General features: G+C 42.7%; 2 protein-coding genes and 1 long non-coding RNA gene across 5 annotated transcripts in view; 2 read left to right on the plus strand and 1 right to left on the minus strand.

Moving 5' to 3' along the window:
• Nucleotides 1-12,025: 12,025 nt before the first annotated feature.
• On the plus strand, nt 12,026-12,820 carry LOC106604557 (uncharacterized). Its single transcript, XR_001328691.2, has 3 exons — nt 12,026-12,273; nt 12,412-12,548; nt 12,685-12,820. It is a non-coding gene; the product is annotated as an uncharacterized lncRNA (long non-coding RNA).
• Nucleotides 12,821-15,288: 2,468 nt separating this feature from the next.
• glrbb (glycine receptor, beta b) lies at nt 15,289-46,114 on the minus strand. Of its 2 annotated transcripts, none has more exons than XM_014199216.2 (10): nt 45,759-46,114; nt 40,823-40,959; nt 39,521-39,627; nt 38,057-38,124; nt 32,789-33,015; nt 30,807-30,889; nt 30,018-30,158; nt 22,288-22,440; nt 18,767-19,062; nt 15,289-16,904 (listed from the first exon to the last, which is right to left on the minus strand). In XM_014199216.2, exons 1-10 carry the CDS (start codon nt 45,759-45,761, stop codon nt 16,611-16,613), a joined length of 1,509 nt encoding a protein of 502 aa, XP_014054691.1. In that variant the 5' UTR covers nt 45,762-46,114; the 3' UTR covers nt 15,289-16,610. The 2 variants fall into 2 exon arrangements, with proteins under 2 accessions (XP_014054691.1, XP_045573983.1); XM_045718027.1 differs by lacking the exon at nt 45,759-46,114 and adding an exon at nt 43,388-43,473.
• Nucleotides 46,115-70,964: 24,850 nt separating this feature from the next.
• LOC106604525 (platelet-derived growth factor C) overlaps nt 70,965-72,089 on the plus strand; it is a 65,411-nt gene continuing 64,286 nt past the window's right edge. For both annotated transcript variants that reach the window (XM_014199211.2, XM_014199212.2), the window contains exon 1: nt 70,965-71,873. In XM_014199211.2, coding sequence (XP_014054686.1) covers nt 71,702-71,873 — 172 coding nt within the window. In that variant the 5' untranslated portion in view covers nt 70,965-71,701. The remainder of the gene's footprint in view (nt 71,874-72,089) is intronic.

The raw sequence follows: 72,089 nt of genomic DNA on the forward strand, positions 1-72,089 counted from the left end.
ATGGCTAGGGGGCAGTATTTTCACGGCCGGATAAAAAACATACCCGATTTAATCTGATTATTACTCCTGCCCAGAAACTAGAATATGCATATAATTATTAGCTTTGGATAGAAAACACTCCAAAGTTTCTAAAACTGTTTGAATGGTGTCTGTGAGTATAACAGAACTCATTTGGCAGGCCAAAACCTGAGAAGATTCCATGCAGGAAGTGCCCTGTCTGACAATTTCTTGCCCTTCTTGATTATCTCTATCCATTACAGGGGATCTCTGCTGTTACGTGACACTTCCTAGGCTCCCATGGGCTCTCAGAAGGCGGCAAAAAGCTGAATCGTGGCTTTGCAGGCTCTGGCTGAAAAAAAGTAGCGCGTTTGGATAGTGGCTGGTCACAGTACTGTGAGACTCAGGCTCACCATTTTAAAGACAAGACTCTCGTTAATCTAACCACACTGTCCGATTTCAAAAAGGCTTTACAACGAAAGCAAAACATTAGATTATGTCAGCAGAGTACCCAGCCAGAAATAATCAGACACCCATTTTTCAAGCTAGCATATAATGTCACATAAACCCAAACCACAGCTAAATGTAGCACTAACCTTTGATGATCTTCATGAGTCAATACTGCCCCCTAGCCCTAACAGGTTAATCCCTCGTTCCATGTGTCTCTCCTCAGGCCGGTGGTGGCTGGTCCACTCCAGCAGTCTGAGGTGCGGGAGGTTCCTCCACCCCCTCTGGACATCAAGGGGCCCCTGGTGTATGCTGTTCGAGCCATCCTGGACTCGAGGCGTCGGGCGAGGGGCCTTCAGTACCTCGTGGAGTGGGAGGGGTACGGTCCGGAGGAGAGATGCTGGGTGCCCGGTGGAGGACGTCCTGGACCCTTCGTTGCTGCGGGAGTTCCACCGTCTTCACCCGGATCGCCCTGCGCCTCGTCCTCCGGGTCGTCCCTGAGGTCGGTGTCGGCGCGCTGCTAGAGCCACGCATCAAGGGGGGGGTACTGTCACAACTTCCACCGAAGTTGGTCCCTCTCCTTGTTCGGGCAGGGCTCTATCACAACTGGCCGTGATTGGGTGTCCAAATGGATGGCGCACAATTGGCCCAGCGTTGTCCGGGTTTGGCTGTCATTGTAAATCAGAATTTGTTCTTAACTGACTTGCCTAGGTAAATGGAGGTTAAATAAAAATATAAAATTGGCTTACACATGCAACTTCAGCTGAATTTGCCTAAAACAAGAGGGGCTAGAACGGACGTGTCAAACATATGGGCTACAGGATCCAATCTGGCCCGCAGGTGATTTGAGTAAAAACAAAATAAAAAAAATAACCCCAAAAATATCGAAAAACAAACTCAATATATATTCAAATGACTAGAACCAAATCAAAACTGTGTATAAATTATAATGGACCTTCATTCAAACAGGTTCTTGACTGTGTCCAGCTCCCTAATAATCACAGAAATGAAAGCTAGACAGTCAGGGAAAATTCTGGATTTCTTTTGCACATTTTGACAGCATGGAAATATAACCAATTTTCTGTGCGGCCCTCCGGACCTAGTTGAAAATCGAATGCGTCCACGGGGGAAAATGGGTTTGACACCCCCTGGGCTAGAGTGATCATTGACTGACAGTTCATTCAACTTGTGTTGACAGGGGGACTAGACACAATGCAGAAGTGATAACTATCTTTGCAAATGAGTTATACTGAGACAATTGGTAATGGGGGGTTATGCAATAAAAACATACGCTATCTGTTGCAATGCTACACAATGGTACAGTCGCTGTACAGTAGCTGGGGTGAATTGAGCTTCTGTAGCGGTTCATTTCATATCAATGTGTTCCTACTCCCTCGGGCTCACAGCTTCATCATGCTATTATATGGATGAGCACCAAGAACTTGCACAAGAGCATAGAGAGTAGAGGGGACTGTGTGGTGATGTCTGCTTAGGCAGAAAATGCTTGAAGCAGAAAGCAAGATAAGCTCTTACTGACTGAGAAAGTAATAGGCAAAAGCGATCTGAGAAGAATTGGGGTACACTGCCGACCTAAGACTCACCAAGTTTGTGAAATTATTACCCTTTTGTGAGGAACTGGATTTTGAGTATCAACCTGGAATTCAGAGTCATTTGTAACCCTGAGTAATAATTTCATAGAATGAACTGAAATATTTGCATATTCAAGGCTGAGTCACTGACAAACCATGGATGACGGAAAGATAATGATTCCTGACCCACTTTTGAGGAAAGAAAACAAATTCCATTCAAATGAAGCTTCTTGGGGAATTTAGTCCACCGCCACCTTGTCAATTGATCATGGAGCTGTGAGGACTAATGGCAATCGCTGATGCCTCAGTGACTGAAAGGTTCCTTGAGCAATATACTGAATACAGCAAGGTAGCGGCATGAATGCACAGAAAGGAACATGAGCCGAAAAACTTTCTAGGGCAAGCATATATTACAAACAGTGAAAATTCCAACGAGCCAACATACCATGGATCAGCACCAAGGTCAGGAAGAGTGCTGAGATTGGCTACTCACTCTGACTCAGTAGTTTACATAAAATATGTGTGTGAAAGTCTATACTACATTAGAATAGGTCATAAACAGTCTATTGTGTGACCTCATATTACACTGATACCTAATGGTCTCTGTGGATCTACTGTAAAGCAACACACAATAGATATTATGCAATACTGTATGGTTTCTAATGCTATGCGCTGTGCTTGGAATATTAATTGCCCTCAAGCATACCGATTAGAGATAGCTAAACTATAACACACTCAGAATATTTACATATGCATAGGATATTATAATTGTCCTATCATTTTTCACAGTAAAATAGTGTGGAAACGATTGTAAGGGCCTTAACTAAGAGAAGAGCCCTGAGACTAATTCAGGGAGTGTAAATGTCTGAGGTTGGAGACGGTTAACACTGTTTATTAATTACATGTTTAATAGCCCTTCCAGCTTTCTAGATGGGTCTGCTCTTCCATTTCTCTCTTTCTGTGAGACTACACAAATTTGTCATGATTCTTTGTGCGCTGTCTTCCTCTCTTTCACGCTCTCACACTTCCTCTCCCTTTCTCTCTCTCACACTTCCTCTCTCCCTTTCTCTCTCTCTCTCACACGCACACACACACTCTCCTTCCTTTTAAATTCATCCATCCCTTCCTTTCTTCTCTCTCAGGTTTGAGCAGAACTAACTTGTTCACTCCTGGCAACCGAGCCAGGAGTCATGGAAAGTTTGGCAATTGGTTCAGTCTGCTCAGCCCAAGCCCTGCGTTGAGCCACCCACGACCCCATTCCTTTACAGGAAGTCCCAGTCACCACACTTCCTCAAGTCCCATACCTCCTCATGCCATGCTGTACTACAGTCACCAAGGCCATAGCCATCAAGAGCATGGACATTTTTAAACGACTCAAAAATGGATTCCCTATGTTATTTGGCATGTTCATAGAATAAAGAAATGTATCAATTACAATGAACATAATCTCGAGAGACCTTCATTTTATTTGCATTTCATTAACTGAAACCCACACCTTACTCAAATTCAGACTAAGGTACAGTAATATGTGAGTTAACTTTGTTATCGAATACAACAGCAAATTTGAGGCTGTTAAACACATAGAGATGCATTAATCATTAAATCAAATCAAATTTTATTAATCACATGCTTCGTAAACAACAAGTGTAGACTAACAGTTAAATGTTTATTAACGGGCCCTTCCCAATAATGTAGAGACAAAAATAGAAAAAATAATAGAAAGATAATAACAATGAATAAAGGCACAATGAGTAACAATAACTTGGCTATATACACCCGGTACCAATACCGAGTCGATGTGCAGGGGTACGAGGTAACTGAGGTAGATATGTACATATAGGTAGGTATAAAGTGACTAGGCAACAGGATAGATAATAAATAGTAACAACAGCGTATGTGATGAGTCAAAAGAATTTGTGCAAAAAGGGTCAATGCAGATAGTCAGAGTAGCTATTGGTTAACTACACTGAACAAAAATATAACATGTTTCATGAGCTGAAATGAAATATCCTAGAAATGTTCCATATGCACAAAAAGCTGACAGTATTTCTCTCAAATGCTTTGCACAAATTTGAATACATCCCTGTTAGTGAGTATTTCCCCTTTGCCAAGATAATCCATCCACCTGACAGGTGTGGCATATCAAGAGGCTGATTAAAACCCCCTAGAGTCGATGTCTGCAGGCCTGCGGAAATCTAATTAAGATACGCATTGGATATGTCTCAATCCACCGCATCCGCCAGTGTCGCACTTCCGCATCTGCGGTGAAAGGAGACAGAGCTAGAACGGTGTTTGTTAGACCATGAGACATCCCGAAAATCGGTCTTCTCACAAAATCGTCTTTTGCATCCAAATGTGGTTTGACCTACAAAATATTACACCTCTATGGAACGATGAAACTCTCATGAACACAATGGTGTTTTCCATTTTGAGCTACGACCCCCACCACCGTCTGCAGCGTCCGAACAGTTTGGGCTACACACTAATATGACCCTCTGCACTCTGTACTCGTCTGAAGGTCCCGGTATCAGTTAACAAAAATGTATGGAAGTATATATGGAGACAGTTTAGTGCCTGTAAAAAGGGGATAAATAAATGTACAAAAAAAAAGAAAAGGTACCCTGATTTTTGGGGGGTGGACTATCTGTAATTCCATGTAGTGAATCTGTTATTGAATGCATTTGTATGGGCTAATTGCAGTAAAACCCCCACCCCAAAAAATCTTCAAATATTTTTGGGATAGCCAAATGGTCCTCAGTATGACTTTCTTTAAACAATTTCATATAGCTTAGTATAACCCCACCCTCCCTCTGCTTAGAAAGGGCTAGGTTTTAAACAGCATGATCATTACATAGATCCACCTTATGCTGGGGACAATAAAAGGCCACTCTAAAATATGCAGTTTTGTCACACAACACAATGCCACAGATGTCTCAAGTTTTGAGGGACCATGCAATTGGCATGCTGACTGCAGGAATGTTCACCAGAGCTGTTGCCAGAGAATTGAATGTTAATTTCTCTACCAATGTTGTTTTAGAAAATTTGTCAGTACGTCCAACTGGCTTCACAACCACAGACTACGTGAACGGCGTCGTGTTGGCGAGCCGTTTGCTGATATCAACGTTGTAAACAGAGTGCCCTATGGTGGCGGTGGGATTATGGTATGGGCAGGCATAAGATGTGGACAATGAACACAATTGCATTTTATCAATTGCAATTTGAATGCACAGAGATACCGTGAGAAAATCCTGAGGCCCACTGTCGTGCCATTCATCCGACGCAATCACCTCATGTTTCAGCATGATAATACACAGCCCCATGTCGCAAGGATCTGTACACAATTCCTGAAAGCTGAAAATGTCCCAGTTCTTCCATGGCCATCATACTCACCAGACATTTCACCCATTGAGAATGTTTGGGATGCTTTGGATCGACGTATACAACAGTGTGTTCCAGTTCCTGCCAGTATATCCACCAACTTCACACATTGAAGAGGAGTGGGACAACATTCCACAGGCCAAAATCAGCAGCCTGATCAACTCTATGCGAAGGACATGTGTCGCGCTGCATTTGGCAAATGGTGGTCACACCAGATAGTGACTGGTTTTCTGATCCACAACCCTACCTTTTTTCGAAGGTATCTGTGACCAACAGATGCATATCTGTATTCCCAATCATGTGAAATACATAGATTTTTGCCAATTTCATTTATTTCAATAGACTGATTTCCTTATATGAACTGTAATACATGCGGACACCCGTTGAAATGAGTGGATTCGGCTATTTCAGCCACACCCTTTGCTGGTAGGTGTATAAAATCGAGTACACAGCCATGCAATCTCCATAGACAAACATTGGCAGTAGAATGGCCTTACTGAAGAGCTCAGTGACTTTCAACGTGGCACCGTCATAGGATGCCACCTTTCCAACAAGTTAGTTAGTCAAATTTCTGCCTTGTTAGAGCAGCCCCGGTCAAATGTAAATGCTGTTTTTGTGAAGCGGAAATGTCTAGGAAAAACAATGGCCCAAAGTTGTAGGCCATACAAGCTCACAGAACGGGATCGCCGAGTGCTGAAGCACGTAGCGCGTAAAAATCATCTGTACTCGATTACAACACTAACTACCGAGTTCCAAACTGCCTCTGGTAGCAACGTCACCACAAGAACTGTTCGTCGGGAGTTTCATGAAATGGTTTTCTATGGCCGAGCAGCCGCACACAAGCCTAAGATCACCATGAGCAATGCCAAGCGTCGGCTGGAGTGTTGTAAAGCTCACCTCCATTGGACTCTGGAGCAGTGGAAACATGTTCTCTGGAGTGATGAATCACGCTTAACCATCTTGAAGTCCGACGGGCCAATCTGGGTTTGGTGGATGCCAGGAGAATGCTACCTGCCCCAATGCATAGTCCCAACTGTAAAGTTTGGTGGAGGAGGAATAATGGTCTGGGGCTGTTTTTCATGGTTCCTTAGTTCCAGTGAAGGGAAATCTTAATGCTACAGCATACAATGATATTCTAGACGATTCTATGCTTCCAACTTTGTGGCAACAGTTTGGAGAAGGCCCTTTCCTGTTTCAGCATGACAATGCCCCTGTGCACAAAGCGAGGTCCATACAGAAATGGATTGTTGAAATTGGTGTGGAAGAACTTGACTGGCCTGCACAGAGCCCTGACCACCACCCCATCGAGCACCTTTGGGATGAAATGGAACTACGACTGCGAGCCAGGCCTAATCGCCCAACATCAGTGCCGACCTCACTGCTCTTGTGGCTGAATGGAAACAAGTCCCCGCAGCAATGTTCCAACATCTAGTGGAAAGCCTTCCCAGAAGAGTGGAGGCTGTTGTAGCGGCAAAGATGGGGACCAACTCCATAATAACGCCCATGATTTTGGAATGAGATGTTCGACGAGCAAGTGTCCACATACTTTTGGTCATGTAGTGTATTTTTGTTCAGTATATTTAAGTAACTATTTAGCAGTCTTATGGCTTGGGGGTAGGAGCTTTTCAGGGTCCTGTAGTTTGCAGACTTGGTGCATCGGTATCGCTTACTGTGCGGAGGCAGAGAGAACAGCTGGAGTCTTTGTCAATTTTTAAGGCCTTCCTTTGACACCACCTGGTATCGAGGTCCTGGATGTCAGGCAGCACGGCCCCAGTAATGTATTGGGCGCTGTAGCGCCTTGCGGTCGGATGCCAAGCAGTTGCCATACCAAGTGGCATTGCAGTCAGTCAAGATTCTCTCAATGGTGCGTGCAGCTGTGGAACTTTTTGAGGATCTGAGGGGGCCCATGCCAAATCTTTTCAGGCTCCTGAGGGGGAAGAGGCGTTGTCGTACCCTCTTTACAACTGTGATGGTGTGTGTGGACCATGATCATTTCTTAATGATGTGGACACTGAGGAACTTGAAGCTCTCGACCCCTTCCACTACAGCCCCGTCAATGTGGATTGGGGTGTGCTCGGTCCTTCGTTTTTTGTAGTCCACGATCAGCTCCTCTGTCTTGCTGACTTTGAGGGAGAGGTTGTTGTCCTGAGACCACACTGCCAGGACTGACTTCCTCCCTGTAAGCTGTCTCATTGTCGTCGGTGATCAGGCCTTCCTCCATCGTGTCATCTGCAAAGTTAAAGATGGTTCTGGAGTTGTGCGTGGCCATGCATTCATGGGTGAACAGGGAGTACAGGAGGGGAGTCCACCCCTGAGGGGCCCCCATGTTGAGGGCCAGCGTGGCGGATGTGTTGTTGCCTACTCTCCCCAAATGGGGGGTGGCCCATCAAGAAGTCCAGAATCCAGGTGAAGAGGGAGGTGTTTAATCCCTGGATCCTCAGTTTATTGATGAGCTTGGTGTGGAGTGCGATTGAGATTGCGTCTTCTGTGGATCTGTTGGGACAATATGCAAATTGGAGTGGGTCCAGAGTGTCTGGTATGATAGTGTTGATGTGAGCTTTTTAAAGCATTTCATTGCTACCGATGTGAGTGGTATGGGGCGATTTAGACAGGTTACCTTAGCGTTCTTGGGCACGGGGACTATGGTTGTCTGCTTCAAACAAGTTTGTATTACAGACCGGGTCAGGGATTGGTTGAAAATGTCAGTGAAGACACTTGCCAGCTGAACAGCGCAAGCTCTGAGTACGCATCCTGGTAATCCGTCTATTCCTGCGGTCAATGTTAACCTGTTTAAATGTCTTACTCATATCAGCTACGGAGAACGTGATCACACAGTTGTAAGGAACAGCTGGTGCTCTCATGCATGTAGTAGGATTCGATCTTAGTCCTGTATTGACTCTTTGCCTGTTTGATGGTTCTTCTGAGGGCATAGCGGGATTTTTTATAAGCGTCCGGATTAGTGTCCCGCTCCTTGAAAGGGGCAGCTCTAGTTTATAGCTCAGTGAGGATGTTGCTTGTAATCCATGGCTTGTGGTTGGGATATGTACATGTATGTACGGTCACTGTGGGGACGACGTCGTCCGATGCGCTTATTAATGAAGCTGGTGACTGATATGGTAAATTCCTCAATGCCATCCGATGAATCCAGGAACATATTCCAGTCTGTGCTAGTGAAACAGTCCTGTAGCTTAGAATCCACTCCATCGGACCACTTCAGCACTGCACTGATACTTCCTCTTTTAGTTTTTCTTGTAAGCAGGAATCAGGAGGATAGCATTATGGTCAGATTTGCCAAATGGAGGGTGAGGGAAAGCTTTGTATGCATGTCTATGTGTGGAGTAAAGGGGATCTTGTCATGTCCTGACCAGCAGAGTGTGTTGTTGTGTAGTTTTGGTCAGGACGTGGCAGAGTATGTCTGTGTATGTGTGTTCTGGGTGTTGTATTTCTATGTGGGTCTGTGTGGCTCCCGATCAGGGACAGCTGGTGATCGTTGTTCCTGATTGGGAGTCATATAATTAGGAGTATGTTTGTCACTTGGGTTTGTGGGTGGTTGTGCTAACACTGCTAGTCTTTTGAATGTATAGCCTGTTGGCATGTCTGAAGTAGTTCGTGTTTATTGTTTTTTTTCGTGTATTCTTTATTCTTTACATTAAAAGATGAGTATCCACATCCCGCTTGCATGTTGGTCTGACTCTGACTTCGAGATATCTTCAGATGAAGGAGAAGATTATGACAGATCTAGAGTTTTTTCCCCCTCTGGTTGCACAGGTGAAATTAAGTAAAACAGATTTTAGCTTCCCTGCATTATAATCACTGGCCACTAGGAGCACCGCCTCTGGATGAGGATGTTCTTGTTTGCTTATGGCCCTATACAGCTCGTTGAGTGCGGTCTTAGTGCTAGCATCGGTTTGTGGTGGTAAATAGACAGCTATGAAAAATATAGATGAAAACTCTTGGTAAATAGTATGGTCTACAGCTTATCATGAGGTATTCTAACTCAGGCGAGCAGAACCTCGAGACTTCCTTAATATTAGAGACTGCGCACCAGCTGTTGTTAACAAAGAGACACACACCCCATCTCCTGATCTTCCCCGACACTGCCATTCTGTCCAGCCAATGAATAGAAAACCAGCTAGAGAAACACAGGATAGGATAGTCTCGAACGGAGCTCATCCAGTTTATTCTCCAGTGATTGAACATTCGCCACTAGAACGGCGGGTAGAGACAATTTATCCACTCTCCGATGTATACTCGTAAGGTATCCCGCATGCCAGCCTCTATAGCGCGGTCTCCTCCTCCTCCTTCGAATGTCGGGGGTTTGGGCCTGGTCCGCGATAATCAATGTCCTTCACCCCGCGACTCATTGAAGAAGAAGTCCTCGTCCGAATCGAGGTTAGTGATCGCTGTTCTGATGCTCAGAAGCTCTTTTTGGTCATAGGACACAATGGTGGAAACATGTAAAAAAAACAGTTAAGATCAGCGAAAAATACAAAATAGCACAATTGGTCAGGAGCCCGTAAAACATCCGCTATTCCCTCCAGCGTCATTTAGGAGATTAGTTTTATCTCTGTGGTTAAATATCTCTATTACCATTTCAGAGGACAAGCAACAGAAAAAAATTAAACGCACATTTCAGAGTTGAAGATGGTCTAATGCCCCAAAATCTCTAGGAAATCTTTAGCAAAAATCACCCTACGTTCCATAACCTGGAATCTGTAGGGTTAAGCGGGGTGATCATTGACCACATGTAGTGTAGCTCCTATTTTAACTAATCAGCTCTAACTGTCACTCAGGTCTGTTGGTTATCTGTGTCCCCCATGTGGAAGGGGGGTTGGGGAGGTTGACTCAGGTCTGTTGGTTACTTGTGTGTCCAATGGGGGGAGGGGGGTTGGGGGAGGTTGTCCCCCTGTGAAAGGTCAGGTTAGATTAGAAGCCAGTCTGTGTGATATAGGTTACAGAGCTATGTTAGCAGCAGGGGGGCTGGAGGAGGATGGGGGTGGTGCAGATACAGAGTTATCACGGTTATGTCAGTGATGAGAGAGGATGAGTCATGAGCAGCATAGATACTCACTTTCTTCATCTCAGATGCCATTGACTATCATAACATTGCTTTTAGAATAGGACAAATCAAGACAAGTGTTTGCCTCGTAATGCCGTCTCTATGGGAACAAGGCATCTGATTGACCCAAAATAAAAACCTAGATTGCATATTGATTTTGTAATGTGACATGTCTAACAAGACAGGAAGCTGGTAGCAAGCTTATAGCACCATGTTTTAAAGGAATAAGGCAAAGATACCAGACACGCAAGGTGATCAAAAAGTTTATTTGAGAACCAAGATGCCACATACTCATGCTTATTTTACATGTGATGCTGTGGTATTTGACTTCATATTCCCCCAGCTATTTTCTGTTCCAAAGGAACCTTCTAGATTCTAGATCCATGTGAGTAAGTGTATCTCCTCCAGCCATTTAAATTAAAGGCAGAAATAGAAATATCCTCTAGTGGGCACTGCAGAGCTCAATCTAATTCTCCCAGGCTTTCAAAATAAGGTTAAAGGGGACATCCATGGGGGGAAATTCCATGGGAACCAGTCAATATTAAAGGCAAACTGATAGATTTTGGGGGAAATCAATTTAACCAACACATTTTGGCCCTAAAAACAGGGAATTTCCTGAGTGATATTAGTATACCTTTAATGAGAGATTATTTTAACCACTAATTTGTCATTCTCGTTAAACTCACGTGTTATTATTGTTATGTCTTTGTCTCATCGTCTGGCATGTGTATTCATTCCAGAAACATTCGTCGGCGAGATTGGTTGCCCTGAGTAACCGCTGAAATCTTCCCTCTGTAATGTCTGTTACCATGACAGCAACAGCAAAGAAGTCAAGATGGTACTTATTTGCTTGATAAATAAGGATATATTCATAACATGTTATTTAAATTAATCTATGGTCTAATCCCACCTGTAATATAACCACTGAAATTGCATTTTCTTCTGTACTTTCCATCCTCAACCAACCTGACCAGATCTCCTTCTGCTTCATTTATATGGGCCATTTGTCATGACATGAGGTCAGCATCTATCTTGGTTCATTAAGTCGGAGACAAATCTCATATTGAGGAGTCTCGCAACAAAACTCAGAGGTCAATATCCAAACATAATAATTGATGGCCAATTGGGAGATTAGGAGATGGTCAAGCCTCTCATGGAGGAAATAGCTGTGTGCCATGCTTAATGTGCAGGTTGCATGTTGGGAAAATACAGGTCAGCCAATGGGAAGGGAGGAACCCAGTGGGCATACGTTGTGATAAAGACGTCTTTTACTGGTTGAAATCTGGTCGGGACGTCTTATAACCAGATCACAACCAGATTAAGATGTTTTATCAGTTAATTTACACCAATCTATACAAACGTTAGCAGGCTAATTTTAAGTAGCTAATGTTAGTTCTCTGGCTAATCCTCCATGGACATGGTATATTTTCATTTTTACCTGTTGTAACCATTGGTTGTAGCTAACGTTAGGACATTTTGATATCTGTTTAGTTGACAGTAAATGAGTGTTTGCGTGTGTGTGCATGTGACTGTGTGTGTGTGAGAGAGAGAGGGAGAGACGAAGAGAGGACCTTGTCATGCTAGCTGTGTGTAGGTGTGTGTTCTGTGTGAGAAAAAGAGGGGGAGAGAGATTACGAATAACTAATAGAAAAGATTGTAATCATGTCAACATTGTGTCATGCTAGCTGAGAGAGAGAGAGAGAGACATTACAACTCTCAACTGCCTTTTTCAATTTCTGAATCTTCTAGCTTGGATGGGAGGAAGGAACAACGGGAAGTTATCCAGCCTGCCGACCAAGAGATGTAAATAGCCTATGTTTTTCTGTTTCTCTCCATCTGTCTGCCTGACGGCCAGATTGCTGAGGGGCAACATAGTCAATGTACTGGCTAGGCTAACTGTGAAGACCTTAGGTAATGATTAATCATGATTCGTCTTTACAGTTCCTGAAACATATCAATGACCTGATGCATGGCCTCTACAGCAGTGCTTGGCCAGCCATTCAGTTACGAATTACTTATTCAGCCACATCCCAGGGAGAGAGCAGAACCACCCCTCATTCAATCCATGGTCACTGAAGGTAAGTTTTGTGTGCAATTATTTATTTTTTCTGTTTGATACTGTTCAACATGTATTGATTTCTACTAACCAGCTTTGTAAGAACTAGGTTTGTACTAGCTGTGCTGAGATCAATAATGTTTTTTTCTCTGCATCAGGTCTCACTGAGACTTGATTCCCCAAGAGACATGCAATTCAATTTACCACAGGTGGACTCTAATCACGTTGTAGAAACATCTCAAGGATGATCAATGGAAACAGGATCCACTTTAGCTCAATTTCGAGTCTCATAGCAAAGGGTCTGAATGCTTATGTAAATAAGGTATTTCAATTGTTTTATTTTTACTACATTTGCAAAACAATCTAAAAATCTGTTTTTGCTTTGTCATTATGGGGTATTGTATGTAGATTGATGGGGGGGGGGGACTATTTAATCCGTTTCACAATAAGGCTGCAATGTAACAAAATGTGGAAAAAGTCAAGGGGTCTGAATATTTTCCGTATGCACTGTGTAGTATATGAGCAAGTTGCTCTTTTTTGAAGACATCTCTAAGCTATAACTGCCACAAACTACTTCAACAAGTACCATGGAAATACTTTTAGCCAGCTGAGTCCACAAACTTTCTTCAGGAATGTCCTGTAAAATGTTATTTTAAAATCTCAAATGTATAAAGTTGTAATGCATTGATTCTCTTCACTGCAGATCTGCCACATCACACTACTCTTCAAGAGGGCCACTATGCTCCAGATCTGACACATCGCACAATTCTTCAAGAGGGCCATTATGCTCCAGATCTGACCCATCACAACACTCTTCAAGAGGGCCATTATGCTCCAGATCTGACACATCGCACAATTCTTCAAGAGGGCCATTATGCTCCAGATCTGACCCATCACACCACTCTTCAAGAGGGCCATTATGCTCCAGATCTGACCCATCACACCACTCTTCAAGAGGGCCACTATGCTCCAGATCTGACCCATCACACCACTCTTCAAGAGGGCCATTATGCTCCAGATCTGACCCATCACACCACTCTTCAAGAGGGCCATTATGCTCCAGATCTGACCCATCACACCACTCTTCAAGAGGGCCATTATGCTCCAGATCTGACCCATCACAACACTCTTCAAGAGGGCCATTATGCTCCAGATCTGACCCATCACAACACTCTTCAAGAGGGCCATTATGCTCCAGATCTGACCCATCACACCACTCTTCAAGAGGGCCATTATGCTCCAGATCTGACCCATCACAACACTCTTCAAGAGGGCCATTATGCTCCAGATCTGACCCATCACACCATTCTTCAAGAGGGCCACTATGCTCCAGATCTGACCCATCACACCACTCTTCAAGAGGGCCACTATGCTCCAGATCTGACCCATCACACCACTCTTCAAGAGGGCCATTATGCTCCAGATCGCCTTCTGTGCTCAGAGATCCTTGATGAAGATCCACACAGCTCTTATTAATTATTAATCAAATAAAACAATAAGCCTTTATATACTCTGTGTCCCAGTATTTCAATGCATGTAATGTCTGTGGGTGAATTATGAAACCAATTACTATATGCAGATGTGAAAATAATGGTGATGTAGATGTGTTTTTTCCATTGCTTGATCTATTTTAAATGTAAGAATATGTTGCAGATTTCAACTTTAATTGGGGACTATGGAAACAAATATAAATGTAATGAACAATGTTTTCAATATCCAACTTTATCCTCTGCAATACTTTCTACAGCAGGAAATAAACTGTAGTCAAGTTATTACCAGGTTAGGATGAGGTCTATGACCAGTACATAATATAGCACATAATATAGTGGTCAGAATTATGACCAACTGGTCATGTGGTAGTCAGAAAAAGACATAAAAAACCTGTCAATTTTCAATCAGTTTCCCACTGATAATCCGCAATTAGGAAACAGAGGGCCGAGCACGCCCCCATTCACATTAACTGGGCTGTAGTGGAGAGGGTCGAGCGCTTCATGTTCCTGTGTCCACATCACTAAGGATCTATCACGGTCCAAACACACCAACACAGTCTTAAAGAGGGCAGGACAACGCCTCGTCCCCCTCAGGAGGCTGAGACTTCTAAATAAGACTGCTAAATAGCAAATCAATTGCACACACAGACACATGCGTACACAACACATTACATACACCCACACACATAACATGCACACACATGCATACTGAAGCCACACCACACACACACACACACACACACACACACACACACGTCCACACTGTATATATCCACGTTATTACCTCATACCCCTGCACATCCACTCAGTACTGGTACTCCCTGTATATATCCATATTATGACCTCGTACCCCTGTGTATTTATTCCTTGTGTCACTATGTCTATTTTTATATATAAAAACATCTTATCTTAACTCTGCATTGTTGGAAAAGGACCCTTAAGTAAGCATTTCACTGCTAGTCTACACTTGTTGTCTATGAAGCATGTGATAAATAACATTTTATTTGATTTATTCATCTTACTGTGAATGATCTATCACAAATGTGACTGTTTTTACGAGGAAAAGTTTACCTTTTGATTCCATGTGAATAATTTAGGGGAAGGGGTTTATTTGTATGATATCTGGAAAAATCCTTGAGTTTATTTTAATGAGCAACGGGTATACAACATTTGTTTAATCTCACATTCTTTAGTCATTGTGGTAAATCTGTGATAAATGTGTGTAGGGACAGACAGATTTAGACTACAACAAATAATATCACAAATACATCGTTGAGTAAGTCATATAAACATTTATTTAGTTTGTAAATTGTAAACTTGCAAATCACATATACATGGTCAGTTTGTTAACCCATTTACACATGAAATATGGTGCTGAACATGTAGTGATATGTGAGAGACTGTCAAAAGGTACAATTCTCGTAGTGGCAATGTCATATAACCAACTGAACAACGACACAGTTTTTTATATATGAACTGTAGTCTTGAAGAGAGAAAATAATACCATAATATTAAAGGTAATATTTAGTATTTAATATTAGAGTTCGCCTAATTTTAGTTTATGTGACAAAACAAGCAATGCATAGTGTAGAGAATCATTGTACCATCCAAACCGCTGTGAAATATCTTTTCAAAAAACCCAAATATAGCATTTTCAGCTATTTGAAGCTGGTGAACAAAACCGAAAGTAATAGATACAAAAACTAAATTTAAGAACAGGAAACATAGAAATAGCGCACATAGAACACATCTTCCACTTCTTAGACTTGCTTTCAATGAGAATTACAGATCTGTAACTCACTTTTCTACGTGAAATTGGTCAGGTCGCCCAAAAAGTGACATATTGTAGCTTTAATAAACTTTCATAGATATAATATACTGCATTTATATTCATATAAGCAATTTTTAACATGCAATTGTAAACTTCGTGCCGATGCCATCTTATCAATCTTGCGAGCAAGTTCCTGCTCGTAGCGACAAAAAGCACCTGGCTATGTACACTAATATTTTTTTATTCATTCTTTCTTTAATCTATTTTTAGGGTTGTTTTCACATTTGAAATGCGGTACCCTGGTGTGGTTCTCTGGAGCGTTTTTTGAGAGACTTCGACATAATACGTTTGGGTTTCACAATGCAATTTCTTTAACATATCAGAATGCGTTTTGAAATTCTGGGACTGTCTGCGTTAAAACCCTACTAGCTCAAACATGGAGACCAATTTACAATTATTTGTACCGTCTCTTATGATTTCCTTGAACTAAGTACTACAACAGTATTCTTTTTCCATTCATTCTTAATTATATTTTTTATTCTTTATTGATTTTCAAATTGTCAAATAATTTATATCATTCATCTCACGAATTACACCTATGATGGATGTTCGTTCTTCCTTGTGCCAATAATTATGAATTCATGGATGATATAATTGTTCTAGTGCCAATAATGATAGTTAATAATATATAGATTAATATAAACAGATCAACAAATAAATAACTTCAAAATTAAGGAAGAATGGATCAAAATACGAGTTGATCACAAGCAAAGGTGTGGTCTACTAGCCAAGCTGGCCCAAAACCCTTAAATTCCATCCCTGATCACAAGTACACGGACCAATAGATGACGTTGAAGAAGAGGAAGGAGAAGGGGAAGAGGGCTCGGGCATAGAGGTCGACCCGCTTGGCGGCTGAGGGGATGATGGGCTTGGGCGGAGGCGGTTTCTTGGCCTTGGCCTGGCTTTTGCTCAGGCCGTGGGGCAAGGTAATGGGCTTCCCGTAGCAGTCAAAGTTCGAGAGCTCAAAGTCCCGCGGCAGTGAGCCAACAATGCTGAAGTCGTTGGTGCGCAGGTCCGATTTAGAGGTGCACACCTTTTTGCACCGGGTCTCTGCCCCCTGGAAAAGGGAAAGGTGGTAAACATAACTTTGTTTATGGGAAAGCGGTCTTTTTGCTAACAGAGTACCCACCGCACAATCACACCACACACACATTCACAGAAGGCTGGGGAGAGCACAGGGTCAGGAAAAAAGCAGTGCCTCTTGAGCAGGTTAGGGGTTAAGTGCCTTGCTCAAATGAACAATGGCATTGGTGGTGAGGTAGTGATGGGAGCAATTGAAAACATTGCATTAGTCCCACTACTCCAAACATTCCCATCCAGTCACTCTCCAGCTCTCTGACTTTCTCTCAGCTAATGGCATCCTACATCTCGGCAGCCCATGAACTAGGAGTCAGCTAGAGCTCTAATCACATCCCATGTCATCCTCCTCCCTTACCGCCAACCGCCAACGCTGAGCAGTAGCGGCCAGAGCCAGAGAGAAATGCCTTCATTCCAATCAAGTAATGCCTTCATTTGTGTGACATTCTGACATTAGTTAATTTATGACTGTGCTTTGCCAACCCTTTCAGGACCGTTTGGTGTGGTTTTAGTCAGATCTGTTCTATGGTTCTAGTGTGGTTGGAGGGTTGGATGGTGCTAACATGCCTACCTTCTGTAGACATTAGCTGTGTTGCTCGTTCCCTATGGAGATAGCGCATAAGGTGTCACGCTACAAACGTCAGAGCGATAGATCAGCTGCATTCCTCTGTATAGGATCTTATTGGAGAGAGACACTTTGAGTGATGCTGGGTTGATCATTATTGGATGTCCATATATATCGGCATATAGAAAGGGTGCCATTTTGACCATGCAATGGTGTTTTGCATTGGTGTGGTGTCTGGCAGTTTCTTTCTGAATGAGATGACAATGCAACAGATACACAATTATCTTATGCATTGTCTTTTGATGGCACCCATAGACAGTGGCAGAATATCCCTAATGTTGCTGTTTTGGTGATGTAATCTGGAAGTCTTCTCTTGTGTTTTCTTTTGTGAATTGACATGCTGTTACAATAGATTGCTAAATACAAAATCATCTGGGGGAAGTAGCTTCTAAAACCCAAATTTCAACGTGGATCTTTCTCATCGACTTCCCTCAAGGGCTACAGGGCAATTGAGAATCTAATCATATAGTTGCTAGTTTTTCACTCTAACCATTAATCTCATTAAATCGTTGTTCATTTAATTTACATTTGATAAGAAAACATGTTTGATCTCTGCGGACGAGTGTAATATTCTCGAAGTCTTGACTAACATACATTACCATGTCAAGTAATTTCAATGAAGTGTATGATTAAAACGACATTTCAGGAGCGAAATCTGTACCTGAGTGTCAATCTTTATCCGTGCCAGGCAAGAGTGCAGAAGATGTTAGCATTTATGAATGATTGGATCGTCCAATCTATTTAGCATTTAGATTGCTAACTTCACTCTAATCATGCCTAGGGACAAGGTTAACCATTCGTCATTCAACTAAGTTTGAGGATAGCACACGCGCACACACGAGTACACACATATGCACGCAAACGTGCACACACGCAAGCGTCTGTATCCATTAGTGACAACTTCATCCTGACTTAGATCAGTGTCTGGAAACAACTACATCCTGATTTAGATCAGTGTCTGGAGACAACTACATCCTGATTTAGATCAGTGTCTGGAGACAACTACATCCTGATTTAGATCAGTGTCTGGAGACAACTACATCCTGACTTAGATCAGTGTCTGGAGACAACTACATCCTGATTTAGATCAGTGTCTGGAAACAACTACATCCTATTTCCAATTACAGAAAGCGAACTCACATACACAAGCAACACCCCCCCCCCCCCACCCCATTCCCCACAAATACCCATCCCCTCCCCACCTTTCCTTCACCCACCTGCAGTGTGCTGACATGACAGGGCGTCTCGCTGGTACCGTTGACCGTGTTGTTCTTGCCCGCCGCCTTCTCCTTACCCTCTGCCTTCACCTTGGATGCCATCTTGGCCTTCTCGGCCTCGATGCGCTTGGGGCTGTTGAGCATCACTTGCACCACGGCGTACTCCACCAGCGAGGCGAAGCCAAACAGTAGGCAGGCGATCAGCCAGATGTCGATGGCCTTCACGTAGGAAACCTTGGGCAGCTCTGAGGCCAGGGACGTGCACTCAGAAGACAGAGAGAGCACCGAGAGGATCCCTGGGAGGTTAACAGGCAGGGAAGAGGTGACCTTGTCAACTAAACATCCAAGGAAGGAGAGCAGAGCTTAGTGTTGGGGATACTTCTAGATGTGTCAAAGGAGCTCAAATTAGCATTTGGACTCGACTCTCTAATGCTCAACATAGAATGCACAGCAGACAAGGAGATTTAACTTCAGACCTTGAGGGTCGCAGTATTTGCTAGTTTTCATCCTTGCCTTTAAATCAGAGGTCTAGTCTTTGATCTAAACCAGATGAGTGGTAAATAGCAGGGAGAAAACCCAGCAAACCTCGACAGTTGGAATTGAATACCCCTGATATACAGTACAGAATAATGGATATATGAATCACCTGGTAATAAAACACTCACATTCAAACACATATCCCAGGATATATTGTACTAAGATCCCAATTATAAACCCATGAACCTTCCTTTACCTTTCTACCTTCCTCATTCTAGTGATGAAGTGGGTTCACAGCGCCACCAATAATAAAGAGCTATTTTCTATTGTTTTTCCTCTCTGATTGGACAATTAATCTAGGCCGTTATATAAGTGAATGCAGAAATATCTCGAAATAAAAGCGTGGGGTCCTTATTTCAGGTGATTACCTAACCCCATCGGAGTTCACCGAGCTCTGAAATCCTTTTCATCCCAGCATGCAAGCTGGCCTATTTTACATAACACAAGGAAGGTGTTGGCTCTGTTGAAACAGCATAATGCTTTGTTTGCTGACGCTTGGCCCCGGATGGGACGCTATATTGTGGGAACAAAATGAGTCCAACACGACACACATAGTAGGAAGTGTATACGGAAATACTCCACACATCTAATCACATGTACGCCAACACAGACACACGCAACCCCCCCCCCCACACACACACACACACTCACCCACACACAGAGGTGAATGAATGGACACACACAGGAGATGACTGACCTGTGCTGATCCCATTTACTAAGGTGTCATGAGGTGGCCCTCCAGAGGAGATAGAGGGATGGGAGGAAAGTGACTAACAGCTGGAGGGGAAACAGAGGAGGAGGAGGTAGTGACGGCAGTGGTGGGAGTGGGGGAGTAACAATGCATGGTCCTCTTATCCACACAGCTCTCTCCAGACCCATCAGAATGGATGAAGTGACGTCACACGGGGAGAAGTTGACATTTCCCACTCGTGCAGGCTTGTTGACGATGGACTAGGCGAGTTACTCATACAACATAAATTGTTTCATGATATATTATGTATCATGTAGGGGAGACAGTGGAATGACAATAGATGGTTCTATTGCTATTCACATTGCACTCCCTCAGGCAAACAATGAAACAGTAAAATGGGATACTAGAGTATATGAAAAACAGTAAACCACTCTCATGTCATCATGCAGTGATGTCAAATGGATGGATATATTAGGCTGCATCTGATGCCTCAATAAGTCAGACCAGCCTCAAAATCAGAATTGAATCACGCTACATTTCACTATTATTTCAATTAGTAAAGCAAAAGAATAACGAAACGTAGGATTATTCAGTTTTTATTTTTTTGGCTAAATTCAGACAACACCACAGTGACATGGGAGACTAGCTACAGTCGGACACAGAGACATGGGAGACTAGCTACAGTCAGACACAGTGACATGGGAGACTGCCTACAGTCATACACAGTGACATGGGAGACTACCCACAGTCAGAAACAGAGACATGGGAGACTACCCACAGTCAGACACAGTGGCATGGGAGACTACCCACAGTCAGACACAGTGACATGGGAGTCTAGCTACAGTCAGACACAGTGACATGGGAGACTACCCACAGTCAGACACAGTGACATGGGAGACTACCTACAGTCAGACACAGTGACATGGGAGACTACCTACAGTCAGACACAGTGACATTGGAGACTACCTACAGTCAGACACAGTGACATGGGAGACTATCCACAGTCAGACACAGTGACATGGGAGACTACCCACAGTCAGACACAGTGACATGGGAGTCTAGCTACAGTCAGACACAGTGACATGGGAGACTACCCACAGTCACACACAGACATGAGAGACTACCTACAGTCAGACACAGTGACATGGGAGACTACCTACAGTCAGACACAGTGACATGGGAGACTACCTACAGTCAGACACAGTGACATGGGAGACAGCCTACAGTCAGACACAGTGACATGGGAGACTGCCTACAGTCAGACACAGTGACATGGGAGACTACCTACAGTCAGACACAGTGACATGGGAGACTACCCACAGTCAGACACAGTGACATGGGAGACTACCTACAGTCAGACACAGTGACATGGGAGACTAGCTACAGTCAGACACAGTGACATAGGAAACTAGCTGCAGTCAGACACAGTGACATGGGAGACTAGCTACAGTCAGACAAAGTGACATGAGAGACTACCTAAAGTCAGAAACAGTGACATGGGAGACTACCCACAGTCAGACACAGTGACATGGGAGACTGCCTACAGTCAGACACAGTGACATGGGAGACTACCTACAGTCAGACACAGTGACATGGGAGACTACCCACAGTCAGACACAGTGACATGGGAGACTACCTACTGTCAGACACAGTGACATGGGAGACTAGCTACAGTCAGACACAGTGCACAGTGACATGGGAGATTACCTACAGTCAGACACAGTGACATGGGAGACTAGCTACACTCAGACACAGTGACATGGGAGACTAGCTACAGTCAGACACAGTGACATGGGAGACTACCCACAGTCAGACACAGTGACATGGGGTTAGGATAGGGGTTAGAGGTCAGTGGTTAGGATAGAAGTTATGGGTAAGTGGTTCGGAGAGGGGTTAGGGGTCAGTAGTTAGGATAGGGATTATGGGTCAGTCAGTGGTTAGGATAGGAGTTAGGGGTCAGTTGTTTGGACAGGGGTTAGGGGTCAGTGGTTAGGATACAGGTTATGGGTAAGTGGTTAGGATACGGGTTATGGGTCAATCAGTGGTTAGGATAGGGGTTAGGGGTCAGTGGTTAGGATACGGGTTAGGGGTCAGTGGTTAGGATACGGGTGATGGATCAGTCAGTGGTTAGGATAGGGATTAGGGGTCAGTGGTTAGGATAGGGGTTATGGGTCAGTCAGTGGTTAGGATAGGGGTTAGGGGTTAGTGGTTAAGATAGGGGTTAGGGGTCAGTGGTTAGGATAGGGGTTAGGGGTCAGTGGTTAGAGGTTAGAGTAGGGATTAAAGTTCATACCCAGAGGGACTCTGGCAGCGCTGGCATCAGGGTTGATCCAGAAGGAGAGCCAGGAGAGGACCACAATGAGAAGTGTGGGGGCATAGACACCCATCATGTAGAAGCCCACCTGCCTCCTCAGGGTGAATATCACTTCCACACACGTGTAGTAGCCTAGAGGAGTAAATATAGTGTTATAGAGCAAGGCTGGAACAAAAGCCCGCACAACCAGTAAGGTGAGGGTTGGCACTCGATGGTTTAGGATGAGTATAATATGTAAATTCACAAACTAAAGTGTATAAAGTTTTTCAAGCTACCGGTAGGGTCAAACATTCATAACAAAGTAATATAAAATTACATTGGGTAGACAATAATATGAACACTAAATGACTGTTGTGATGACTATCGGTCTGTGAATGAAAGAATAAACGAAAGAATGAACAACAAGTATTTTCCAAGAGTTTGACTCAGGACAAGCAGAAAGAGAGTGCATCATCATCAAGATACCCTATATTCCTGGATAAATGTGCATGTTCTCAAACTCATCTAACACCGGGGGCTATTTCCTCTTGGATTATTCTTTCAGAAGCAGAACAGAAGAGGGGAGGGGCAGCCCGTGGCGTATTCAATTCTGTCAGCTTCCTCTCTCTCTCTCTCTCTGATAATGATCTACTATTTAATTGCCTTTATGAATAACCATGATATCTCACGTCCCAGACAGACTGCTTTTTCACTTTCTTTCCCTCGTTATCTGCTTTGGAGTAACTATATTAAAGGACCAGTGCAGTCAAAAACGTGATTTTCATGTGTTTTAAAAGATCTGTTTGAAAAATTGCTCTTTGATAAGAAGCTATTTTTGTTTATTTTTTACCATTTTAATTGAAAATAATCACAGTAAGGTACTTAATTGTTACCCTGAAATGATTTTATATTAAGATAAAAAAAAGGCTGCATTGGATCTTTAAAGAGCATGTCTCTCTTGTGTTTTCACACCCTGTTCACACCCTGTTTCCTAGCACCTGCACCTACCATTCCCTTAAGTAGACCCTGTAGCGATGCCCCTGCCAATCCTCTAGGCCAGGTGTTCCCAAACTTGTTGTTTTTAGCCCGCGACCCCATTTTGATATAAAATATTTTCATGACCCCACCATGTAAAAAAACGTGATGCTATAAATGGCCAATGCTTAGTTTTTCAATTGGGTAAAAAAAAATTGAGTTTCTCTCGCAACCCCATTTTCTAATTTGGCGACCCTTAGTTTGAGAAACGCTGCTCTTGGTGGACCCTGTAGTGATGCCCCTGCCATTCCTTTTGGTGGACCTTGTAGCGATGTTCCTGGGAGCAAATTATTTTAACGGAGCCCCTTATGACTTCAATGAGAAACAATTTATGTTTTAAAGTGATTTCTCTGCAATTCTGCACATTTTGCAATGGGGCATACAGAGAATGTTGCCGTTTTAAACCTCTACGGGATCGGTGCCCCCCCCGCGGGACGGTTGAGCTAACCTAGGCTAATGGGATTAGCATGAGGCTGTAAGTAACAATTTTTTTTTTAATTAATAAACCAACTAGGAACATTTGGGCAGTCTTGAAACAACATTTTGAACAGATATGCAGTGGTTCATTGGATCAGTCTAAAACGTTGCACATACACTGCTGCCATCTAGTGGCCAGAATCTAAATTGCGCCTGGGCTGGAATAATACATTATGGCCTTTCTCTTGCATTTCAAAGATGATGGTACTATTATCTTTTACCAGATCGAATGTGTTATATTCTCCTAAATTAATTTCACATTTCCACAACTTCAAAGTGTTTTCTTTCAAATGGTAACAATAATATGCATATCCTTGCTTCAGGTCCTGAGCTACAGGCAGTTAGATTTGGGTATGTCATTTTAGTCGAAAATTTAAAAAAAGGGTCCGATCCTTAAGAGTGTACTAAAGCAAGTTTGCCACAAAAATATTGCTTTCATGCAGTTCTACTAATTTTGCGATAGGGTGGAGGCAAATGTTTGCAGTTTTGAAAATGATAACTGTTGATCAATGGGCCCCACCCTAGTCAATAATTCGACCCTGCTGTGTATTTTATTATTCTAACTTTCAATCGTTTTTTTTTGGTGGGGGGGGGTTGGTCAAAAAAGACTGTAAAATCACTAGGAACTCAGCTAAAAATTAGATTAATTTAGGAAATCTGTTCCCAAGTATTCCCACAAATAAAAAAAGAGACCGTAACGCCCTGGCCATAGAGAGGGGTTTTTTGTTCTTTATTTTGGTTAGGCCAGGGTGTTACATTGGGTGGGCGTTCTATGTTCCTTTTTCTATGTTTTGTATTCCTTTGTTTTGGGCCGTGTGTGGCTCCCAATCAGGCACAGCTGAAGCTTGTTGTTGCTGATTGGGAGTCACACATAAGGAGCATGTTTTTCCTTTGGGTTTTGTGGGTAATTGTTTCTGTTAGTGTTTGCACCTGACAGGACTGTTTTGGCTGTCAGTTTTCTTGTAAAGTGTTCACGTTGGTCTATTAAATTCTTATGATGAACACTAACTCCGCTGCACCTTGGTTTCTCTCTTCAGACAGCCGTTACAGAATTACCCACCACAAAAAGACCAAGCAGCGGAGAAGAGGGCAGATGGAAGTCAAGGAGGACTATTGGAAGCAGCGCGCTCGGGAGGAGATGGCATCCTGGTCGCTGGAAGTATTGGAGGAAAGGATTGACTGGACATGGGAGCAATTGCGGGACCACTGTGACAACCTGCCTGGGAGGCAGGTAGAGCCCGAGAGGCAGCCCCCCCAAAAAATTAGGGGGGGGGCACACGGGGAGTGTGGCAGAGTCAGGTTGGAGACCTGAGCCAGCTCCCCGTGCTTACAGGAGGCAGCGCAGTACTGGTCAGACACCGTGTTATGCGGTAAAGCGCACGGTGTCCCCAGCATGCGTGGAGAGCCCGGTGCGCTACATCCCAGCTCCTAACATCTGCCGGGGGAGGTTGGGCATCGAGCCAGGACGGGTTGTGCAGGCCGTGCGCTCTAGACCTCCAGTGCGTCTTCTGGACCCGGTCCGTCCTGTGCCACCTCCCAGGACTAGGCCTCCAGTGGGTCTCCCTATCCTGGTCTGTCCTGTGCCTGCTCCACGGACCAGGCCTCCAGTGGGTCTCCCCATCCTGGTTAAGCCTGTACCTCCTCCTCGGACCAGGCCTCCAGTGGGTCTCCCCATCCTGGTCCGTCCTGTGCCACCTCCCAGGACTAGGCCTCCAGTGGGTCTTGCCAGTCAGGAGCTGCCAGAGCCGCCCGCCAGTCAGGAGCTGCCAGAGTGGCCCGTTTGCCCAGAGCTGCCAGAGTGGCCCGTTTGCCCGGAGCTGCCAGAGTGGCCCATCTGCCCGGAGCTGCCAGAGTGGCCCGTCTGCCCGGAGCTGCCAGAGTGGCCCGTTTGCCCAGAGCTGCCAGAGTGGCCCGTTTGCCCGGAGCTGCCAGAGTGGCCCATCTGCCCGGAGCTGCCAGAGTGGCCCGTCTGCCCGGAGCTGCCAGAGTGGCCCGTCTGCCGGGCGAAGTCAGGGTCGCCCACGAGACCTTCGGCGCGGCCAGGTGCGCCACTTAAGAGGGCGACGCCAAGGGTGGGGCAGAGGCCACGTCCCGCACCTGAGCCGCCGCCATAAGAAGGCCCACCCAGACCCTCCCCTTCAGTGTCAGGTTTTGCGGCCGGAGTCCGCACCTTGGGGGGGGATACTGTAACGCCCTGGCCATAGAGAGGGTTTTTTTGTTAATTTGGTTAGGCCAGGGTGTTACATTGGGTGGGCGTTCTATGTTCCTTTTTCTATGTTTTGTATTTCTTTGTTTTGGGCCGTGTGTGGCTCCCAATCAGGCACAGCTGAAGCTCGTTGTTGCTGATTGGGAGTCACACATAAGGAGCATGTTTGTCCTTTGGGTTTTGTGGGTAATTGTTTCTGTTAGTGTTTGCACCTGACAGGACTGTTTTGGCTGTCAGTTTTCTTGTTTTTTTGTAAAGTGTTCACGTTGGTCTATTAAATTGTTATGATGAACACTAACTCCGCTGCACCTTGGTCTCTCTCTTCAGACAGCCGTTACAGAGACACACTGTATGTGATTGTCTCCATGTAATCAAGGTGTGAAATGATTGTTGAACCAGGCTTTGAGACCATGTTGGGGTTTAGGGTGGACATAAGCATAAGGGAGGCAGGTAACCTAGTGGTTAGAGCGTTGGGCCAGTAACCGAAAAGGTTGCTAGTTCGAATCCCTGAGCTAACAAGGTAAAAATCTGTTGTTCTGCCCCTGAACAAGGCAGTTAACACGCACTGTTCCTAGGCTGTCATTGTAAATACAAATTTGTTCTTAACTGACTTGCCTACTTAAATAATGAGGCAATGTTTACCTGTGTGTGTGTGCCATGCTGTAGAGGTGGGGGGGCTGTGTCATAGAATGGGCTCCCCCCGGTGATCTTTGTGTCTCGCTTGGTTGTCACAACAACCCCATTAAAGGTTGTCTTGCTTCCAGCTGCGTTGCTCCCCTGTGTGAGTGTGCAGGGGTTGTGTTTGAACTGAGTGCTAACTGTGTCGGACTTTTGCTAACGGTGCTATGCTAACCTCCAGTGACACTCGCTGCTTTGGTTTTTGAGTTAACATTTAGCTACTCACACTGACAGGTGAGGAAAAGGCCTGGGTTTTTAAGGTGCTTTAGCGAAGTGTGACCTATCAAAGTTTTAATATCTCCAGGTTATATTGAGCATGAGGGCAACCAATGTAGGCTACTATGTGTTTCTTCAATGTGCAAGTGCAGGAGTAGTGTAAGAGACACCATTTTAAGCTTTGGCCAAAGCTAGTTAGATACATTAGCTACATACAACTACATGTGCTATAGTTCTCATTAATGAAGAACTCACAGAGATAGTATGAAGAACCGTTATATGTAACACATGCAAATACAACATTGAAAAGTAAAATAGAACACTGGTTTATTTTGAGGCCTTTGGAGTCGGAAGTTTATGAGAAAATGATATCTTAGCGTTGGTATCGAGCAACGTAAGCATTTCAATTTACAGGGAATAATTAATGAATGGATGAAATGGAAAAGCCAGAGCTTTACATTGTTAAGCCAAGCTCATTAAAGTCTCTGACGCTCCAGTTAATGGCAAAGCTTAATCAGCAGACTGAAAGTTCATTGGTTCAAAGGATTTCTCACTGTGCTAATTTCTTATTTTCTTATCAATAATTATTGCCTTGCAACTGATGCCAAATGCAAGAGAGAGTCTAGCATGAGTAAAATAGAGCAGTCCAATATGGTTTCATTGCATATTCTTTAAAAAATAATGAGTAAAACATAGTAGGTCGTTTTTATGTCTAGCCATATAGGCCAATAGTGCAATACACCGGGCATATTGCACACAGCAGTAGACTGTATTATGGGCATGTTACGTACAATTGATTTGCAAACCCATGTGTACATGCTTATGACAAGTAATAATGCCTTATACCTGTAGTTAGCACAGTTTTCACTAGTGATAGGGGAAAAATCGATACAGTTACATATCGGGATATTATTTTTTACAATATCGCAATATTATTTCACGTTAGTTGGCTGTAACTGCACCAAAACTCCAGTATTTTTACTTCATAGCTTGTTCTCCATCTTCTTTTCAAATAGGGAGCCAATTTGTTTAAAGTACAGAAAATCAATACATGTTTTTATTGTCATATACACCAGATACAGTTAAAGACGGAAGTTTACACACACTTAGGTTGAAGTCATTAAAACTCATTTTTCAACCACTCCACAAATGTATTGTTAACAAAGTATAGTTTTGGCAAGTCAGTCAGGACATCTACTTTGTGCATGACACAAGTAATTTTTCCAACAATTGTTTACAGACAGATTCTTTCACTTATAATTCACTGTATCACAATTCCAGTGGGTCAGAAGTTTACATACACTAAGTTGACTGAGCCTTTAAACAGCTTGGAAAATTCCAGAAAATGATGTCATGGCTTTAGAAGATTCTGATAGGCTAATTGACATAATTTGAATCAATTGGAGGTGTACCTGTGGATGTATTTCAAGGCCTACCTTCAAACTCAGTGCCTCTTTGCTTGACATAATGGGAAAATCAAAAGAAATCAGCCAAGACCTCAGAAAAATAATTGTAGACCTCCACAAGTCTGGTTCATCCTTGGAAGCAATTTCCAAACGCCTGAAGGTTCCACGTTCATCTGTACAAACAATAGTACGCAAGTATAAACACCATGGGACCACGCAGCCGTCATACCGCTCAGGAAGGAGATGCGTTCTGTCTCCTAGAGATGAACGTACTTTGGTGTGAAAAGTGCAAATCAATCCCAGAACAACAGAAAAGGCCCATGTGAAGATGCTGGAGGAAACAGGTACAAAAGTATCTATATCCACAGTAAAACGAGTCCTACATCGATATAACCTGAAAGGCCGCACAGCAAGGAAGAAGCCACTGCTCCAAAACCGCCATAAAAAAGCATGACTACAGTTTGCAACTGCACATGGAGACAAAGATCGTACTTTTTGGAGAAATGTCCTCTGGTCTGATGAAACAAAAATAGAACTGTTTGGCCATAATGACCATCGTTATGTTAGGAGGAAAAAGGGGGAGGCTTGCAAGCCGAAGAACACCATCCCAACCATGAAGCCCGGGGGTGGCAGCATCATGTTGTGAGGGTGCTTTGCTGCAGGAGGGACAGCTGCACTTCATAAAATAGAGGGCATCAAGAGGCAGGAAAATGATGTGGATATATTGAAGCAACATCTCAAGACATCAGTCAGGAAGTTAAAGCTTGGTCGCAAATGGGTCTTCCAAATGGACAATGACCCCAAGCATACTTCCAAAGTTGTGGCAAAATGGCTTAAGGACAACAAAGTCAAGGTATTGGAATGGCCATCACAAAGCCCTGACTTCAATCCTATAGGAAATTTGTGGGCAGAACTGAAAAAGCGTGTGCGAGCAAGGAGGCCTACAAACCTGACTCACTTACACCAGCTCTGTCAGGAGGAATGGGACAAAATTCACCCAACTTATTGTGGGAAGCTTGTGGAAGGCTACCCTAAACGTTTGACCCAAGTTAAACAATTTTAAGGCAATTCTACCAAATACTAATTGAGTGTATGTAAACTTCTGACCCACTGGGAATGTGATGAAAGAAATATAAACTGAAATAAATCATTCTCTCTACAATTATTCTGACATTTCACATTCTTAAAATATAGTGGTCATCCTAACTGACCTAAGATAGGGAATTTTTACTAGGATTAAATGTCAGGAATTGTGAAAAACTGAGTTTAAATGTATTTGGCTAAGGTGTATGTAAACTTCCGACTTCTGTAGGTGCAGTGAAATGTGTTGTTTTACAGGGTCAGCCATAGTACTATGGAACTCCTGGAGCAAATTAGGGTTAAGTGACTTGCTCAAGGGCACATCAACAGATTTTTCATCTTGTCAGCTCAGATATTCAAACCAGCAACCTTTAGGTTACTGGCCCAATACTCTAACCACTAGACTACCTGCAATCCTATTTTATTTCAATGAGTCATGGCTCTCTCTTGTCCCTCTGCAGCACACACATGGTGAGCAATGGAATAGCAATAAAATCACAGTATTGAATAACAATACAGATCGTATGAGTATTGTGATAATATCATATTTTGAAATCCCTGGCAATTCCTAGCCGTAGTTTTCACTAAAATTAAAACAGAATACTTGTATTTCATGCCTATGGGGAGCTTACCTGTCCCTGCATAGAATTTGGTGCAGTTTCCATACTCTATGTCCTCCTGTTTGATATCAAACTGGGGCAGGGCGATCTCCTCCATCTGGACAGGGTCCTCTGACTGCCACATAAACTGCAGGTCATCCGTCGTATAGCCAACTGTAGACAGAGAGAGACGGGTACACACACATACACACACACACACACAAACACATACACACACACATGAAAGCATCCACAGGCACGCACGCACAAACACACAAACACACATCTTCGTCGTCAACAACAGTTAATAGTGTATATAAATCTCCATCCTGATATGATTACACTATATCTCAATGTTGTTTGAAGTACATTTTTATATTAATAGTAATCACACTCTGCTAATAATAAGATTTTCCAGTAGTCATCTTAAATTACTTGTAATCCTTCCCTAACAAACATGAAATAAAGACTGATTTACATGTCCTATACATTTACTAGTGTGATTACATGTATTTTATTTGCTTAGGCAAGTCAGTTAAGAATAAATTCTTATTTACGATGACGGCCTGGGAAGTGGTGAAGGGCAAGGGCAGCGCTAAATAAATAAATAAAACGAGACAGGAAAGAGACAACAGGAAAGACATCACAACACGTAACAGACAGTTCCAACAATGCATAATAAAACAACCTGGATATAAATGAAACCAATTGGTCTGTAACTGAAAAACATAATTTACATTAATTCAGGAATAACTATATCTCTCTCTCTCTAACAGATACCGTATTTGGTAATGTGAAACTGAGCCGTTATCAGTTACTCACAGCTCTCCAGCTGCATCTTACAGCGCTGCGTATCCATGGGGAACAGGGTCAGGTCCAAAGGACAGGATAGCGTGACAGACAACCTGGCAAAATGCAGAACCCTCAATGACTGTTAGGTGCAACGATTTCATCATTAATGCTATTGATGATTTGTTTCATGTCACGTTGCTCTTCAGCCAATACCACCCTATGCCTGTGGACATAATTAGAAATTATGAATGTTTTTAAAACCCATCAATTGAGATCTATCTGATTGAGGTTGGATTCATTGTGACCTACTGGTCAAATTGACTGAGAAATATATTTGAAATGTCTGTGTCCTTGAATTTAAGTATGAGCTGTGAGCTAGATGGATGTAGAATGAGAATTACAGAGCTGCTGGGGATTCAGACTTTCATCGAAAAACTTTTCCTCCCAAATCTGTTCATCAATCCCGCAAAGCTATATCATTTAAGAGACAATGGCGACTGCTGAATGATTGAAAAAGATGCTTCCTCGGCTCCAGAAATACATTCTTAATGTGAGCAACACCTGTATTGTGCAGAGTTGCATATGTATTTCCCAGCAGTCCATTTGCACATGAAAGCTTTGGGTTTTGGTTGAGATTTTAGAGGAGTGCTATTTTTGTATTTTGACAGCTTTCCCCATCATGTATACACAGTACATAGAGTACATCACCACAACAACACTGTAAGCCTGGGGACTGACTCATAGCTTTTAGCCCTCAGTGACATAAAAATACACATAGGGTATCCTAAATGGGAAAAGGAGTAAGCAGCCGAGCAGCCGAGCTTCAGTACTTGGGAGTCTAAGAGGACTAAACATTCTCCTTTCTCTATACTATAGTTCTTACAGCAGCTAGTGCCACCTTGTCACACAGCTTATATGGACAAGACTAATATCGAGGCTCCAAATGCAGTAAGTAGAGGGAGAACTGACTGGGAAGATAAACATTGGACAGTATTAGTGGGGGGGGGAAGTCTTATTAATGTGCTAATCTTTGGGCTGGGTGGAGTGGAGTGGGGCATTGTGGGAAAATACAGGCTGTCATAGGTTTTTAGCGTTGTCATCCTGTGAACATTACTCTCACTAATGACATAGAATATTGGCATTCCAGATCAGTAAAAAGGCTCAACAGATGTATCACATCTCCAAATCTCTGATTACTCTTAAGTCCCTAAAGCAGCATTAAAGTATTACAGAGAGATGTCTGTGTGCACCGGATACACAAACACAAATGATGTCATAACATGATTCCTGGTGGATGTTGTGTATTAACATAGTACTAATATATATATATATATATATATATTTATCTTGTTCATCTACATAGCTGTATAGTCAATGTATCTTCAACAAAGTTTACCAGAGTGAACATGAACATAAAAGTTCCATATTTTCAATCAATCAAATAGATTTTATAAAACATTTTTTCATCAGCATTTGTCACAAATAGTTTTCTGAGGTATATTGTATTCTAGCTGCTGTGGTCTGACTTCCAAAATCATAAAAAAGCTAGATTTAATTTGTTAGTGCATGGCAGTGCCAGTAAATCTAAGAGAATAAAAATGCTTTAGTTTCAAAATAGTGCAGCAATTTCTGTGAGCTATCAGATAACAATGTTAAAGCACTCTGAATGAACAATGAAGGTATGGACTTGATTATACCTCATATGAATCTAATTAGGTTGTTAGGACCCAGTTTACTGTAGCTGTGAGGAAATGGCTGTCTCCAAAGCTGGCTTAAAGGAGAGCAACCACTCTACAATTTGAAAGACACATGTATGTTCAGATAGCTATACCGTGATTAGCCACACACTCATTAGACAAAGAAGAATAATTGACGATACGCCATAGGATGATTAGCAATACACATGTTTATCTGGATGTTTATCTGCTAAAATATATTTTTCTAATCTTAATGGCATCACCTGTATAGGAAAATAAATCAGTAAAAATGTATAACAGTACGCCAACACTCACCTCATGCTGATGAGGACGTCACCGTTGCGGAAGATGAAGAGGAGAATGTTCTCCTGGGTGACGTCGTGGAAGTTGGCGCTCTTCTCGTTAGCGAAGAACAAATCAGGCTTCCACAGGCATTTGAACATCTTGGGATCAACGGTGAGTGAGTCAGACTTAAATTCCCGAGGTAGCCTGAGTCTGGGATCATTCCATCGCTGCCTCAGAAAGATGTTCACTCTGTAATCCTGTTATGTTCACAGTCGGGAACACAAAAGCACGACAAAACCATAGTCCTGCAGTTGTTGTCACTAATGGAGATTAATCCTTTTGTGAAGGCTCTAGTTTTACAAAATGTAAGCTAAATGTAGGCAAAAAGACAATAGAGAAACACAGTCCCACAGCTATGCTAAACATGGATGAGCTAATGCTAAGGTTTATGCTAATGTCAAGGCTCAAATATCACTAATTGTTGTCACGACAGTGACGGATGGTGGCGCCCCTCCTCGGCCGGGCGGAGCTCGGCGGTCGTCGTCGCCGGCATACTAGCTACCATCGATCCCTTTTTGTTTCACTTTCGTTTGGTTAGGTCTAGGTAGGCACGCACCTGTTTTGGGTTAGTCGTTAGTAAGGGGGGGGTTATTTAGGTTAGCGTAGGATGTATGTGGTTGTACGTGATTGTGTTGCTTGTCCGGGTTTTGTGTGTTCGTAAAAGAACGTGTATTGAGTTTTTTCCTTCTGCCAGTGGTTTCTTGTATTTGTGTACACCACCGCAGAATCTTTCAGGGCTGCGCCCCTATACCTTGTCGACCACGTACAGTGCTTCAAATAAAGAAGTGTGGTCACGAACTCTCTCTGTCTCCTGCGCCTGACTCTACCTCTCCTGTTGTTCCTCGAGCCAGCCCGTGACAATTGTAGGCACAAAGTAGTCAGACATGTGCTCTGATTAATGGTTGACAAGCAAACCTGACTTCATGGAGTTACATGTCATAAAACTGTGTGGTTACTATCAATCATTAGACAACTGGCACTGTTAACAGGGAATCCAGATGGCTAACAAAATGGCTGACTTCTTCCCACGAACTCTACCCACTAATTATAAACAAACCAGTTTGATCAAAAGTGCCTGAAGCCTTCTTAGGTAGTTTGAAATTAGATACAAATCTGATTCATGGCCATGTGACTTGTGTTTGAACAGTCAAATCAGATTTATTTGCCCTCAAGTGGTTTTTAGACTGTTATTTGGCATATGTTGTTGCTTGCTAGTTTGACAAGAACATGTGGTAGTTTGACAAGAACACAAACAAATGAGTTAATGTGCTAGAAAGTAAACAGCTACCTAGCTAGCTAGTTGACTCTTGTGGCTAGCCAAAAATGACTTGTTTTGAAAGTTGGATCATCTTATCCTTTGAGGCTTTAAGTGTTCTTACAGTATGATTTTCAAAATTCAAAGCAACTGGGAGACTTCTATGGCGGGCATTGTTGTCAGTCACCTTAGCTTGCTACATAACTTCTGAGTGAGAGGAAGCAGGACACCACCACCAATCAGCCTACAACACTGCGCAAAAACCCTAGAGTAGCCATGACAGCAAAGGACTGCAGTCTGAGCACACACAAATCTGATTTGGTCACTTCTAACTTGCTGTTTGGACAGTCAGTTTCCCAAAATGATTTGAAAAACAAAACTGATTTGTGCATTTAGACCTGCAGTGTCAACAAGGCTTAGGTTCTGCAGATATGCAGAGAAAGGCTGATTGTATTTTGATTAAAATCAATCAAGGAAATGTTGACATGAAAGGAACTGTTTAAGGGTGTTGCAAAGGTTCAAGGGGTTACACGGAATTATGCAAAAGCCTCATTAAGAGCTTCATTAAGAGCTTAGACCATGTTGTTTAACCTGTTGGGTCTAGGGGGCAGCATTTGCACGTCTGGATAAAAAAAATGTACCCGATTTAATCTGGTTACTAATCCTACCCAGTAACTAGAATATGCATATACTTATTATATATGGATAGAAAACACTCTAAAGTTTCTAAAACTGTTTGAATGGTGTCTGTGAGTATAACAGAACTCATTTGGCAGGCAAAACCCTGAGACATTTTCTGACAGGAAGTGGATACCTGATGTGTTGTATTGACTTTAAACCTATCCCATTGAAAAACACAGGGGCTTAGGAATATTTTGGCACTTCCTATTGCTTCCACTAGATGTCACCAGCCTTTACAAAGTGTTTTGAGTCTTCTGGAGGGAGATCTGACCGAACAAGAGCCATGGAACGATGATGTCCCATTAGACACCTGGCGCGAGTTCATGTTGGGTACCCTCGTTCCAATACGTTATAAAAGAGTATGCATTCGTCCACCTTGAATATTATTCATGTTCTGGTTAAAAAAGGCCCTAATGATTAATGCTATACAACGTTTGACATGTTTGAACGAACGGAAATATATTTTTTCCCCTCGTTCATGACGAGAAGTCCGGCTGGCTTACATCATGTGCTAACGAGACGGAGATTTTTGGACATAAATGATGAGCTTTTTTGAACAAAACTACATTCGTTATGGACCTGTGATACCTGGAAGTGACATCTGATGAAGAGAATCAAAGGTAATGGATTATTTACATAGTATTTTCGATTTTAGATCTCCCCAACATGACGTCTAGTCTGTATCGCAACGCGTATTTTTCTGGGCGCAGTGCTCAGATTATTGCAAAGTGTGATTTCCCAGTAAGGTTATTTTTAAATCTGGCAAGTTGATTGAGTTCAAGAGATGTAAATCTATAATTCTTTAAATGACAATATAATATTTTACCAATGTTTTCTAATTTTAATTATTTAATTTGTGACGCTGACTTGACTGCCGGTTATTGGAGGGAAACGATTTCCTCAACATCAATGCCATAGTAAAACGCTGTTTTTGGATATAAATATGAACTTGATAGAACTAAAAATGCATGCATTGTCTAACATAATGTCCTAGGAGTGTCATCTGATGGAGATTGTAAAAGGTTAGTGCATCATTTTAGCTGGTTTTATGGTTTTGGTGACCCTGTCTTTGACTTGACAAAACATTACACACAACTCTTGTAAATGTACTGTCCTAACATACTCTAAATTTATGCTTTCGCCGTAAAACCTTTTTGAAATCGTAAAACGTGGTTAGATTAAGGAGATGTTTATCTTTCAAATGGTGTAAAATAGTTGTATTTTTGAAAAATTTGAATTTTGACATTTATTTGGATTCAAATTTGCCGCTCTTGAAATGCACCTGCTGTTGATGGAGTGCACCACGGGTGGCACGCTAGCGTCCCACCTAGCCCCAAGAGGTTAAGAGAACATGTCACTCAGTGACGTTTTATGTGCCATTGAGTTTTGGTGTACTTCAAAATCCTGTTGGAGAGCAGGTGTAGGGAGGGGCTATTAGTTAATTTCGTGAAGACGGGTGACCTGTCAAATAATCCCCAAACACACCAACTGTGCGTGTGTGTGTGTATGTGTGTGTGTGTGTGTGTGTGTGTGTGTGTGTGTGTGTGTGTGTGTGTGTGTGTGTGTGCACGTGGTGTTGCCTTGTTAAAATTGTGATCAGTTTAATGACAATGACCATCTTCATTCATAATATAACTTCAGAAACAAAATGTCCAATAGTTGTGCCGCTGCACCACTGTATCATGGTCTTAACAACTGACCATAACGTTTAACAGGCCTATCTTTGACTGTACCCTGACAGAAACTCAACCAACCTCTGTTGTGTTCCAAATTTCACACCTTGATTTTTGTAAATCTCAAAAGATTAAATGTATTCTCTGCGGCCGGGTATCAACCACCCATCTGCCGCTGTGAATTTGGCAAAGATTTAACACATCCACCAAGTGTAATGAAAGAGGAAAGCTCAAGACGGAGTGGCCTTATGAAACATGGTGGGGATTTATTGCCCGCTGCAACATCATATTAGTCATTCGCTCCAGGCGACTGTGCCTCATAAAGTGAAAATGGATGTGTTAACTAAGGTGGGCGTGCAGCGGATTGGAGCATTTAGCTGAGGTGTAAATGACAGAACAGTATTTCAAAAGATCAGAAGCCCCATCGAGGGATAAATGGAGTACTAGAGGTAACCAGTTGTCTCTCTTCATCCCTCTCTCTCTCTCTCTCTCTCTCTCTCTCTCTCTCTCTCTCTCTTTCTCTCTTTCACTCCTTCTCACTTAAAGTATCTCTTGTTCATGCTGAGATATAGCTAAGTGGAAATATGGGAAAGATGAGCACCTGTCTGTCTGTCTCACCGCTAACTCTTGGGTTTTGACTGTTATCGTTTTCATGTGACGGATATCATCACCTTAATCGTCCCCGGTGTGAAATTCCCCCGTTGGCATTAAGTGCACCGGTAGAGCGCAGACACATGCCACTGATCTATGGCCAAGGGAAATATTTTAGGTGGAAACCCAAGACATTCCAGGATACAGGATCTAAGCTTTGTTATGGGTGTCACTCCCCATGAAGTGCAAAGACATTGGAACAGGAGTTGACTCTGGAGGAGACATATACACCTGCCTCAGCAAAACAGAGCTAACATAAAGCTCTGAGGCCCCATGTGATACATAGCTGGATAACAACACCCAACAACACCCATGGGTTAACAGACACTTGTCTGGCTGTCTGTCTGTCTCCATCCACACACCGACGTACTTGCCATTCCTGTATCCACAGTATCTACAGTGCAGCAGGTCTATTTGCATTCCAAATCCATCTACAGTAACGCTTACTTGCAAATCCATTAGCCTACATAGGGCCTGAGTCGCTAACTGAACAGATTGTTAACTATTCTACTCCTCCCATATGTGGAATGAAAAGACAACATTAGGTAGGTTATTAGGAAGTTTAAACAGCGTTCTCTTTAATGTCTCTCAAAGTGAGTCAGGGTCAAATCATCTCGTCCTGAGTTTAATCTACATTCATTAGCATTCGGAAACACAGTTCTTTCAGCAATGAAGCCATCAGATAAATGAGGCATGAAAGCCTTTGTCCTAATAATGATTCACCGTTAAATCAACTGACGCACTGAAGTCTGCGTACAATACATCTTCCCCAATCCCCTATGCTTATTAATAATGTACTATTATATAGTGATTGATCAAATTATATGTTGGTCAGATGTAATTGAACCATGGAGGGTTTGAGTAGGTTAAAGATGCACCTAGATGATGACCTAAGGTCAGTTGTTTACCCTTATGGTTAAGGTCAGGAATTGGGGAGGGTAAACAGGGAACTTCTATCACACAGTGAGGAAGTCTTACCATAGTGGTCTCTTGGATTGACCCAAAGCTGTTTATAAATATGTTCACTTTGTCCTCCACAGGAATGCCTAAAAAAACAAAAACCAAGGTTAGAACAGTAGCAGCTGAAAACAGGCAGCATGAGGACCTCTCATTCACAATCTTACTGAACTGAACAGGCTTAACCTAAGTTTCAATACAATCTTAGCTAGCATCTCATATTCATAAACTTCATGAGGAAAATCTACTTGATGTAAATGTTACAATTCAAAATGCATTTCAGAATATCAGCCTATAGCTGTGACTATAGCCAACGAAGTTGAAATTCAGAAAAAACAGTAAAAAATATCTCCCGTCACACAAAATGGCGAAGGGATGCCCGGGAAACAGCTTCAAATCTAATTTCTGAGATTAGAGCGCTGACTTTAATGGATGTCAAGATCTAGCTTTCGTCTGGCCTTGATATGAACACCAGATGTGGGCCCAGTGGGAAGAATAACCAGGCAGTCATAGAGGGAATTCACATGGCACGAACCACATCAAACAGTCGAAGTCTGGGAGATGCATACAGAGCCAAGGCCAGGGAATGAGGATGGGTCTGCGATGGTCTAAAGAAGACCACCCTGGACCCATTACATCATCAGCTGGGGTTTCTATTGGGGCACAAAACATCTTAAAAGCCTGGGAGTGTTGGTTATTTTGACAAGGTGTATAAATTGAGTTCAATCAAATTGTGAATTACTGTAAAGGTCTTCTCCAATAACTGCCTTTAACGTAGCTTCCTCAACATGGAAACTTGGATGATAGAGTAAAAAAAGAGAGAGAGAGATGGAGACAGAGTGAGAGAAAGAGAGAGAGAGAGAGAGAGAAGGGAGGGAGAGAGAGAGAGAAAGAAAGAGAGGGAGAGAAAGAGCGAGAGGAAGAGAGAGAGATGGAGGGAGAGAAAGAGAGAGAGAGAGAGAGAGAGAGAGCGAGAGCGAGAGCGAGGGCAAGTGAGAGAGAGACCTCCTACCAAATGTATGACCATATTAGAGACACATATTTCCCTCAGATTACACAGACATACAAAGAATTCGAAAACACATCCAATTTTGATAAAAGCTCATAGCTATTTGGTGAAATACCACAGTGTGCAATCACAGCAGCAAGATGTGTGACCTGTTGCTAGAAGAAAAGGCCAACCAGTGAAGAAAAAACACCATTGTAAATGTAACCCATATTTATGTTTATTTATTTTCCCTTTTTTACTTTAACTATTTGCACATCATTGCAACACTGTATATAGACATAATATGACATTTGAAATGTCTTTATTCTTTTGGAACTTGTGTGAGTGTAATATTTACTGTTCACTTTTTATTGTTTATTTCACTTTTGTTTATCCATTTTACTTGCTTTGACAATGTAAACATATGTTTCCATGCCAATAAAGCTCTTTGAATTGAGAGAGAGAGAGAGAGAGAGAGAGAGAGAAAGCAGGCTAACCTTTGAAGTTGGGCCTGATTCGAGGATCATACGTGATCAGTAATCTGTTCAAGATGTTACTGGTTGAATTCTCAGGGACCCGTGCGAGATCCTCAGGTGTCAGCTGTCTGCAAAGAGGAAAGAAAAAAGGAGGAAACTCTAAACCACATTACGTAGCAGGTCAAATTCTCCTGGATTAACTGTGCAGACGGAAGTATATCTTTGTGTTTCCAGAACCTGAGAACTACCAGTTGGTGATTCAAGTAGCTTCGGTAATAGGACCTCCCCAGCAAACGATGCTTGGGGTCTCAGAGCATTCCTGGAATGTCTGCAAAATTACAGTTAAATGTTCACAAGATTATGGGAAGTGTTCTTGGTTCTCATAGCAGAGTGAAAAATAAAGGAAATTCCTCAGGAATTCAAGGAATCAGTAGTTCATGGCTGTATAGGTTGCTTTAATGTCAGCAGCTACTGTAAATGGCAACATCCACAATGTTGCTGAATATCACATTTGCATAATGTTTCTTGCAACCCTAGCATGACATTCTTGGAATGTAGTGTGAAAATCATTTGCATTTCTGTCAACAAGCAAAGGTTCTTAGTGTATTTGTGAAAGATTCACATCAGTTGTGACCTTAGAAGAATTTTCAACATTCAAGGAACATCTTCTGCTTTCTGAAACTGATTTGCTGAAATAACATTGACCTGAGGAGAGATGGATGGAGGGAGCAGGACTTGGCAGAGGAAAGAGGGAAAATCCACTCCACGTGGGTGGCAACTGAACTCTGCCAAGGAATTCAACTTGAAAAAGCACATCACATATGATTATGTAAACCTCATCAGGCACTGAGGATGAGTAAAAGTGCTCGGCTGGAATTTGTGTGTGCACGTTTGCAGTTCCCTTGATCAAGGTGTATCCCCTCTGCTCCACCATAAGTTCCCCACCAACAAAACATTGTTTTCTCTCCAGTTTAGGCATTCTCTGTGAATATTGTAATGAAATTAAAGGGCTCCCTTCAATTTCAATAATCGTTATGTTTGATCCCTTCTAGGATTTAGTACAGTAAGACCAAACATTGCATGACAAATTAGGCTTTGAAGCTAAAACAGGGATAGGGATGACAAATTCTTTTTTTGGAGAGACGATACTTCTGGCCAGCTGTCCTGATTTCTAATTTATCCAACATCTGTCCCTTCTTGGATTGCATTTTCAAACACTAACCATTTGAAAATGGTCAGAGTAACTGATCGTATTTTTGAGTTTGAGCAATTTAGGCAATGCCGCAGGGAATCTCATGAGGTGGGGTGAAATTCTGCACTTACGAAGGACAGTAGACTTGCTTCCCCTTCTTCCCTTTCTTTGTCCCTTTTTCTTTAGTGGATCCTCCCTCTATCCAGACCAAGAAGACGAGGAGAAGGATGGCCAGTTTCTTGACGCCCATCTTGGTCAACCCCTGAGCCTGAAAAGAGAGAAAGAAAATTTAAAAAATTGATCTCTTCAACTCACTCATGCTTAATGTGTCGACAGTCACACGCTCTTTCCAAATGTTGTCTTTTAGCCATCCAATAAAACTTGAAGTTGATTTGCACATATGGAGCAAGGCTACCCCATTTGTAAGTTATGTAAGACTAAAGCCCATTCTCCTAAACCATATGAATACAGTAGGCACACATTTGCACGCTCCAGTTTAAATCCCTTCCTGTAAATAAAGACTGTAGATCTATCACATCTATTGTTCTGTCAACAGATTGGCACTCCATGGATTGACTCGGATGAGATTCTGTCACCAATATAATCTGATTTGATTCATAACTTTGAACGTTCTGTGTACTTTTAATCTTGTGGCTCAGTTGGTTGGAGAAGTACATACACATACTGTACACTGAAAATGTATTAATACACTGAGGGCACAAATAATAGGAACACCTGCTCTTTCCACGACATAGACTGACCAGGTGATATCATTTGTTAAATTCATTTCAATCAGTGTAGATGAAGGGGAGGAGACATGTTAAAGAAGGATTCTCAAGCCTTGAGACAAATGAGACATAGATTGTGCATGTGTGCCATCCAGAGGGTGAATCGGCAAGACAAAATATTGAAATGCCTTTGAACTGGGTATAGTAGTAGGTTCCAGGCGCACCGTTTTGAGTGTGTCAAGACTGGTTCCGTACACAAAAGACATCTAGCCAACTTGACACAACTGTGGGAAGCATCGGCCCAGCATCCCTGTGGAACGCGTTTGACAGTCCATGCCCTGAACGAATTGAGGCTGTTCTGAGGGCAAAGAGGGTGGGGGGATGCGACTCAATATTAGGATGGTGTTCTTAATGTTTTGCACACTCAGTGTGTAAGAGTTATTGTGTCATTTCATGTAAGAGTGTCTGTTAAATAACCTAATCTCAGCATTCTTAAAGTATAATGTCTTCCTCTTGCTGAAATGGTTGATTTGAGAGTTTCATATATTGAATATAATACAGCAATTTTACTAAATTCAAAGCACTTGTTAAGAGTCTAAAGTACTCTACAATTGCATTGATTGATTGATGCCACCAACACAATTATACCTTTATTCCATTAAGACATGGAATGAATGGAGCTCTTGCATTTCATTGTCTAGACACTCTGCCGCTGCACAAGGAATTCCCTGTCTGCTACTCCCACATTGATCATCATCAGCAGTAGCAGAACTATGCCACACTTTGGTTCACTCTGTACCTCAGCACTAAAACCTCTCCTAGCTTATACAGATGTAGGATCTTAATTTGATCATCCTTTTGTTGCACAGCAGGCAATGCAAACTTGTGGTGTATTTCAGTTTTAAAAAGGCTTCTAAAGTTTGTTATTTCCACTTTGAAATGTAAAATTTGATTTGCCCTAATGAAAGATGTATTAACCCAATGAAAAATGTCCATTAATTACAATCCACATAATAATTCACATTTGGTGTTATTTTCCTGCTATAGCAAACTGGCTAAAATTAAGATCCTACATCTGTATTTCACACATCATTATTGATTCCACACAGCTGAAGTGTTGGTGGTTTATTTGACATGACACCTATCCCCTCATGTACGACCCAGAATTCCATTGACCTAGAATTACTCCTAATCATTATCATCCAGTGAAATATAACCTTAATTTGTTTTTCTTTCTTTCTATCTCTTTCTTTCTATATTTTTTCTTTTTTCTTTCTATCTCTCTCTCTCTAAAGTGATTTACAGTCAAGTTCACAGAGCTGTGCAAAGTTGTGCTATGGCTAAGTTGTGCTATTGCTGGTATCCCCTGCATATTTCATAAGCTTTTAGTCACTTTGCATTGGCGTGGTCCCTGTTTCCTAAATATAGTTTGTTCGAGTATTTTCCCCTTTCACTGAATGAGGACGGAGGAGACAATCATTGCTGCTCTCCTAATATAATGTAAATAATATTTATTTTATTTAACTTTTATTTCAAATGAAATGTAAAAAATGCAACCAGGGAGACACATTGAGACCTAGATCTCATTCACAAGCGTGCCCTAGGAACATCAGCACACAAATAATTATATACAAAATACACATACAATATACACATTGCCATTGTAATCAAATAAAACAAACACATTAATCACTATAAAAATCCTTAACCAATATCTTAAATTGTCCTAGGGACACCAAATGACCGAAACAAAGTGCCAACTGGAGACTATTCCACACGAGGTGCCTGATTTGAAAAAGCAGATCTCCTGAACTCTGTGGTTACCATGGGAGTCATCATCGTTAACCAACCCTGTGACCTTGAATTATAACCTGAAATTCTTAATTTCAACAAAGATGTTAAGCATGTTGGAAGCTTGTGGAGTAGGGATTTATAAACAAAAAGAGAGAAATGAAGTGATCTACTTACCTTTAAAGAGGTCCAGTCAACTTTTTGGTAAAGGATGCAGTGAAGAATATTAACTGCCAGATCTAATAAAACGAGGGGTGCTATGATAAACAGAATCAAGGGATTTTAGAGTAGAGTTAGTTGCACTTCGGTCAAGAACAGGTAGAAAAGTTGATTGAGAAAATATTGCAAATAACCTAAAAAAGCCCTGTTTTATGAGAGTTCACCACTATGTCACTCCATTCTTACTGATCCATTCTTAGCGTAAGAACCTTGTGTTGTTTATACAGTGCATTCGGAGAGTATTCAGACCCCTTGACTTTTTTCACATTTTGTTACGTTACAGCGTTATAAAAAAACAACTAAAATATCACATTTACATAGGTATTCAGACCCTTTACTCAGTACTTTGTTGAAGCACCTTTGGCAGCGAATACAGTCTCGAGTCTTCTTGGGTATGACGCTACAAGCTTGGCACACCTGTATTTGTGGAGTTTCTCCCATTCTTCTCTGGAGATTCTCTCAACCTCTGTCAGGTTGAATGGGGAACGTCGCTGTACAGCTATTTTCAGATCTCTCCAGAGATGTTCGATCGGGTTCAAGTCCGTGTCTGGCTGGACAAGTCTCTTCAGACTTGTCCTGAAGAGACTTGTCCCGAAGCCAATCCTGCGTTGTCTTGGCTGTGTGCTTAGGGGCGTTGTCCTGTTGGAAGGTAAACCTTCTCCCCAGTCTGAGGTCCTGAGTGCTCTGGAGCAGGTTTTCATCAAGGATCTCTCTGTACTTTGCTTCGTTCATCTTTCCCTTGATCCTGACAAGTCTCCCAGTCCCTGTCGCTGAAAAACATCCCCACAACATAATGCTGCCACCACCATGCTTCACCGTAGGAATACTGCCAGGTTTCCTCCAGACGTGACGCTTGACATTCAGGCCAAAGAGTTCAAACCTGATTTCATCAGACCATAGAATCTTGTTTCTCACTCTACCATAAATGCCTGATTGATTGGTGGAGTGCTGCAGAGAGCGTTGTCCTTCTGGAAGGTTCTCCCATCTCCACAGAAGAACTCCAGTTTGGCTGGGCGACCAGCTCTAGGAAGAATCTTAGTTGTTCCAAACTTCTTCCATTTAAGAATGATGGATGCCATTGTGTTCTTGGGGACCTTCATTGCTGCAGACATTTTTTGGTACCCTTCCCCAGATCTGTGCATACGGACAATTCCTTCGACCTCATGGCTTGGTTTTTCCTCTGACATACACTGTCAACTGTGGGACATTATATAGACAGGTGTGTGCCTTTCCAAATTATTTCCAATAAATGTAATTTACCACAGGTGGACTCCAATCAAGTTGTAGAAACATCTCAAGGATGATCAATGGAAACAGGATGCACCTGAGCTCAATTTCGAGTCTCATAGCAAAGGGTCTGAATACTTATGTAATAAGGTATTTGTGTTTTTTATTTTTAATACATTTGCAAACAGTTCAAACAGTTTGTCATTATGGGGTATTGTGTGGAGATTGACGAGGGAGAAAAATAATTGAATCCATTTTAGAATAAGGCTCTAACGTAATAAATCTTGGAAAAAGTCAAGAGGTCTGAAGACTTTCCAAATGCACTGTATGTAGAGTTAAATTCAAATGTAAAGTCAGTGACACAAGCTCCCACATAGAATGAGTATTGGTATCATCAGGTCAATAGGAATTATGTTCACCAAACACAATCTTCTCCATTAGGGCTTTAATTGCACTATTGGATTTCTGACCTTGGAGGCATATTAAACGGCTGTTATTGCCTGTGAAGGACTACATACAGTATGCACAATGTAGCAAAAACACTGCTATTATTGAACTGCACAGAAATGCCCATTTAATTTGGCCACCCAGGCACTGCAAAACATTTTTCCATTCCACATTTGATAGTTTGCTGAAAAATAAAGTATGATATTGATAGTATAGAATAGATACCAATGACATTTTAAAAAAACTGCTTTGCATGACATTATTCAACTTTCCCTCATTTTCATCTTTGTATCTTATCAAGACTTTTACTGTGCACCTCCATATTTAAGTCATGCAAACAAGCGATACAATTCCTTCTAATTGCCTACCAATTTCAACAATCACTACCTGTGGCTGCCTGCACCGCGCATCAGGTCCAATCGCAACAAGAGAAGACGCTGCCGCTTGCCCAAAGCTTGAGCACCACTTGCAAAAGATGTAGAATATTATACATAGCGAAGCGACCACCACGATATGAGGTGATAGGGGAATGGGGGGAAATGTCATTAAGTACGAGCGAAAACATACTTCGGGGTCATGCATTTCACATTGCCTACATTGAAGTGAACATAGGCTACAACTACGTTTTGTTTAAAAATACAAGCATTTCACTTACCATTTTGTTTTCTTCAATAGTTTATTCGTTACAAGACCCGCAAAAGCTGACAATGTAAAAGGTCGTTAGTCTTCCTTGACCATACGCAGTCGATATTCTTCATTCTGGTCTCCCCCGTCCGTCATTCGTTCGAAGTAGCAGTTGTTGATTTTTATCTCTAATTTACATTTCGGGTATATGCCTATTTTTCTCTACGCGCGGTCAGGTTTGTATTTGTATTGAATGTATATGGTTGATGCCCTTTTGCCTCAGTTCGGGATGCCCAAGATGGAGGATTGCGTGTGCACCTGTCATGCAACATGCGCAGAAGCAGGATGCACACATTAATACATCATTGCCTCAGCACCACGGACAGCCGCTTTCTGCCCCCAACGATACATGGAAGCCCATTACGTTTGGGCAATAATATATATTCATGTGAAGCGTACAAACTTCTATTATTTATTATGTCATATTCATGAGCAACGTTTAGCGCCAACTGAAGAGTCGGTCGAGCGCTTGTGAAGATTGCACATGACACCATAGGCTATTTAGCAAATAAAATGACAGCATCTAATTAATTATGTCTTGTTGGATTGTAGATACATACATGTTAGTGAATGTAGGTCAATTATATATTTTAATATTGTGTTGAGGTGTTAAAACGTTAATTGATGACTGAATGCCTATCATGGTCAGAAAGGCTATGCTCTTGTTGGGGTGATAAACAAAATCCAACAAAATCCAACAATGAAGTAGGCTAGTCTGTAACATTTATTGTGTCTTTTTTTGTCAACTCGAAGCCTATCCATAACTCAACATAACATCCATAACACAACATAACATCTATAACACCACATAACATCTATAATTCAACATAACATCCATAACACAGCATAACATCCATAACACAACATAACATCTATAACACCACATAACATCTATAATTCAACATAACATCCATAACACAGCATAACATCCATAACACAACATGACATCTATGACAACACACTGTGACATCCATCACTCAACATAACATCCATAACACAACATAACATCTATAATTCAACATAACATCCATAACACAGCATAACATCCATAACACAACATGACATCTATGACAACACACTGTGACATCCATAACTCAACATAACATCCATAACACAACATAACATCTATAATTCAACATAACATCCATAACGCAACATAACATCTATAAAACCATATAACATCTATAATTCAACATAACATCTATAAAAAGAGCATAACATCCATAACACAACATGACATCTATGACAACACACTGTGACATCTATAACGCAACATAACATAATGTAACATCTATAACACAGCATAACATCCATGACATAACAACTACATCCATAACTCAACATAACATCTATAACACAACATAACATCTATAACACAACACAACATCTATAACACAACATCACATCTATAACACAACATAACATCTAGAACTCAACATACCTGGCAAGTATTATCTATTTAATCTCTCTTAATCTCTGTCATTTCTATATCCATGTCTCTACACTAAATAATGATCCACTGATAAAAGCAACTACACTGAACAAAAATATAAACCCAACATGCATCAATTTCAAAGATTTTACTGAGTTACAGGTTATATAAGGAAATCAGTCAATTGAAATAAATTCCCTAATCTATGGATTTCACATGACTGGGAATACAGATATACATCTTTTGGTTAGATACCTTAAAAATAGGTAGAGGCATGGATCAGAAAACCAGTCAGTATCTGGTGTGACCCCCCCCTTTTGCCTCATGCAGCACAACACATCTCCTTCACATATAGTTGATCTGGCTGTTGATTGTGGCCTGTGGAATGTCGTCCCACTCCTCTTCAATGGCAGTGTGGAGATGTTGGATATTGGCTGGAACTGGAACACGCTGTTGTACCTGTCAATCCAGAGCATCCCAAACCTGCTCAATGGGTGACATGTCTGAGGTGTCTGCAGGCCATGGAAGAAATGGGACATTTTCAGCTTCCAGGAATTGTGTACATGTGACATGGGGCCGTGCATTACATGCTGAAACATGAGGTGATGGCGGCAGATGAATGGCACGACAATGGGCCTCAGGATCTCGTCACAGTATCTCTGTGCATTCAAATTGCTATCGATAAAATTAAATTGTGTTAGTTGTTCGTAGCTTATATCTGACCATACCATAACCCCACCGCCACCATGGGACACTCTGCTCACAATGTTGACATCAGCAAACCGCTCGCCCACAAAATGCAATACTCACTGTCTGCCATCTGCCCGGTACAGTTGATTCCGGAATTAATCTGTGAAGATCACACTTCTCCAGCGTGCCAACGGCCATCGAAGGTGAGCATTTGCCCACTGAAATCGGTTACGACGCCAAACTGCAGTCAGGTCAAGACCCTGGTGAGGACGACGAGCACGCAGAGGAGCTTCCCTGAGATGGTTTCTGACAGTTTGTGCAGAAATTCTTCGGTCGAGCAAACCCACAGTTTCAACTGTCCGGGTAGCTGGTCTCAGACGAGCCCGCAGGTGAAGAAGCCAGATGTGGAGGTCTTGGTCTGGCATGGTTACAGGTGGTCTGCAGTTCTGAGGTCGGTTGGACGTACTACCAAATTCTCTAAAGCAACGTTGGAGGCGACTTATGGTAGATAAATTAACCTTAGATTATCTGGCAACAGCTCTGGTGGACATTCCTGCAGTCAGCATGGAAATTGCACGCTCCCTCAAAACCTGAGACATCTGTGGCATTGTGTTGTGTGACGAAACTGCACATTTTAGTGTGGCCTTTTATTGTCCCCAGGACAAGGTGCACTTGTGTAATGATCATGCTGTTTAACCATCTTCTTGATATGCCACACCTGTCAGGTGGATGGATTATCTTGGCAAATGAGAAATGCTCACTAACAGTGATGTAAACAAATGTCTCTCTGGTGAGGAGTGTGTGTGTGTGTGTGTGTGTGTGTGTGTGTGTGTGTGTGTGTGTGTGTGTGTGTGTGTGTGTGTGTGTGTGTGTGTGTGTGTGTGTGTGTGTGTGTGTGTGTGTAGGAATGCATGCATCAGGACATTGGGAGTAGAGGTTCTCTACCATCTATGGTGTGCAGTGTACCTCCACATTGTAGCCAGGCCAACAGTGAATCAAAGCTGACCTCTGAGGTGGAGACAATCCTTTCTCTCTCACACAGTCTGATATCAAAGAGAATCAAACTATGTGGTTTATGACCCTCGCCTTTGTACATCTAGCCAAGAGGTATTACTGAGGAACAGTTTGCATCACCTTTTTAAATGGGCCTTATGTTCTTCCAAAGAATAAGAAAATGGAATCTATTCCAAAATCTAATTTCACATATAACCCAGAGCTTCAGTTCCTTTTCTATTATTCAATGAGTCTGGGGCAGATTAGACAGGTTCCCCACGTTGGTACCTATAGTATCAGTCTGGGGAAGATTGGGCAGGTTCCCAGATTAGACAGGTTCCCCACGTTGGTCCCTATAGTATGAGTCTGGGGAAGATTGGGCAGGTTCCCAGATTAGACAGGTTCCCCACGTTGGTACCTATAGTATCAGTCTGGGGAAGATTGGGCAGGTTCCCAGATTGGGCAGGTTCCCCACGTTGGTCCCTAACAGTGGAGCGGCTCAAGAGCTTCAAAACTATCATGGTCCAAACATACCAAAACAATGTCTATTCCCCTTCAGGAGGCTGAAAAAAATTGTCATGGGTCCTCAGATCCTCAAAAAGTTCTACAGCTGCACCATCGAGAGCATCCTGACTGGTTGCATCACCGCTTGGTATGGCAACTGCTCGGCATCCGACCGCAAGGTGCTACAGAAGGTAGTGCGTACGGTCCAGTACATCACTGGGGCCGAGCTCCCTGCCATCCAGTACCTCTATACCAGGCGATGTCAGAGGAAGGCTATAAAAATTGTCAAAGACTCCAGCCACCCTAGTCATATACTGTTCTACCTGCTACAACATGCCAAGCGGTACCGGAGCGCCATGTCTAGGTCCAAAATGCTCCTTAACAGCTTCTACCCCCAAGCCATAAAACTGCTAAACAATTAATCCAATGGCTACCTGGACTATTTGCATTGACCCTCTTTTTTACACTGCTGCTACTCTCTGTTTATTATCTATGCATAGTCACTATATCCCTACCTACATGTACAGTACATATTACCTCAGTTACCTCGACTAACCTGTACCCAAGCACATGGACTCGGTACCGGTATCCCATGTATATAGCCTCATTATTGTTATTTTATTGTGTTACTTTGTTAAAACTTTTGTTTATTTAATTTGTATTTAATTATTTTAGCAAATATTTTCTTACTTTAAAAAAACTGCATTGATGGTTAAGGGCTTGTAAGTAAGCATTTCACGGTAAGGTCTACACCTATTGTATTCGGCGCATTTGAAAAATACAATTTGATTTGAATAGTATCGGTCTGGGGCAGATTGGACAAGTTCCCCACATTGGTCCCAATAGTATCGTTCTGAGGCAGATTGGACAAGTTCCCCACATTGGTCCCTATAGTATCGTTCTGAGGCAGATTGGACAAGTTCCCCACATTGGACCCTATAGTATCGGTCTGAGGCAGATTGGACAAGTTCCCCACATTGGTCCCTATAGTATCGTTCTGAGGCAGATTGGCCAGTTCCCCACATTGGTCCCTATAGTATCGTTCTGAGGCAGATTGGACAAGTTCCCCACATTGGTCCCTATAGTATCGGTCTGGGGCAGATTGGAGAGATAGAGATAGAGGTAGTGGTAGAGATAGAGGTAGTGGTAGTGGTAGTGGCAGAGGTAGTGGTAGAGATAGAGGTAGAGGTAAAGGTAGCGGCAGAGGTAGAGGTAGTGGCAGAGGTAGAGATAGAGGTAGAGGTAAAGGTAGCGGTAGAGGTAGAGATAGAGTTAGTGGGATAGGTAGTGCTAGAGGTAGAGGTAGTGTTAGAGATAGTGGTAGTGGTAGAGGTAGTGGTAGAGGTAGTGGTAGAGATAGTGGTAGTGGTAGTAGGGCCTCCAGAGTGGTGCAGTGGTCTAAGGCACTGCAACGTAGTGCTAGCTGTGCCACTCGAGATTCTGGGCTAGAGTCCAGGCTCTGTCGCATCCGGCCGCGACCGGGAGACCCATGGGGCGGCACACAATTGGCCCAACGTCGTCCGGATTAGGGGAGGGTTTGGCCGGCAGGGATATCCTTGTCCCATCGCACACTAGCGACTCCTGTGGCGGGCCAGGCGCAGTGCACACTGACATGGTCCCCAGGTGTACGCTGTGTCCTCCGACACATTGGTGTGGCTGGCTTCCGGGTTAAGTGGGCATTGTGACAAGAAGCAGTGCGGCTTGGTTGGGTTGTGTTTTGGAGGACGCGCGGCTCTCGACCTTCGTCTCTCCCGAGTCGGTACGGGAGTTGCAGCGATGAGACAAGATTGTAACTACAATTGGATACCACGAAATTGGGGAGAAAAATAGGTTAAAAAACAACAACTGAGATAGTGGTAGAGGTAGTGGTAGAGATCACTTTGATTATTTGGGAGGCCTTCGTTTAGCCCTAAGGATTCAGTCTTCAATTAGTGATTCACAGTTCAATTGAAATGTGTGTGTGTGTATCAAATCACATGCGCTGAATACAACAGGTGTAGACCTTACAGTGAAATGCTTACTTACAAGCCCTTAACCAACAATGCAGATTTAAGAAAAATAAGTGTTAAGAAATTTACTAAAATAAACTGAAGAAAAAAAATATATACGAAAAAGAAAAACAACAAATAATTAAAGAGCAACAATAAAATAACAGTAGCGAGGCTATATACAGGGAGTACCAGTGCAGAGTCAATGTGCGGGGCACTGGTTAGTCGAGGTAATTGAGGATAATATGTATATGTAGGTAGCGGTAAAGTGACTATGCATAGATAATAAACAGAGAGTAGCAGGGGTGTTGGGGGGGGATCAGGAGTCTTATGCCTTAGAGGCAGAAACTGTTAAGAAGCCTTTTGGAACAAGACTTGGCGCTCCTGTACCGCTTGCCGTGCGGTAGCAGAGAGAAGAGTCTATGACTAGGGTGGCTGGAGTCTTTGACAAGTTTTAGGGCCTTCCTCTGACACCGCTTGGTATAGAGGTCGTGGATGGCAGGAACTTGGCCCCAGTGATGTAGTGCCCTGCGGTCTGAGGATGAGCAGTTGCCATACCAGGCGGTGATGCAACCAGTCAGGATGCTCTCAATGGTGCAGCTGTAGAAGTTTTTGAGGATCTGAGGACCCATGCAAAATCTTTTCAGTCTTCTGAGGGGGAATAGGCGTTGTAGTGCCCTCTTCACAACTAGCTTGGTGTGTTTGGGCCATGATAGTTCATTGGTGATGTGGACACCAAGGAACTTGAAGCTCTCAACCTGCTCTACTATAGCCCCGTCAATGAGAATGGGGGTGTGCTCAGTCCTCCTTTTCCTGTAGTCCACGATCATCTTCTTTGTCTTGATAACATTGAGAGAGAGGTTGTTATCTTGGCACCACATGGCCAGGTCCATGACAACCTCCCTATAGGCTGTCTCATCGTTGTTGGTGATCAGGCCTACCACTGTTGTGTTGTCGGTAAACTTAATGATGGTGTTGGAGTCGTGCTTGGCCAATCAATCATGTGTGAACAGGGAGTACAGGAGGGGACTGAACATGCACCCCTGAGGGGCTTCCGTGTTGAGGATCAGCGTGGCAGACGTGTTGTTACCGAACCCTTACCACCTGGGGGCGGCCCGTCAGGAAGTCCAGGATCCAGTTGCAGAAGTAGGCGTTTAGTCCCAGGGTCCTAAGCTTAGTGAATAGCTTTGTGGGCACTATGGCGTTGAACGCTGAGCTGTAGTCAATGAATAGCATTCTCACATAGGTGTTCCTTTTGTGCAGGTGGGAGAGGGAAGTGTGGAGTGCAATAGAGATTGCGTCATCTGTGGATCTGTTGGGGCGGTATGAAAATTGGGTGAGTCTAGGGTTGAGATAATGGTGTTGATGTGAGCCATGATCAACCTTTCAAAGCACTTGATGGTTACAGACGTGAGTGCTACAGGGCGGTAGTCATTTAGGCAGGTTATCTTGGTGTTCTTGGGCACAGGGACTATGGTGGTCTGCTTGAAACATGTTGGTATTACAGACTCGGTGAGGGAAAGGTTGAAAATGTCAGTTGACAGGTTGCCAGTTGCTCAGCGCATGCTAGGAGTATACATACCGGTAATTCGTCTGGCCCTCGGGCCTTGTGAATGTTGACCTGTTTAAAGGTCTTACTTACATTGGCTACGGAGAGCGTGATCACACAGTCGTCCGGAACAGCTGGTGCTCTTATGCATGTTTCAGTGTTGCTTACCTCGAAGCGAGCATAGAAGTCATTTAGCTCACCTTCTAGGCTTGTGTTGGAGCTCACAGCTGTGCATCCATTTGTAGTCTGTAATAGTTTGCAAGCAATGCCACATCCGACGAGCGTTGGAGCCGGTGTAATACGATTCAATCTTAGTCCTGTTTTGAAGCTTTGCCTGTTTGATGGTTCGTCGGAGGGCATAGCGGGATTTCTTATAAGCGTCCTGGTTAGAGTCCCGCTCTTTGAAAGCGGCAGCTCTACCCTTTAGCTCAGTGTGGATGTTGTCTGTAATCCATGGCTTCTGGTTGGGGCATATACGTACGGTCAATGTGGGGACAACATCATCGATGCACTTATTGATGAAGTCAGTGACTGATGTGGTATACTCCTTAATGCCATCAGAAGAATCCCAGAACATATTCCAGTCTGTGCTAGCAAAACAGTCCCGTAGTTTAGCATCTGCGTCATCTGACCACTTCCGTAATGAGCGAGTTACTGGTACTTCCTGCTTTAGTTTTTGCTTGTAAGCAGGAACCAGGAGGAAAGAGTTATGGTCATATTTGCCAAATGGAGGGCGAGGGAGAGCTTTGTACACGTCTCTGTGTGTGGAGTAAAGGTGGTCTAGGTGGTTGCACATGTAACATTCTGGTAGAAATTAGGTAAAAAGGATGTAAGTTTCCCTGCATTAAAGTCCCCGGCCACTAGGAGTGCCGCCTTTGGATGAGTATTTCCTTGTTTTCCTATGGCCTTATACAGCTCGTTGAGTGTGGTCTTAGTGCCAGCATCGGTTTCTGGTGGTAGATAGACAGCTACAAAAAATATAAATGGTAAATGGTGTGGCCTACAGCTTACCATGAGATACTCTACCACAGGCGAGGAAAACCTTGAGACTTCCTTAGTATTAGATTTTGTGCAGCAGCTGTTATTTACAAATAGACACAGACCGCCACCCCTTGTCTTACCAGAGGCAGCTATTCTATTTTGCCGATGCACGGAAAACCCAGCCAGCTGTATGTTATCCATGTCGTCGTTCAGCCACGACTCAGTGAAACATAAGATGTTACAGTTTTTAATGTCCCGTTGGTAGGATAGTCTTGATCGGAGCTCATCCAGTATATTATCCAATGATTTCACATTGCCTAATAGAACTGATGGTAGAGGCAGATTACCCACTCGCCATCGGATCCTTACAAGGCACCCCGACCTACGTCCCCGATATCTCCGTCTCTTCTTCATGTGAATGACTGGGATTTAGCCTTGTCCGGTGTCTGAAGTAAATCCTTTGTGTCTGAGTCGTTAAAGAAAAATTCTTCGTCCAGTACGAGGTGAGTAATCGCTGTCCTGATATCCAGAAGCTCTTTTCGGTCATAAGAGACAGTGGCAGAAACATTATGTACAAAATAAGTTACAAATAACGTGAAAAAACACACAATAGCACAATTGGTTAGGAGCCGGTAAAACGGTAGCCATCTCCTCCGGCGCCATTCAACGTGTGTGTGTGTGTGTGTGTGTGTGTGTGTGTGTGTGTGTGTGTGTGTGTGTGTGTGTGTGTGTGTGTGTGTGTGTGTGTGTGTGTGTGCACGTGCATTTGCGTGAAACGTGTGTGTACTTGTCTAGTTATTGGGAGTAATAATGGTGAGAAATATGAGCATTGACAGGGACAAGCACTAACTAACCATGTGGCAAATAGTGCTGATAAAGTGGATGAACAGTTGATTGGTGATTGAGGTGGCAGAGGCACCAGAAGAAGGGATTCATATTCCTACAGTATATGTTGAAGATGTAAAGATTGAAGATGTTTAGAGGGAAATGGATTAGTGGTGATGGCCTACCAGACACTATCTAGATCTCAACCGATCAAATCCTTTTGGTAGTTTTCTTATTGACAAATGGGTCTTATTTAGAGAAAGAGGTATATGGTAATCAAAGGCTGATTGTTGATGGCTAAGCTTGATGTATCAGTCAAGGCCATTGGTAATCAGGTTTTTCTAAGAACACAGACATGCACGGAATTGGTGTTTTCCTCGTTGCTGAGTTCTCTCTCTCCATATTGATCACTTGCTTTTTCTCTCGTTATCTCTTCCTTGTCTCACACAAGGTCTCACACTCCCTCTCTCCATCACACACACAGGCTGGGATTCATTCCGATCAAGGGTTATAGGCATTTCGGTTTTTAAATGCAATTTCCTATTGAGTCAACATACGTAGAGTTTACTGTGCCGTACCTGCCCAGCGTATTGGCAGTGTTTACCTATTGGATCAGAATACAGGGGAAACACATTACTAACAGTTATGAAATTGAATACCACTTTCCATATATTTGACTGGGCACTGTAACTATATGACATACAAAACTCTTCTGTGCGATTGGACATTGCCCATGAGTAATGGTCTCCAACACCAGACACATGGTCAGCCATTAGTCAAGATTTGAGCTGCAGCTTCAGGGGCTACCACCAGGGGGCTCTAGCCTCAAAGCAAAACTCCACTGTAACAAAATAATACTGCTGAAGGACATTTGTGACTGTGACAAACTGTAAGATTCAAGGAGTCACAGTTTTAGTTTTCTGTGTAGATCAACATCTGACTTTAAAGGTGCTCAATTAGTTCTTTGTAGCTTCAAATGGTAACGGCTCAGCGGAGCACTCAATAGCCAAGGCTGGTAAACATAATAAGTAACGTACAAATGAAGTCAGCAAAACAGCCTAAACCTCTCCTCAAGGTACGATAATGATGTACTGTGATTTGAATACTCTATAGCAATGTCCATTCATATGGTTTTCACTGTAATTCACCTCTAACAAAATAATATCTCACATTCACCGTGATGAATACATAACGTATGGGGCATTTATTTGACAGTGTGTCCCAAAAAGGCAACTGGACCGTAATGGGATTTAGCTCTGCTAGAGGCTGTGGATTTTCTCTTGTATACATTTACATCCAGCCTACTGCAGAGCCTTCTGGCTGGCATGTCTTTGTATGCTTGCAGTGACCCAAAGGTCCGCCTTGTTTCTAATTTCCTCTGGTTATTGCATATATCGTATCAGTCTCTGTGTTTCAGGAGACCACCATGGAAGTAGCAATCGCATATGGACAGGGAGACAAAATACCAAGCTTTCACAGACAAAACCTCCAGGGGTGAAAGAGTATGTGCCTGTGTGTGAGAGAGAGGGAGAGAGAGAGGGTGTATGTGTGTGCATGCTTAAGTGTACGTGTCTGTAGATGTGTTCAACTATTCTTGTGGAGAACAGAAGTCCCCAAAAGAATAGTAAACAAACATTTTGTTGGTCCCCACAAGGTCAAATTGTATTTATAGAGGGTTTAGGGTTAAGGTTAGAATTAGTGTTAGGGTTTGAATTATGTTTAGGGTTAGGAGCTAGGGGTAGGTTTAGGGTTAAGGTATGGTTTCTTGGTTAAGTTTAGGGTTAGGGTAAGAGTACGGTTAGGGTTAGGGGTTAGAGAAAATAGGATTTAGAATGGGACTGAATTGTGTGTCCCCACAAGGTTAGCTTTACAAAGGGAAAGGGGGAAACCTAGTCAGTTGTCCAATGGAATGTATTCAACTGAAATGTATCTTCCGCATTTAACCCAACCCCTCTGAATCAGAGAGGTGCGGTGGGTTGCCTTAATCGACATCCACGTCTTCGGCGCCCGGGGAACAGTGGGTTAACTGCCTTGCTCAGGGGCAGAGACTGTGTGTGTGTGTGTACATGCATGTGTGTGTGCACAAGAGAGAGGGAGAGAGAGAGAGAGAGAGAGAGAGAGAGAGAGAGAGAGAGAGAGAGATTCCACAATGTGAAGTGCTGACATCTGCTGCAGGCTTTTGCAGGGGTGGAATGTGATACTCTTCTTTACACAAAGGGACTTGGCCCTTACAGAAGGCACAAGAGGACCTCTATATGCCACACTCCATGGAGGCAACACACCAACCCATGCAATCTCTTATCCGCCGTTAACTTTGATTAAAAACATTAAAACCTGTCATACTTTTCAGGTGGTGACATCTTTAGGCTTTCCCTCCCTCTGAGGCTGCAATGTCTCACCAATGTGAGACAGGGCTAAGTTGCTCTGCCATTGCATCATGTGTCATGGTGAATAGGTTCAATGTGTCTGCAACTCCCTTTGATTTCTTTGTCTGCTGGTATACTTACACAGGGACACACACACAAACACATATGAGGATTCCACTGACAATGAGATGAGAGTAACCACATGAAACGCATATGATGAGGTACAGCATTGTGCTGGAGAGTGGAAATTGGGAACAGAAGGGGGAAATGGTAACAGCGGTGTCTACAGCTTTGAAATGACACATTTTGAGTTCTTAAACATTTCCCCAAACAGGCATTAGGCATTGTTCTAACTTCCCCATGATGAAAAGTTCTGGCCAATGATGGTGAGATTAAGGAATGAGTCCAGGGGGAGTGTTTATGGTACAGTATTCACATTGTTGAAATGGGAAAGTTATGTGTAGCCTACAGTGCCAATATCAAAATTATATTAACCCTTAATGGCATGATATCACAAGGAATACATTTAACAGCAATGGGTAGAAAAAAACAAAGAGGGACAAAGAGGACTAGCTGATCGAAATTATATTTTGTACATTACATTGTAGCCTATTGCATTAACATTGCTTGACTCAAATGTGCCATGCATTATCACTCTATTGATGCAAAATCTAGCTGATTTAATTTATGATGTGATTATAATGAAGATCAATTATCCAATTTACAGTAGATAGTGTAGTTCAATACAGGCACAATGCATTATGTATCATGGACACACATGGTGTGTTACTGTAGGCTACTTTATCAGGGAATATGTTTGCATGTTTGCAAAATCAGTTTATAAGTTTATAAGCCCTTAGATTGCAATATCTACTAAGTTAACGTATAGAATTGTTTTAAGATGGTCATAAAATGTATAATTTAGCCATTTGTTTTTTGATTTTAGGACCCCTGTAGGTATAAAATAAATATTTGATATAACATTGAATTTTGCCTTTACTGCTATAGCCCATAGAAACTTAGAAACATAAATGGCAAAACAGACAGTAAAAAAAAAGGTTTTAAAGTGTCTGTCCTATATCTATGAGATATAAGAAAACTCAGGAAAAAAATAAGATATATTTTAGACCCATGTTTGGTCACATTATTCATGGCACATTTAACCCAATGCCCTTTTTGCAATTTTTACAGCCGGTACTTGGAAATGCTCCCTCTGAACTGGACACAGCTCCGCCTGGGACTGCAGCGCAGAAATATCAGTCGACAGAGAGAAGCATGATTGAACTTCCCTCAACTTCCTAGAGCAGTGGTCACCAACCGGTGGTCGATCTCCAAGGTATTCCTAGTCGATTGCCAAACATTTATGTAAAAAAAAAAAAAAAAAACGATAAAGCCTTGTGTTCCTATTTTTTAAATTTGTCTAGGGCAGGTGCACCCGATTCAGCTGCCCTGCACACCGAGTAGGCAAACTGCTGCCATTTTGAACCATTGCATGTGTCTGAAGACACAAACTCTGCCTTCCTGGGGGGCCCAGAGAGCAAATATAGTGCACTGTAGGCCGACCGCTGGCCAATCGGAGGGCTCAGATAACTGTGTCTGCAGTAACGTAGCAGGCATAAAAGAAAGCTACAGCAAAGCTGATACTGTGAGATTTCAAAACGTTTAAAACCATGACTAGAGAGAGACGGTCAAATAATACAGCAAAGAGATGCTGTTTTTATGTTTACGTTATTCAGCACTGTCAACACTTTGTATTCAAGACTTTTATAAGCCATAAAATGTGCGTTCTTCCTATTTCCACTCAGCGCTACAACAAGCACTGCAACAGTAATGAATGAGTTGGAAAGTGTATCTATAGGCTTGCGTTTTTTAATATCGAGGAATATTTAACTTTCTCTGTTCCTAGGAGTAACAACATGCATTTGAGCATGAGGCAGAAATAATGCGGTGCGACTTGAGTTTCGCTATCAGCTGGAAGATGCTGTCCCTTTTTAGTCAGTGACAGTGGAGGAAAGGGAGAGCAGTCACGCCCTGACCTGAGAGAGCCGTTTTTCTCTGTTTAGTTAGGTCAGGGTGTGATATGGGGTGGGCATTCTATGTATTTATATTTATATGTTTTGGCCAGGTATGGTTTCCAATCAGAGGCAGCTGTCTATCGTTGTCTCTGATTGGGAACCATACTTAGGCAGCCCTTTTTCCCTCCTTGAGTTGTGGGTTCTTATTTTTGTACTGCTGTGTAAAGCCTGCAAGACGTGATGGTCGTTTACAATTGTTTATTATTTTGTTTAAGTGTTCTGAGTTAAAATAAATATCAAGATGAACATTTACCACGCTGCACCTTGGTCTACTCCTTTGGACAACTGTTACAAGAGTAGAGGGATGTTGAGAGGCATACCCTCAGTCTGCTGCTCTCTCCCTCCGCTGAGACTAATTTTAATTTTATTTAACCTTTATTTAACTGAGACTGATCATTAGATGCAGACACAATCAGCCCAGTAAAATAAAAATAAAAACCAAATTATTTAAATGTATGCTCACTCAGCTGTGCTTCACAAGTAATACAACAATAGATCTATTACCGGTGTGATCATATAGCCGACCTCAAATTTTGAAATATAATTTTTAAAAATGGCCTGAACAACAATGCATTGGTAAGGCAATTCAAGCAAAGCCAATATGTGGTGGTAATGTATTGGGCATATAGCTTACTGCACAAACCTTATTGCTACAGTACTGTTTTTAATTGGTTAATGTTGCATAGGCTTATGTTTTTTTTAAGTCATGAGCGGTAGATCTTGCATTTTGACTCAAAATGATCTTGACTCAGAAAAGGTTGGTGACCACTGTGCTAGAGTTTTCCCTGTTAACACTATCAACGTTTCCCATTACTGTGGCAATTGTGACACACAATATTAACCACTTTCAATGCAACATACCGAAACAAAACAAACTATGCAACAGCTGTTGTTGTAGGCAGAATGCATCAGAGTAGGATTCTATTGCATTGACACGCACTACTCAGCCCGTAATCTACACAAACTAGCAGGGTAAGCAAACAATAAGCAAACAAGAAAATGCTCATGGCCGGGGACTTTAATGTAGGCAAACTTAAATCCGTTCCACCTCATTTCTACCAGCATGTCACATGCAACCAGAGGGAAAAACTCTAGACCAACTTTTCTCCACACACAGAGATAAATAGAAAGCTCTCCCTCGCCCTCCTTATGGCAAATCTGACCATAATTCTATCCTCCTGATTTCTGCTTACAAGCAAAAACTAAAGCAGGAAGTACCAGTGACTCGCTCAATACGGAAGTGGTCAGATGACGCTACAGGACTGTTTTGTTAGCACAGACTGGAATATGTTCCGGGATTCATCCAATGGCATTGAGGAGTATACCACCTCAGTCATCGGTTACATCAATAAGTGCATCGAAGACGTCGTCCCCACAGTGACCATACGTACATATCCCAACCAGAAGCCATGGATTAAGGGTAACATCAGCAATGAGCAAAAGGCTAGAGCTGCCTCTTCCAAGGAGCAGGACACTAATCCGGAAGCTTATAAGAAATCCCGCTATGCCCTCAGATGAAACATCAAACAAGCAAAGCGTCAATACAGGATTAAGATTGAATATTACTATACCGGCTCTGACGCTCGTCGGATGTGGCAGGGCTTGAAAACTATTACGGACTACAAAGGGAAACCCAGACGTGAGCTGCCCAGTGACGCGAGCCTACCAGACGAGCTAAATGCCTTTATATGCTCACTTCAACACTGAAGCATGCACGAGAGCACCAGCTGTTCTAGACGACTGTGTGATAACTTACTCGGTAGCCAATGTGAGCAAGTCCTTTGAACAGGTCAACATTCACAAAGCCGTGGAGCCAGACGGATTACCAGGACGTGTACTCAAAGCATGCGTGGACCAACTGGCAAGTGTCTTCACTGACATTTTCATCCTCTCCCTGACCGAGTCTGTAATACCTACATGTTTCAAGCAGACCACCATAGTCCCTGTGCCCAAGGAAGCGAAGGTAACCTGCCTAAATGATTACTGCCCCATAGCACTCACGTTGGTAGCCATGAAGTGCTTTGAAAGGCTGGTCATGGCTCACATCAACAGCATCTTTCCGGATTCCCTTGACCCATTCCAATTCGCATACCACCCCAACAGATCCACAGAATCTCAATCGCACTCCACACTGCCCTTTCCCACCTGGACAAAAGGAACACCTATGTGAGAATGCTGTTCATTGACTACAGCTCAGCATTCAACACCATAGTGCCCACAAAACTCATCACTAAGCTAAGGACCCCGGGACTAAACAGCTCCCTCTGCATCTGATCCTGGACTTCCTGACGGGCTGCCCCCAGGTGGTAAGGGTAGGAAACAACACATCTGCCACAGTGATCTTCAACACTGGGGCCCCTCAGGGGTGTGTACTTAGTCAGGAGCTGATTGTGGACTACAGGAAAAGGTGGGTCGAACAGGTCCCCATTAACATCAACGGGGCTGTAGTGGAGCGGGTCGAGAGTTTCAAGTTCCTTGTTGTCCACATCACTAAAGAACTATCATGGTCCAAACACACCGAGACAGTCACGAAGAGGGCACGACAACACCTTTTCCCCCTCAGGAGACTGAAAAGATTTGGCATGAGTCCTCAGATCCTCAAAAAGTTCTACAGATGCACCATCGAGAGCATCCTGACCGGATGCATCACCGCCTGGTATGGCAACTGCTCGGCATCTGACCGCGCAACAGAGGGTAGTGCGTACAGCCCAGTACATCACTGGGGCCAAGCTTCCTGCCATCCAGGACCTATATACTAGGCTTTGTCAGAGGAAAGCCCAAACAATTGTCAGAGACTCCAGTCACAAGTCATAGACTGTTACCGCACGGCATACTCTGCTACCACACGGCAAGCGGTACCGGAGCTCCAAGTCTAGGACCAAAAGGCTCCTTAACAGCTTCTACCCCCAAGTCATAAGACTGCTGAACAATTAATCAAATAGCCACCGGACTATTTGCATTGACACCACCCCCCCTCCATTTCTTTTGTACAATGCTGCTACTCACTGATTATTATCTATGCATAGTCACTTCACCCCTACCTACATGTACAAATTACCTTGACTAACCTGTACCTCCACACATTGACTCAGTACCGGTACCCCCATGTATATAGCCTCATTATTGTTATTTTATTGTTACTTTTTATTATTTTTTACTTCAGTTTATTTGGTAAATATTCTCTTAACTCTTTCTTGAACTGCACTGTTGGGCTTGTGAGTAAGCATTTCACAGTAAGGTCTACACTTGTTGTATTCGGTGCATGTGACAAATAAAGTTTTATTTGATTTTAAACAATCAGAGCTGCAGTAGGCCTATATGCAAATAGACCATTGCCATATATGGGTCTGTGCCATTTACTTTGAACTGGACTGTGTTTACAGCATTAGCGGTTGTGAGTAGATGCACTTGTTTTGAGATCAAAGCGAGAGCTTCATGTAGCCACGTGTGCACATTTTGTTCATATCCTTTGCTAGTTAGTGAGTTATAAGCCCAGTTATAGATCATTTGTAGTCAGCAATAAGGGAGTGATTGCTTCCTACAAGTGTACAAAATATACCAGTTTCTAGACAAGCGAGTCAGGTAAAAAGCGTTTTTTTTTTGTCTTAAAGGGGCAGTGTTTTATTTTGAGACAGGCTTCAATAAGGGTAGCATAATTAGTCTGACTCTCTGTAATAATGGTATGGGAATAATAATGCAGTTTATTTTGTAAAGTGGTTTATTGCATCAAACAACACAACAACATGTTCAGTCACCTCCTTGTCTGAAGGACAAGTGGATAGCAGGTTAATGTCAAGCCCTGCATGTTGTTTTTATCAAAAGTCTCATGGAATGTAGGCCTACATTGAACACCACACAATGGATGCTACTGTAGGCTGAATGACAAAACATTTTTATGGGATGCATTTTCTTATTTTTTTTCTTCATTATGATCAAATAGCCACAGTAGACTACATGGCCACTGTTAAAACTGTAACTTTTTTAAATGTTTTTATTTATTTCACCTTTATTTAACCAGGTAGGCAAGTTGAGAACAAGTTCTCATTTACAATTGCGACCTGGCCAAGATAAAGCAAAGCAGTTCGACAACATACAAAAACACAGAGTTACACATGGAGTAAAACAACATACAATCAATGATGCAGTAGAAGAAAAAAATAAATAAATAAGACTATATACAATGTGAGCAAATGATGTGAGATAAGGGAGGTAAAGGCAAAAAAAATGCCATGGTGGCAAAGTAAATAAAGTATAGCAAGAAAAACACTGGAATGGTAGATTTGTAGTTTGAAGAAAGTTCAAAGATAAAATATAAATAATATGGTGCAAAGGAGCAAAATAAATAAAATAAATAAATACAGTAGGGGAAGAGGTAGTAGTTTGGGCTAAATTATAGATGGGCTATGTACAGGTGCAGTGATCTGTGAGCTGCTCTGACAGCTGGTGCTTAAAGCTAGTGAGGGAGATAAGTGTTTCCAGTTTCAGAGATTTTTGTAGTTCGTTCCAGTCATTGGCAGCAGAGAACTGGAAGGAGAGACGACCAAAGGAGGAGTTGGCTTTAGGGGTGACCAGAGAGATATACCTGCTGGAGCGCGTGCTACAGGTGGGTGCTGCTATGGTGACCAGTGAGCGGAGATAAGGGGGGGACTTTACCTAGCAGGGTCTTGTAGATGACCTGGAGCCAATGTGTTTGGCGACGATTATGAAGCGAAGGCCAGCCAACGAGAGCGTACAGGTCGCAGTGGTGGGTAGTATATGGGGCTTTGGTGACAAAACGGATGGCACTGTGATAGACTGCATCCAGCTTATTGAGTAGGGTATTGGAAGCTATTTTGTAAATGACATCGCCGAAGTCGAGGATTGGTAGGATGGTCAGTTTTACGAGGGTATGTTTGGCAGCATGAGTGAAGGATGCTTTGTTGCGAAATAGGAAGCCAATTCGAGATTTCACTTTGGATTGGAGATGATTGATGTGAGTCTGGAAGGAGAGTTTACAGTCTAACCAGACACCTAGGTATTTGTAGTTGTCCACAAATTCTAAGTTAGAACCGTCCAGAGAAGTGATGCTGGACAGGCGGGCAGGTGCAGGCAGCGATCGGTTGAAGAGCATGCATTTAGTTTTACTTGTGTTTAGGAGCAGTTGGAGACCACGGAAGGAGAGTTGAATGGCATTGAAGCTCGTCTGGAGGGTTGTTAACACAGTGTCCAAAGAAGGGCCAGAAGTGTACAGAATGGTGTCGTCTGCGTAGAGGTGGATCAGAGATTCACCAGCAGCAAGAGCGACATCATTTATGTATACAGAGAAAAGAGTTGGCCCAAGAATTGAACCCTGTGGTACCCCCATAGAGACTGCCAGAGGTCCAGACAGTAGGCCCTCCGATTTGACACACTGAACTCTGTCAGAGAAGTAGTTGGTGAACCAGGCGACGCAATCGTTTGAGAAACCAAGGCTACTGAGTCTGCCGATGAGGATGTGGTGATTAACAGAGTCAAAAGCTTTGGCCAGGTCAATGAATACGGCAGCACAGTATTGTTTCTTATCGATGGCGGTTACGATGTCGTTTAGGACCTTGAGCGTGGCTGAGGTGCACCCATGACCAGCTCTGAAACCAGATTGCATAGCGGAGAGGGTGCGGTGGGATTCGAAATGGTCGGTAATCTGTTTGTTGACTTGGCTTTCGAAGACCTTAGAAAGGCAGGGTAGGATGGATATAGGTCTGTAGCAATTAGGGTCAAGAGTGTCACCTCCTTTGAAGAGGGGGATGACAGCAGCTGCTTTCCAATCTATGGGAATCTCAGACGACACGAAAGAAAGGTTGAACAGGCTAGTAATAGGGGTTGCAATAATTTCGGCAGATAATTTTAGAAAGAAAGGGTCCAGATTGTCAAGCCCAGCTGATTTGTAGGGGTCCAGATTTTGCAGCTCTTTCAGAACATCAGCTGAATGGATTTGGGAGAAGGAGAAATGGGGGAGGCTTGGGCGAGTAGCTGTGGGGGGTGCAGTGCTGTTGAATGCAGTAGGGGTAGTTAGGTGGAAAGCATGGCCAGCCGTAGAAAAATGCTTATTGAAATTCTCTATTATAGTGGGCTTATCGGTGGTGACAGAGTTTCCTATCCTCAGTGCAGTGGGCAGTTGGGAGGAGGTGTTCTTATTCTCCATGGACTTTACAATGTCCCAGAACTTTTTAGAGTTGGAGTTGCACGAAGCGAATTTCTGTTTGAAAAAGCTAGCCTTGGCGTTTCTAACTGCCTGTGTGTATTGGTTTCTAACTTCCCTAAAAAGTTGCATATCGCGGGGGCAGTTCGATGCTAATGCAGAACGCCACAGGATATTTTTGTGTTGGTTAAGGGCAGTCAGGTCTGGGGAGAACCAAGGGCTATATCTGTTCCTGGTTCTAAATTTCTTGAAAGGGGCATGCTTATTTAAGATGGAGAGGAAGGCATTTTAAAAAAATAACCAGGCATCCTCTACTGACGGGATGAGGTCAATATCCTTCCAGGATACCAGGGCCAGGTCGATTAGAAAGGCTTGCTCGTTGAAATGTTTCAGGGAGCGTTTGACAGTGATGAGTGGAGGTCGTTTGACCGCTGACCCATTACGGGTGCAGGCAATGAGGCAGTGATCGCTGAGATCTTGGTTGAAAACAGCAGAGGTGTATTTAGAGGGCACGTTGGTTAGGATGATATCTATGAGGGTGCCAGTGTTTGCGGCTTTGGGGTTGTACCTGGTGGGTTCATTAATAATTTGTGTGAGATTGAGGGCATCAAGCTTGGATTGTAGGATGGCTGGGGTGTTAAGCATGTCCCAGTTTAGGTCACCTAGTAGCACGAGCTCTGAAGATAGATGGGGGGCAATCAGTTCACATATGGTGTCCAGAGCACAACTAGGGGCCGAGGGGGGTCTATAGCAGGCGGCAACGGTGAGAGACTTGTTTTTGGAGAGGTGGATTTTTAAAAGTAGAAGTTCAAATTGTTTGGGTACAGACCTGGATAGCAGGACAGAACTCTGCAGGCTATCTCTGCAGTAGATTGCAACACCGCCCCCTTTGGTCGTTCTGTCTTGTCTGAAAACGTTGTAGTTAGGGATGAAGATTTCAGAGTTTTTGGTGGACTTCCTAAGCCAAGATTCAGACACAGCTAGGACATCCGGGTTGGCGGAGTGTGCTAAAGCAGTGAATAAAACAAACTTAGGGAGGAGGCTTCTAATGTTAACATGCATGAAACCAAGGTTATTACGGTTACAGAAGTCATCAAAAGAGAGCGCCTGGGGAGTAGGAGTGGAGCCAGGCACTGCAGGGCCTGGATTCACCTCTACATCCCCAGAGGAGCAGAGAAGAATAAGTATGAGGGTACGGCTAAAAGCTATAAGAATTGGTCGTCTGTGACGTCCAGAATAGAGAGAAAAAGGAGCAGGTTTCTGGGGGCGATAAAATAGCTTCAAGGTATAATGTACAGCCAAAGGTATGGTGGGATGTGAGTACAGAGGAGGTAAACCTAGGCATTTAGTGATTGTGAGAGAGATATTGTCTCTAGAAACATAATTGAAACCAGAAGATGTCATAGCATGTGTGGGTGGAGGAACTGAGAGGTTGGATAAGGTATAATGAGCAGGGCTAGAGGCTCCACAGTGAAATAAGCCAATAAACACTAACCAGAACAGCAATGGAGAAGGCATATTGACATTAAGGAGAGGCATGCTTAGCCGAGTGATCAAAGGGTCCAGTGAGATTCAGACAGCTAGCCGGGCCATAGGTAGCAAGCTGGTGGAAGATGGGAGGGAGGTCTGTTTTTAGCCAGCTCGTGCGTTTCCGTCTGTGGGTTAGTGGGGTTCCGTGTGGAAGGGGGGACCTGTCCAAGTTGGCAAAACTTAAAAGGGGTGCAGCCTCAGTGTTCACAGTAAATGCAAGCTGGAAGTTGCACAATGTTCAAGTTTGCGCTCAGCAGACCAGAAATTTGCTCAGTGGCCATTATAGGCAACATTGGTACTGGGTTACCTTCAGAAGACTCCCCTGAAGCTTGTGTACTTCGTAGAGTAGAACAACCGACACCTTCATGTTTGTGAGAATCTCCCCTTTTGATATCATGACATATTAGTGTGTAGCTCACATGGTTCAGGTTTTACAGATGATTTTGTGCGGATTTTCTTGTCCGGATCCTCTCATGTGTAGAAAAAGGCCACTTTCACAAGCCCCAGCAGAAAGATGGGATTGAGCTTCAGCCACTATAAGAAACGGTACATCTCTAGCATAAAAACACTGGGAGATAGTCAATATTCAAAATGACTTCACTGTGTGAGCCATGGATGCATCAATAGACTCTAGAGCATGCTTGTCCTATGGTTATTTTGCATACAACCTTCACACAACTTTCTGGAAATTGTGCAGGATAGTTACTTGGTTTTGGAACATTCTCAGCACATTTAAGCAACTTAACAAAAAAACATACTTTAACAGAACTTTTCCTTAAAGTTCAAACATGGTTACATTTAATTTCAATTTTGGTAATGTTCTAGGAACATTCTCCAACTGGTTTGACATTTGGAATGTTCTCAAATAGTTCAGAGAACGTTAAGAAACAATGTTGTTCTGTGCGAATTTCAGTACTTCAGCATAATGTTTCTTTCAGGTTTCCTCATGGTCCTATTTAAAGACATGTTTTGAAATTGTTCAGAGAACATTAAGAAAACTTTTCATAGAAATCACAAAAAAACTTTACTAACATTCAGAGAATGTTCTAAAAATGTTATTTAAGCAATAAGGCACGAGGGGTGTAGTATATGGCCAATAGAACACGGCTAAAGGCTGTTCTTAGGCAAGACACAACATGGAGTGCCTTGATACAGCCCTTAGTTGTGGAATATTGGCAATAGGCCATAAACCCCCAAGGTGCCTTGTTGCAATTATAATCTGGTTACCAACATAATTAGAGCAGTAAAAATAAATGTTTTGACATACCCGTGGTATACGGTCTGATATACCACGGCTGTCAGCCAATCAGGGCCAGAACCACTCAGTTTATAATTAAAATTGGGTGGGTCTAATCCTGAATGCTGATTGGTTAAAACCGCATTCCAGCTGGTGTCTATTCTACAATTTACCAATGGCTAAATCTATGATGTTAAAATGCCTATTTACTCTGTTCCATCTGACAGCGCAATCCACTGTCTCATCAGCCCAGTCAAGAAATGTATAAAGTTAATCTCCACTATAAAATGCATCTAGACATTATCTCACATTTATTTTACACTAACATTTAGTTTTCAATAGGGGATGGAAATTTGTATCAATCTTGCTGTCTGTCTCTCCAACATTGTTTCATAATGAAATTCGATCTCCAGTTGTCCCATAGTAATGAACATGTTAGAAGTCGGGACGAGACAGACAGGCAGGCAGTGTTTCTCAGCCAGTCTAAATCGTTAATCAGTTGGCATAATTTTTATGGATATATACAAAGAAATGTCAAATGAAAAGGTAAAACTAAACAAAGTGCAGGTAGTTTGCAGTCTTTCCAGTTTCAGTTTGAAGTGATTGGTCATCTACAAGACCCCGCTAGGTAAAGTACCCCCTTATCTCCGCTCACTGGTCACCATAGCAGCACCCACCTGTAGCACGCGCTCCAGCAGGTATATCTCTCTGGTCACCCCCAAAGCCAATTCCTCCTTTGGCCGTCTCTCCTTCCAGTTCTCTGCAGCCAATGACTGGAACAAACTACAAAAATTACTGAAACTGGAAACACTTATCTCCCACACTAGCTTTAAGCACCAGCTGTCAGAGCAGCTCACAGATCACTGCACCTGTACATAGCCCATCTATAATTTAGCCCAAACAACTACCACTTCCCCTACTGTATTTATTTATTTTGCTCGTTTGCACCCCATTATTTCTACTTTGCACTTTCTTCTACTACAAATCTACCATTCCAGTGTTTTACTTGCTATATTGTATTTACTTTGCCACCATGGCCTTTTTGCCTTTACCTCCCTTATCTCACCTCATTTGCTCACATTGTATATAGACTTATTTTTCTACTGTATTATTGACTGTATGTTTGTTTTACTCCATGTGTAACTCTGTGTTGTTGTATGTTGTCGAACTGCTTTGCTTTATCTTGGCCAGGTCGCAATTGTAAATGAGAACTTGTTCTCAACTTGCCTACCTGGTTAAATAAAGGTGAAATAAAAAAAATAAAAAAATGGTGTTAGCTATATTGTTGGCTAGCTCCTTGGCTAGCTCCTCTAAACAACTCACTGACAGGTGAGCATATTTTTTATGCCAGGCGAAATCGCACTTCATTAGCTCATTGTTATGGATGTATCCAAATAAATGTCTCTAGAAAACAGCTTAAACAAATGCAAATGAAGCTACTTTGCTGTTATTCTGGCTTCACTTTTTGACGTGACTGTACATTTGCTGTAGTCGGCTAGCTAGCAAGCAAGGGATAAGAACGTTGCCAGCCAGTATAGCAATGGAACATTTAGAACGAACGATACAGAACAAAAAGACTGAACGACTGGGTCGCGTCTCTAGCAACCAAACCGATAGAACGAATGACGTCCATAGATACAGAACAAAAAGACTGAACAACTGGGTCGCGTCTCTAGCAACCGAACCGATAGAACGAACAACCAGCCGGCTTGGGTAGCAACCCTAGATTAGGGTTGGGACTATATCTTGTGGAAGGATGAAATAGTATGAATAAATTAATCAAAATAACATTTATAATGAAAACATGTCAATCATTATTTGAATATGTTGGTAACCCATTGTATAAAAGTTATAATGCCCTCAAAGCCGGTGTTTGGAGGATATATTGGTGACTTCGTCTTGGGCCTAACAATACCCGTGCCAATATATCCTTCAAACACCGGCTTCTCTGGCATTATCACTTAAACATATACTGTACATTCCGTTCTCAGCATCAACAGAACTCTCTCTATCCTCTATCTTGTTAAGTGTGTTCAGGTGTGATGGCTGAGCCCAGTAATTGGCCACACCTGATCTTGTTTCCTTTGAAATGGGGTCTGTTTAATAGACTAAAATGAACAGCTTTGTATGCAAAAAAAAACAACATTGCACGCTAGCTCCATCCTGGTGGCGCACTGGAATAATTCCATAGATAGAGAACAGAAAATTATAGGCACCCCAATGCTGGAACCAGCTTCCCCGTGAAGCTCGGACAGCAGAGTCCCTGCCAATTTTCCGAAAACATCTGAAACCCTGCCTCTTCAAAGAGTATCTTAAATTATCCCACAGCACCCCCCTTTTGTGTACTTTTTGTGAACTAACACTCGCACTTTACTTTTTTCCCCCTTACTAGGTCTGATTTGTTTACTACTTTATTGAAGAACATTGTACTTACTTTGATTGTGATTTGTGGTATTCCCACCTAGCTATCATAAAATTAATGCAGTAACTGTAAGTTGCTCTGGATAAGAGTGTGTGCTAAATGACAAATGGAGAACAGAAGATTATAGGTTCAAATCTCTCAGAGCGTTAATAAAACCTCACAGGAAAACTTTCAGGTAACGTTAACTATAGTAAAACGTTCTGAGAACCTCCCTGCAACCTAAACATTTACTTCCCAGAACAGGCAAAATGTTCACTTCCGTTCTCAGAACGTTTAAAAAACATTATGTTTTACCCGTTTTATGGCTTTGTTCCCAGAACCAACTGGAAACCAAAAACGTATGTTCCCACAACTTCCAAGGAACCAAATGTGCTAGCTGGACATACACCAGGAGAGCTGCAGCAACTGAACAGTTAACTTCCCGGGTAGTTTCCTTCACTAGGAAGTTTTACTTTTTGTATAGCACCTGTTGTGTCGTCAGTTCAGTTGGCAGTCTGCTTTTCCAAAAATCCAGACCTTGTTGTCTCACTTTTAGCGACAGTTTAGCTCCAGTCTCCAGCATAGTTTAGTTCCAGTCAACAGCCACCGAGCCAAGACCTCACCAAACAACTGGAGTTATGTGTGCTCTGCAATATCATCCACTGTACAAACTGTATCGAATTGCACTGCACTCTTGTGGTATCTGCGGTTAATGTGAAGTTTATTGTAATGCCTGCAAATCTGTGGATTGGACTTGCAGACGGCGGAGACTTTGGAAACTAATGAATGTCGCGCGCAGGCAACACTATCGCACTTCTCCTTGGACAAAAAGTTCAAGATTTAAGCATTTACGATTCATTTCACTCAATATATAAGTAATTTGGTGCCTTTGATGGAACTTTAAAGTGGATATGTAATTTAGTTCAAGCGCAGCAGTAACTTTCTAACTTCCAAGCCAATTTTCCATATACCCCACAGGTGCGCACTTGCATCGGAACCAGTTTGTCGTGCGAGACGGCCGTTGGTTTCAAAGTTATCCTTTTGTGGATATTACGGGATTTTTTTGACGTTTCATTTTTTTTCAAAGGACTCTGTATTTGGATGAGATTATGTCGATTTTACTCTGCGTTTATCCGCTACAAATGTGTCCAAAACAGCATTGTTGTCATCCAAACAACGTTTGTGCATGGTGATACTAAACGTCTCGTCAACAGTGTTTTGTAATCGCTGTCCGCCACTAATCCAAATGATCCTTCCATTGTTAATCCTGTTTGTATCGCTTCTCCAACAACATGGCTCAGAAACTGAATCAAGTCATGTCAGCAAATTCCAACAACCAAGTTTAAAGGAACACAACGGTAAGTTGCGTGTTTTTAATGTGTGTTTAGCTGTCACTTTTAACAGGGGTTGAGTTGGAAATAAAGGACAATTCTCACATATCCATTCCTGCTCGTACATAAACTTCCAGAACTCAAACCTACACCTCTTACAAAGCACATCTTGCTTGAGTTTAAACAGCAATGAATGAATACGTTTTATTCAGTTCAAACAGCATTATCCAGGATAGGAAGTGG

The sequence above is a fragment of the Salmo salar genome, chromosome ssa05 (assembly GCF_905237065.1).
Source record: "Salmo salar chromosome ssa05, Ssal_v3.1, whole genome shotgun sequence".
In the NCBI taxonomy this organism is placed as follows: Eukaryota; Metazoa; Chordata; class Actinopteri; order Salmoniformes; family Salmonidae; genus Salmo; species Salmo salar.

Bases quoted from the DNA above. Each gene is read 5' to 3' on its own strand.
- glrbb (XM_014199216.2), bottom strand. The intron at 38,125-39,520 runs GTTAGCCTGCTT...TTGTTTTTTTAG, and splicing joins AATCAGGCCCAACTTCAAAG to GCATTCCTGTGGAGGACAAA. The intron at 16,905-18,766 runs GTGGGTGAAGGA...TCCCTTTTCCAG, and splicing joins GTCATGTCAGCACACTGCAG to GGGGCAGAGACCCGGTGCAA.